At 45.5% G+C, this 72,089-nt stretch overlaps 2 protein-coding genes and 1 long non-coding RNA gene across 5 annotated transcripts in view; 2 read left to right on the plus strand and 1 right to left on the minus strand.

Moving 5' to 3' along the window:
- Positions 1-14,490: 14,490 nt before the first annotated feature.
- On the minus strand, positions 14,491-26,556 carry slc39a6 (solute carrier family 39 member 6). Of its 3 annotated transcripts, XM_070541515.1 has the most exons (13): positions 26,491-26,556; positions 24,520-24,675; positions 22,566-22,752; positions 21,840-22,356; positions 20,977-21,172; positions 19,120-19,233; positions 18,676-18,845; positions 18,411-18,605; positions 18,181-18,259; positions 17,346-17,732; positions 17,193-17,273; positions 16,184-16,374; positions 14,491-15,670 (listed from the first exon to the last, which is right to left on the minus strand). In XM_070541515.1, exons 3-13 carry the CDS (start codon positions 22,745-22,747, stop codon positions 15,518-15,520), a joined length of 2,265 nt encoding a protein of 754 aa, XP_070397616.1. In that variant the 5' UTR covers positions 22,748-22,752; positions 24,520-24,675; positions 26,491-26,556; the 3' UTR covers positions 14,491-15,517. The 3 variants fall into 3 exon arrangements, with proteins under 3 accessions (XP_070397616.1, XP_015811948.1, XP_015811947.1); XM_015956462.3 differs by lacking the exon at positions 26,491-26,556 and having other exon boundaries at positions 24,520-24,721; XM_015956461.3 differs by lacking the exons at positions 24,520-24,675; positions 26,491-26,556 and adding an exon at positions 24,120-24,350.
- LOC139061685 (uncharacterized) lies at positions 24,426-26,339 on the plus strand. The gene is made up of 2 exons (XR_011515459.1): positions 24,426-24,552; positions 25,680-26,339. It is a non-coding gene; the product is annotated as an uncharacterized lncRNA (long non-coding RNA).
- A 32,440-nt stretch (positions 26,557-58,996) lies between the features above and the next one.
- LOC107383718 (tomoregulin-1) overlaps positions 58,997-72,089 on the plus strand; it is a 54,313-nt gene continuing 41,220 nt past the window's right edge. The window contains exon 1 of the mRNA XM_015956505.3: positions 58,997-59,486. Coding sequence (XP_015811991.3) covers positions 59,339-59,486 — 148 coding nt within the window. The 5' untranslated portion in view covers positions 58,997-59,338. The remainder of the gene's footprint in view (positions 59,487-72,089) is intronic.

Below are 72,089 nucleotides of genomic sequence, written 5' to 3' on the forward strand. Positions count from 1 at the left end.
GGTGAAACTAAACTCAGAGGAGGCTTGCAGTCGGTTGTGGATATGTTTTTTCACAGAGTCGTGTAATTTGGGCAGCTCTGTGTCAGTCATGTAGCGGCGGCTTGGGGCATCATATCTGGGCTCCAGAACATGGAGGAGATGCAGGAATCCCACATTTTCTACCTCCGACAGTGGATGGCCACTCAGTGCAATGTACTCCATGATAGCTTGTGTTATTTTCATAGCACGTGGATTGCCTTTGGACATTTTCTCTCGACTTGCAAGAGTTTGCTGCAGCGTGGGTTGTGTTGGTTTAGCATCGGTAAACTCTTTGTACTCGTTGTCGTGTTTGGATTTTAGGTGCTTGATTAAATTACTTGTATTAAATGCGCTACCTTTTGTACCTCCTCTGGACAATTTTGCTGAGCACAGTTTGCAGTCCGCCTTTGTTTTGTCGTCTTCATCCACTTTGAAATAGTTCCACACTGCTGGCATGTTGTTTCATCCCGTCTCACCTCGCCTTCTCCCTGCTCTGAGGTGCAGCTGGGACCCTGGGGGCGGGTACTCTGCACCTGTGATTAACCCCTTACTCGCTGCTCAAACATAGACATTTCTCAGACCGTGGTATCGGTCCATGGCATCGAGAGACTTTTAACGAGTACGAATACTTTAGAAAATGTGGTATCGAGGCCAATACCCGATACCGGTATTGGTGCATCCCTAGTTGACGCCATGATTGGCACCGGCCACCTTGCGACCACAGTTAGCAACAGCCTCCTCAACAATCACAGAGTGGAACAAGGCCCACTCGGAGTCACTATCCCCCACTGCTCTCGGGACGCGGTCAAAGCTCCACCGGAGGTGGGAGTTGAAGACCGTCTTGACAGGTTCTTCTGCCAGGCGTTCCCAGCAGACCCTCACTATCCGTTTGGGTCTGCCAGGTCTAAGCGGCATCTTAGCCTGCCATCTGATCCAACTCACCACCAGGTGGCGATCAGTTGACAGCTCCGCTCCTCTCTTCACTCGGGTGTCCAAAACATACAGCCGCAGGTCAGATGATACGACTACAAAATCTATCATCAACCTGTGACCTAAGCTGCCCTGGTACCAAGTGTACCGATGGGCATCCTTATGTTCGATCATGGTGTTCGTTATGGCCAAACTGCGGCTTGCACAGAAGTCCAATAACAAAGCACCACTCGAGTTCAGATCAGGCGGGCTGTTCCTCCCAATCACACCCCTCCAGGTCATGCTGTCAATGCCCACGTGAGCATTGAAGTCCCCCAGCAGAACAATGGAGTCTCCTGATGGAGCACTATCTAGCACTCATCCCAGGGACTCCGAAAAGGGTGGGTACTCTGAACTGATATTTGGCCCATAAGCACAAACAACAGTCAGGACCCGTTCCCCGAACCGAAGGCGCATGAAAGCTACCCTCTCGTCCCCCGGGGTAAACCCCAACACACAGGCAGAGAGTCTTGGGGCTAACAAAAAGCCAGCCTTCCGCCTCTCACCCGGAGCAACTCCAGCAAAGGAGAGTGTCCAACCCCTCTCAAGGACTTGGGTTCCAAAGCCAATGCTATGTGTCGAGGTGAGTCCGACTACATCTAGCTGTACCGCTCAACCTCTGCCACAAGCTCCTGCTCCTTCCCCACCAGAGAGGGGACGTTCCATGTCCCCAAAACCAGTTCCTTGTCCAGGGATCGGACCGCGAAGGCTCCCGCCTCAGTCTGCCACCCAATCCACACTGCACCGGACCCTTCATGTTCCTCCTGCGGGTGGTGGGTCCACAGTTGGATGAGCCCATGTATTCGGTTCGTGCTGGGCCCAGCCGGGCCCCATGGGTGAAAGCCCGGCCACCAGGTGCTCGCTCATGGGTCCCAACCCCAGGCCTGGCTCCAGGGTGGGACCCCGGTAACCCTCCTGGCTGGGTACTCCGACTTTTGATCGTAAATCCATGAAAGATCCTCTGAACCGTTCTTTGTCTCACCCTTCACCTAAGACCAATTTGTCACGAGAGACCCTACTATGGGCCAAAAGTGCCCCAGACAACATAGCTCCTAGCTCAAACTCCTCCACCACGATAAGGTGACGGTTCAAGGAGGAGTCAAACCCACTGCCGTGTATTATTACTACTTAAGTCTCACACACACACACACACACATAGGCGTCATTTTAACCGGGGACGCCGGGGACCTGTCCCCGGCAAAATTTGTGATTGGCAGCTGTGTCCCCCCACTTTAAAAAAAGCCTGCTGATGAGGATTTTTGTTTTACCAGCTCAGATCTTTTACCAGGGGTCGGCAACCTGTTCCCATCAAAGAGCCATTATTACCCGTTTCCCACAGTAAAGACAACACCGCAGTAGCCGCAGAGTTGTGGGCGGGGCCTACCCTCAGACAGCAGAGGGCTGCTCACAACCAGGTGACAGCAGCAGGTACAGGTCGCTCGCATGGACATCGCACCCGTGGGGGATTCAACGCCCACACTTTTCCAGCTGTTTTGCTCACCTCCACACCAGTCTGGTTTCTTTATGTCGCACTCACTCTGTTTGCCTCATCTCCTTCTTCACCTCCGCTTCTGACAGCCGATGTCGGGTTTCCAGGAGAGCAGGAGAGGGAGGGACGGAAGAGCTCGACTGAATTCATAATTTTACATCTTGACATTAGCTGTACAAAGTCTAAGTTTGATAAAGTGAAGAACAACAATTTGCAGAGGTTTATAACTGGCGCAGCGCCAGGTTTTCATTTTTGGGTGGGCCACGGTAATTTTGGACGGACCTTAATAAGCAGTGACTTAGTGAAGCAGGCAGGTCGCGCTAGAAAATTTTGTTTAAAAAGACGTCATAAATGTTTTTCCCCGTCATTTTAATTTCTAAAATATGAAGTAAAAACTCCCAGTTTAATTTTCATTCATTTGTCATTAATATGTAGTCTACACCTGTGCGTTAAGTGCACCATCTTCCAGTAAAAGCAAAGCTTCCAGCCCACCTCTCCAAATGCGTAAAATGTGCATCAGCCGCTAGTTAGGGGCGCCGCGCACCATCAGCGACGTCAGCCCAGACAAGAGCAGAGCAAATAGAGAAAGCATTGAGGATAATTCTGTCTGGATGTGGATGGAGATTACATTTTACAGCAGCCTGATCATCATTTAAATATGTAAACCATCACCTGTCTTCTAGTCCACGCTATCAGCATTATTTTAATTGGTGTGTGTGTGTTTTCCACTTCAAACACTGGTCTAACCAACCAGACCAGCGTGTCCAGTAACATATTAATGTTACACTTCATGTAGGCTAGGAACATTTCACCTGCCGTGGCCCGACCGCTTCTGCTCCACATAAACTTTGTGCGTAATCAAATGTCTCTACAGGTGCTTTATGAGCTGAAGACCTATTCTGCCTCAGACTGGATGCGTAATGCGTCTCTATATTAGAGACGGGAACAAGCGCTGTTCAGCCAAAGTTTCATCATTTCATAAAAAGAACATTTTTCCAAGTGACACGTCCCTCAGAGAGACCGGGTCTCCAGACTGTTTCAGTGGGAGGAAATCTTATCGCATGCACCGTGGTTCTGTACTGCGCTGCGAACCCCTCAGATCTTCAGCCCACTATCCACCGTGGGCACTCTGAGCCGTGCTGAACACAGTGTCCAGAATAAAGCTCTGATGTTCTGATGGGAATCAAGTTACCTCTGCGATGTGCGCAACGATTAAAATGTCAGCTCATCCATGCGCATCAGTGTGCGTCGGGGTAATTCTTTCAAAACAACCAGCATCCTTGAGTTTATCCGTCAATATGTGGCAAGGTGGAGAAACGAAGGCCCGGGGGGGATTCGATCCCCAGACTCCCGGGTGAGAGTCATACGCTCTAACCAGTCAGCCAAAGGGACATCCCCTTGGCCAAGTAGCCAGGGCGCATTATCTATCGGGACACTGTGACAGGATGCTCACACTGCCATACCTGATTATGAAACTTTGGCTGAATAGTGCTTGTTCCTGTCTCCAATGTGGCGACGCATCCAGGAACCTGTCTGAGGAGAAGCCCAGAATCTGACATCCTCCAGCTCAGGAAGCGCATATGATTACGCACAAGCGTGACGCGTCAACCCGGTCTCACAGTAAGACCGGGTTGGACCTGTTCAGGTTTACGCAGACAATCTTTACATTTAGAATTGGCATACAGATGTAAAATTAATGCAGTAAAATATAAAGCTTTTCATTTAAATATCCATTCATTATTTTACAAGCCCAGAGAGCCACATCAGATGGATGGAAGAGCCGCATGCGTCTCCAGAGCCGCCGACCCCTGTGCTAGCCTACTTTATTGTCCCCAGCAATTTTTAAACCCCACTCAAGTGTATTGTCCCCAGCAATTCTGAAAACAAACTGACGCCCTTGCACACACACACACACACACACACACACACACACACACACACACACACACACACACACACACACACACACTCACGCACGCACGCATGCACGCACACACACACACACACACACACAATATGTTCTCCACATCACTTCCTCTGCGCCCCCTCTGCCACCACCTCCTGCCCTGAGATCGGGGCGTGGATGAATCAAAATTTTCGGACCATAGCAGACCAACGGCACCTCTCGGTTGCGCCCAGGACACGTCTTAAGACCATGGACGACAGAACTTTTACAGCATCCGCTCCGTGTCTGTGGAACACTCTTCCTGAACACCTCAGAGCCCCCCAGACCATCAATGTTTTTAAAAGGGAACTGAAAATCGTCCTTTTTAGAAAAGCGTATTTTGAAGAGTCTGTGAACTTGTTTTTTTGTTGTTGTTGTTTTAATTAGTTTTTATCTGTTACTTGTTTGATCTTTGTAGCACTGTGAGATTTGATGTCCAATGTATAGTGCATTATAAATAAAAATTATTATTATTATTATTATTATTATTATTATTCCATCTGTATTTCAGGATTATATGAGTAATAAAATTATTGTCATCATCAGGACTATCTTCATCGCTGAACTTGTTGATGGCAGATTGGAAACAAGCAAGACCCTGACGGTGCATTTCTCTGAGTTTGAAGCTTCTGTAGTGGGCATCACCAGAAAAGTCAACGAGGCCCTTGAACAAGAGGAGTTAATTATCCTTACTGATGGTCAGGGAAACAAAATCTTGGAAATGGAAGGAACCAGAGGTAAATGAACATTTTAAACCTCCTAGTAAAAAAAATACTAATTTCTGTTGAAAAAAAATTTAATGTGTTGTGAACTGAATCAACCATTTTACTTACAGGATCAGCAATTTGGAAGCAAAATGCAAGGAAAGTCTTGGCTGTGAGAGAGGAAGACTTCTTGCAGTTTCAAGGAAGCTGAGGTATTTACACAGGAATTTCATTTTGTGTGAATTTAGACTGCACATTTTGTAAGTAAGTTTCTTCTTTGTGAAAATGGTTTTGCCAAAATAGTTCATCTCTGGAAGTTCATGCACAAGTTTGGATTACTGTGGTTCATTTGGTGGGGCGACGGTGGCACAGGAGCTCGCCCCGTTATCGGAAGGTTGCAGGTTCTAGCCCCATTCAGTCTGTCGCTGTTGTCGTGTCCTAGGGTAAGACACTTAACCCTGCTGGTGATGGTCTTAGGGACCGGTGGCGCCAGTGCTCAGCAGCCTTGCCTCTGTCAGTGCGCCCAAGGGCAGCTGTAGCTATATCATAGCTCATCCCCACCAGCGTGTGATTGTGTGGATGATTGTGTTGTAAAGCGCCTTGGGGTGGGGGGTGGGGGGGTTTGGGGGGGGAGTTCCAGGACTCTAGAAGGCGCTATATCAAATTAGCTAGTTAGGTTGACAGATCAATGGAATTTACAACAGCCAAACTTTTAAACTCTGAATTTAAAATATTAACTGTATCATAACAATATGACTAACACAGTTATTCTACTTTTAAACCACCAAATAGTTCCCGAGCGCAGCCACAGCTCACCACTCCCCACGGGGATGGGTCAAATGCAGAGATTTCATTTCAGTGTTGGACTGTAACTTTACAAGTATGTTATTGAGAACAAGTAGGTTATAATGTATGTTTATCTTGCTTTTCAGCCGACGAGATAATGGCATTGATGCTGTGTTTGATCAAATTGAGGAGGTCATTTTGGCAGTACAGGGGCTTTGAGAACTGTCGACTACTATCGGGGAACTGACGGAGCTGGCTAATTCCAACTGCAGCACAGCAGTGTCCCTGAGAGCGGCCGACGCAGCAGCTGTTAAAGATGCCTTTGCCTGTGTTGTCTGCAAAGGTAATTAAAAAAATAAATAAATAAAAGATTTTGTCTTTTGTTCGCAGATTTCAGGGTTACTTCCATACTATCTGCTGCGTATTGAGCATATAGGCATCCACAATGTCCTGCCATTAAAACACTAATTGTATTTATTGTGTTTTACAATTGTTCTAACCGAATTTGCAGGTCCTGTGGTTGAGCCCATTGTTGCAACATGCTGCCAAAGCCTTATTGGCTGCCTGACCTGCACTAAAGAGTGAAGAAAAATTCTGCGTTTTGCCCAAAATGTCTAGCAGATGAGTTTGACATCAACACAGTAAGAGTCACTGGACTCTCTGATGCCCTGGCAGACAGTTAACATTAATGTTTATTAGCTCAATCTTTCAAATAACAACTTAAAGCTTTGGAAGAAATGTAAAACTGTTCCATACATCCTGATTTTTCAGTTGTAAAAAAAATGTGGAAAATTGGTCAATTAATTGAGCTACTGGTCGACACCAGAAGCTGCAAGAAAGCAGTGCTAATACATTTTCTCAGACATATCTTTCAGTCACATTCATTAAGGAGATCAATGCATCCTGGAAAGGAGTATGGTCACCATTAACCACATGATTAAAAAGAAGAGACATGTCAGGGTAGTCAATTGCAAAGTCCTGCTCTGCATGGATTCTGTCCTCTTCAGATGAAAACGGGTCTGTTCCAAAACTAGACACCCAAGTAGACACTCAACCACCAGGTGTCGTTTCCGTTGTTCCTCCCAACTTCTGCTGTTCCCTCTCGTTCCGTCAGGTGCTGATGGGCGGTTCCAGAGTAGAGTGCGATCACCAAACATCAGCCATGGTGTCGTAGATGGACCCTGCAAATTTAAGGCAGATCGTTTACTTATCTGCCATCCTCGGTGAGCTTGTATGAGGATGGTTCAGTCGTAGTGGCCCCTTCAGCAGTCCGCAGCAGTGGGAGGGATGAGATGAGTGACCTTGATGCCCCGTCTGGTAGCAGCACTTGCAGCAGGACCCCAATCTCCTTGGTTTCACGGTCTGTAGCGAGAAAGCACAAAAGAGTCTGCAAGATCACTGTGGAATTTTGACTTGTCTTCAGCAACAACCATCCAATACTCTTTCTAAGCAGTCCAATCGGGATCCCCAGTGGGGCTGAAATTCACCAGAAATTGACCACCACAGTCCACATGGTAACATCCTAAGCTAAAATCAAGACCACACACCCATGTGAGGTCAGCATACAAACAACATACTGAGATGGACAGAAAATGCCCTGAGACATTCTTTTATGAGTTAAAAAGAACCATGAAATACAAACAAAAACCTAGCATTGTGTTCCCCCTGAACGTAAATGTTTGAACAGCAAAAGATAAAATAATAAAAATAAACATAATGTCATATCAAAAGACCTGAGTAAGGACAGAGGGGGATTGAGCATGCGCTGATGGCCGATCACCGGATACACAGCAGCGTTTGAAGCTGATGGCAGCTCGTTAGCAAACATCCACAAACAATTAAGACACATTTTTGCCTAATTTATGTAGCGGAATATAGTTGGTATATTCTTACACTTTTATTAAGGTTCAGAGATATCACTGATCCAAACCTGGGCTGGATCATTAATCTCTGAACCGGGCCCTTAGAATCAAAAGAGGTTGTTTTTACCACAGGGAATTTTATTCAAACATCTTGTATTGAATTAGAGACAAGAAGAGAGAGAGAGAGAGATGGGACGTTTAAGAATATTTATTTTATAATTATTCGAAACAATCACCAGGACTAACTCTCTAATGATGGATGCAGATTGATGTAATGCTGAAGTGTTGGTGTGTGTGTGTCAGTTCAGAACCTCCATCTGGTGGAGGCGAGTCTGAGTGCGAGGTGTTGTTGCCCTAACTGACCGACGAGGGCTTCAGGAGGAAGACATGAGACGCAATCTATGCCGATCTACGTACCATGCGGAGACCCCCCGTGTTAGATCCGGATGCCAGGTCCTCGACCCTCCTTGGTGCTGGAACTGGTGAAACAGCGTCGGCAGCACGACAAACCAGTCTGAGGATAGTCTCCCGGTACAATGGCAGATTTCAGCGTCACGTAGAGACCCCCCTTTATTGGGTCATAGAGTTCAGCTTTTATTCTGAAGGAACCGTCGTCTTGTTGATAAAACGACAGAGTTTTCCAGCTTGACAGTTCTCAGCTTAAAAGTAGAAAATACAGCTGGCCAGTCTGTACTTCACTTAGCGATGATGGACATCAGATGGATTTGAGAGCTGGTTGAACTCACGATGGAACTACGTTGAAACTTGCGGTGGAACTGAATTAAAATGGCGTTGTTCTGTTTTATTAGCTTAGTTGTTTATGGTTCTTAGCGAATCGGAGTGGACAGATTAACTAAACACCACAGAGCTCTGCCACACATCAGAAAGGAAGTTCTGATTGGATGAGTGAACAATGTGTCATGTGTTTACCTTATGTGGATCAGGATGTCTAGCTCAGTTAGCCCAAGTCCTGTTATTCATTAAACACATAAATAATAACATTGTGATTTCACAGATCGGTCACCTGATTATTATTGACCAACAGTTGTTTTGATTAGCTTTATTAGAAATAAAGTTCTTTGATTAACTAATGAAAAGCATTCTTCGTCCTTCTTCTGTCTTCTTTGCTGGAATGTAAACACCAGAAGCAAGCGCACGACCGTGGCAATTTATGCACACTGTCACTGTGTCAAAGGGCAGCTGTTAAGGGCAGAAATGGCATATTCATTACGCTACATTTATCTACTGACAACACAAAAAATAATCTGGTAAGTATAACTCACTCAATCTGGAGGTAAGTGAAGAAAATTTAGAAAGTTTACAAAACTATATTGACGGAGTTTTTGAGTTTTTAGTCATGGGTCCGAAGAAATCAGCAGCTGAGCCTGAAACACCTGGGACCAAGAGGAGCCGTCCTCAGGACTCGCCTGAGGCCTCATCTCCCCGTAAAGACAAATTAGAATTATTAGATTCTATAGATAAACGGCTTCTGGGATTTGAGGGACGACTTCATCTGCTAGAAGTTCTACACCAGGAGTTTCAGAACCTCCGAACATCTTTGGAGTTCAGCCAAGAGCAGGTTGAGTGGCTCGCTGCTGAGAACGCGTCTCTGCGGGAGTCCGTTTCTTCCCTGGAAGAGGGAATGACGCGGTCACGCGGACCACCCTGGACAACAAGATTCTGAAAGAAATGGTTTTGGACCTTCAGGCCCGTAGCATGAGGGATAGTTTGGTGTTCGCAGGCCTGCCGGAGCAGGCGGGAGGAGCGGAGAACTGCGAGCATACAATCAAGAACTTTCTCCAGACCCAAATGAAGATACTCGAAGAAACGGTAAACAACATCACCTTTCACCGGGTACATTGCCTTGGAGCTACAAGAGTGGACAGCAGAAGACCTCGTCCCATCGTGTCTAAATTTGAACATTTTAAGCAGATGGATCTTGTTAAAAGTCACGGAAGAGAGCTAAAAGGAAAAGACATCAGCGTAAATGACCAGTTCCCTAAGGAAATCCTGGATTGGCGCCGAGTCCTCTTTCCGCTGAGCAAAAAGTTTATCCAGGATGGGAAGAGGGCTGTCATCTCGGTGGATAAGCTTTATGTGGACAATAAACTTTACAAGGAGCGAGGAGTGACTGACTGGCTGTATTAGCCCAACATCAGGCCAGACATTTATTATTCTTATCAGGATTCACTGGGTTTGATCACGTCAGGATAAACAGCTGCTAAATCCATACTCTAGATGATGAGATCCCCTGTTCATCACCACCTCACACCCCTATCACCTTTTCTTTTTAGTTCTTTCTTCTTTTTTAACCTGTATCTGTATTTTACTTTCCTCTTTACCTGCTTTAATTTATGCGTCAAATAATACAACCACAAACACTGTTGGATCTTTATTATTATTATTATTATTATTATTATTATTATTATTATTTACTTTTCTGTTATTTATTAACATACTATTTTATACATTTAGTTACTTATTCCATCTTATTCACATGAAGGCGTCACATTTTAGCTACTCACACACACATCTATGGGTGCACTAAGGTTTGTCTCATGGAACGTACATGGAGCTGGCTCCATAGAGAAAAGAATAAAGATTTTTGATCAGCTAAAGAGAGTGCAAGCAGACGTAATATTATTACAAGAGACTCATAGATCTGCCACATCCGCAAATGAACTTAAAACACCTGAGTTTCCCAGCATGTTCTCTGCCTGCTATAACTCTAGGCAAAGAGGTGTAGCTATTTTAATACACGAAAACATCAATTTCACAGTATTGGACACAGTCTCTGATCCAGAGGGTAGATTTATAATGTTAAAATTATCTGTACAGAACCAAAGCTTATGTATTGTCAGCATATACTGTCCAAATATTGATGACCCTTCATTCTTTCATAATTTTTTTCTCTGTACTCTCCGAACACTTGGACTGTCCACTTATACTTGGAGGCGATTTTAATTTTTGGATGAACTCTTAAACAGACAGGCTCAGTACAGCTGGGACTCAGCGCAATTGGCAATCCACTAATATAGTTAAACAGTACATGAGTGATTATGGGCTTTGTGATGCATGGCGATCTCTTCATCCTAACCATAGAGAGTATACTTTTTTCTCACACGTCCATCACTCTCATTCACGTTTGGATTATTTTCTAGTCAGCAGCTCATTGTTGGCTGACATTTCAGACACTGAGATACACCCCATAGTTGTCAGCGACCATGCTCCGGTTTCATTAACTCTGGTAAATAAGAAGACAATCCCACCAAACAAAAACTGGAGGTTTAATACATCACTGCTTAAAGACGAAGGTTTTATTGATTTTTTAAAAAAGGAGTGGGCTTTATATTTAGAACATAACGACCTGCCTTCTCAATGCTAAATCAATGCTGCACTGATTGTGCCAAAAACAAGTGTCTGGTGTGGATTCAAATAAATTAATTTTGCATATCGATATATGTGATAAGCCGTTTAATTTGAAAAAGTCCGTTTCTACTGCTGATTACAAATAGCCTAACAAGTAACTTACTCACCTGGTTCTAGATGCTGAGATTGTAGCTCAGTAAATGTGCTGCTGCTGCGTGATGCCTGGATGAAGACGCTGCAGCGTAAACAAGTAAGAGACGGCATAAGATGTCATGCTGTGTTTAGGCAGTTCTCACGCCCCGCCACGGCCGCGGCGGTGCCGCCCGCCCGATGTGTCGGACAAAGTTGAAATTTTGCTACACCCACACCTAATGTTCTTCTGATAAGAAAATATTAAATTCATATTGTATGTATACTTAAAACTTGAATCGAAGTTCATAAAAAGGCTGCAATCATACTCCAAAAAACGGTAAAAAAAATCTTACATTCTTCATCATCACAGTGAGGCTCAACAGGTGTAGAAGAAAGTCCCGCCCCCGTGGTGTCAACAGGTGCCTGTCGTGGCTGCAGATATTGTCTCACTGCATCTGGACACGATGATTCAAATGTAAAATTAATTGGTTAAAGTTATGAGATACTGTATTGTGTATGTAAGCAGCTAGCGAGGGTCCGTCCGTGGACCGTGCGTGGCAGGAGAGGCAGTTAGCTACAATGGTAATGCAAAAAGTTATTTTGCCAAATTTATAAAGTCTACATACCTCTACTTTGGGCCCGTTATTTTTCTTCTTCCTTCCTTCGCTTCCAGAATGCTGATCCCGATGGCTTAGGTGTTCTTTTCATCATAAAATACCAAAAGTTTCAACGCGACGACAGGATGTCCTTCTACAGCGCTAACCACGCACGTGATCTACGGCACCCTTAACGGTCAAATACATCGGAGCGGTGGCCCAAGCGGGAGCTCGTCATGCAGCCAGATCATTAGAATTTAAATATTGATGTTTTAATTTCATGTCATTTCAGAGGGGAATTTTGAGTATGTAGAGAGTGCATTTCATATTACAAACATAAATTTAATAAACTTTTTTTATTTTTATTTATTTTTTTTAATTTGCGTCCTATACATCAGATGGCGCCCCAGGCGGCCGCCTGTGTCGCCTGTCGGCAAAGCCGGCCCTGACACACAGACATCGCAACATGAAAAGCACAATCTTACTCGACATCTCGGACCGATACACCGGGGACTGTAATGACATGCTGCAGGAGTGCACAGCGCTTGACCCACGATTCAGAAGCCTGTCCCATCTGAATGATGAAAAACGTGAGTCCATCTATGCCCGAATATGTGAAAAAGCTTCAGCACTTCATGAGCAACGCAACCAGGTAGGCTAACTTTTACTGAAATTTTTTTTTTGAGGTTTCCTGCTGCATGTGTGTAACTCTGTATGTATGTGCAGGCCAGAGTCTGAAAACTTATTTCTCATGTTTTTTTTTATTAGTCGATCAGAGAGTGAATGAGAGTGATGGACAGAAATGTTTAACTAGTTTTTCTATTTTATTTATTTTCAGACCAGTTACACTGATGAACCACTAGGGCCAGTGCTTCAACATCAGGGGCAGCAGCAGAGCAGGCCAGGGTCATGGTTTAGGCAGCACAGGGAGCAGAGCAGAGCCAGGAAGAGCCAGTAGAAGGAGAAAGGCAGATGTAGGATGTGACACAGCCCCCCACCCCACCCCCACCCCCACCACCAAATAAGACAGTGTTGGAAGATCTCCTTGGGAGCTCCTACACTACTGTTGAGACAGTGCAGACCAGCAGAGGGATTGAAATGGAGATACTCTCCTACAGGAGTGGGGTTCCCATCCCACTCAACAGAAGTCCACTTGAGTGGTGGAAAGTTAATGCTTAATTTTACCCCATACTTGCCAAAGCCTTCCTTTGCATTCCTGCTACATCAGTGCCCAGTGAGCGTGTCTTTTCCATGACAGGAGACATTGTGTCTGCTCAAAGATCACTGATTACACCAGAACATGTTGATATGTTAGTTTTTTTTTAAGAAGAACCAGTCCTGAGATAAGTTAAACAAGGGTTAAAGCAGCACTAAGGGTGTTCTTATTTGTGTTTGGCCTGTTAGGCCTTGTGTTTCCCTGTGTGCAACTGGAAAAAAAAAACAACCAAATTATTATACAGTAATATTTTTTCCTTTTTTTATTATTTGATATTGTTTCGTGACTCAGACATATCGAGGTGCATCGTATCGTGAGTAGATCGTCCCATTCCTAGTAAATATTAGTTAACTTGTCATGTTTTAATTGTTTGGGAAATAAATTCTTACTTTTACAAACCAACTCTTTCCATGAATCAAAACGAAGTGTTCACAATCCCTGAATAAACAAAGAATCCAAGAATCTTCTGATTAAGACACCAGACCAAGCAGGTTGATATTCTATATTTATATAGAGTATCACATCTTATTGGTCATAAGTAGAGGCAATAAATTTAGCTCTTAAAGCACTCAATTTACCAACTCCTACACAGCACTAGACAACTATTAACAGAGAACTCTATTCACACCGGTCATAAACTCTCTAGAGCACTTCCGGCCCGTATGGTGAGTGAAACTTCTGGTTGGAATTTCAAAAATATATCTAGTGAAATTGTTTTAGTTAAGATAATCTTGATAATTTTAGTTTTTTTTATTAAGGTCATGGTGTAAAAAAGGTCATGGTGTCATAGGTGATCCCATGTTTACCTGGATCTGACTGCATTGGCTTAAAATACCATTCATTACATTAATGTAACTGATGTAATTGTGTTTCTGTAAACAGGAATAAACTAGGAAGTTTATTGAGACAAGATGCTGTGTCTTGGTTCATGTAGCAGAGTCTACAGCCCCTTGAAACACACACATAACTCATGACTTTTTCAATAATGTCTTCTAGAAATACATAACTTCTTCTGTCCAGGTAACATAGAGCCTTCACGACACAAGTCTTCATTGGTAATCTGCATCCAGGAGTTCAAACTCTGAACCATCTACATCAGGGTTGAGGTCCAGTGTCCAGCATGTTTTAGTCGTCTCCCTGCTCCAGCACACCTGATGTTAATCAGCAGGTGACCAACAGTGCGTGATGAGCTGTTGAACAGGCGATTGAATGAGAGGTGTTGTAGCAGAAAACAACTAAAACATGCTGGATAGCAGACTTCCAGGACCGTGATGACCCACACCTGAATTGGAGCTGAAGCTTTTTCTCAGGAGTTACATATCGAGCTGGATGAAACCGGACTTCTGGGATGCTGGAGGACAGCCCAGAGACATGGACATGAGCATAAAACCAACTAGACACACATTTAACTCATTCTCTTCCACCTTTAATCACATTTTCACACATTTCCAGAGGTTTGTGTTGACAGAACGTAGAATCAACGTCTCTAACACATTTACAGGAGGAGGAATGTATTTACACAGAAAATACTGTACATGTCACAGGTGAGCGTCATGTGGTGAGGAAACACGTTTGACCTTCAGATCAGAACCAACCCAGGATCCTGCCAGTCCCAGAGTCTGACCAAAACAAATGTAACAGAAACAGATCTTTGACAGGTTTAAACTTGAGCTGCCAGCTTACATCTAAACAAACAGAACCATTAAAGCCGTCAGAACCAAACCCACTGAAGCCAGTCCGTAGGGCATGGAGCAGACCGGGATTCGTTCACACTCAACAGGATTTCATTCTTTTACCAACATGAGAAGCTTCTGCTTCCTTGAATTGGGTGAAAATGAGCAGAAAATACTTTTGTTCCCTCTTGTTTAGAGTTTTGACCCAAAAAAAAGTTCTTTACAGCTGGATTATTTTCTGGAACACGCTCAAATAAGCTAAATATGCCACAGAAATGAGGATATGAGTCTTTAACTGTTAGTGTGATTATCAGCAGCTGCCGACTCATCTCTGATCATTCATCAGGCATGCGGAGGTAAGGTCTAACCGGAACAGGAATAAAAACATCACTCTGTTAAAAATAAACCTTCAGATGCAGAGATGCGCCTGAATGATGGTCAAAACGACATAATGCAGAAGAAACTAAAAGCAGATGTGGCTAAGCACACCTAGTCAGGAGGATGAGAAGCCAACAGAAGTGATCCAGGAGCCATCGTCTGGGGTAAAGGGTCCAGCTTAAAACCAACCTGAACGACCTTCTGAGGAACACCAAAGTTCAGCTGAAGCAGCAGCGTCTGAACCCCACAAGCAGCGAGGTCCTGCTCACCTCTTTGTTCCAACGATATGAAAATGTAAACTAAAACCAGTTGAAAGGAGTCGTCAACAACAAATACGAACATCAGCCGCAGGCGCTGGAATGCACGGAGCTAGGAGCCAATCAGAATTCCAGGTCCAGCTGGATTTTGTGCTCAAAGAGAGCGATTAGCAGCATGATGCAGAAGCCCAGCAGGATGCCGGCGTTCTGCAGGAAGAAGAAGCCCCAGTGGCTGAAGCCGTGGTCGCCGGCGTCGTTGTGCAGCATCTCCGGTACCTGAAGGTGAGAAATAACACCTGAAACGTGCTGAAGGAAGGATGTCAGTCACTCAGGGACAGCGGTTCAGAACCATTCTGTTAGGATTTTATTATTATTGTGGCTGAAGATCTGGGAAAATCAAAGGAACAGGAAAAATTTCCTTCAGTCTTTCACAATAAGAGTCTCAAAAATACACATGACCTAAAAACATCTGAGATGTATTACTGTTTTTCTCACCCTGAGCTTCTAGGGATTTGGGGTAATTATTGATAGGTTGTGTTCAGATCCAGTTAGTTTTATGAGCTGGAAGAATAGTTTACACAAGGCATTGTGGGTATTCTAGGTCTTTGCTCTGGTTTAGTTCTGAGTCTCAATAACTATGCAGATACCTTTAACGCAATATTTAAAACTGGAGCATAAAGATGCTGAAGGACCAGGTTCTGTCTGCTTGTGTTGGAACCATCGACATACATATAGGTTGGAACCTGCAGGAGGCTGCCCCCTAGTGGCTACAGACAGAACCACACTCACCATGTCCACGAGCGCCACATACATGAAGAGTCCAGCTGTGAGGGCGAAGATCCACATGCAGATGTTTTCAGCGTAGTGTCCAATCACAATGCCAGTCACCATGCCGAGGTAGGCCATCATGGCCGACAGCACGTTGTAAAGGATGGCCTGGCGCACCGTCATTCCCGCCTTCAGCAGCACCGCAAAGTCACCTGGGAGGAAACAAACGCAGCAGATTCCATCCAGTTCCATCCGTTTGTTCTCTTTGGTTATTTTTTTCCATAGTTCTTTTGTTTTATGGAGTTTATTTTCCTCTTGTTTATCTGATAAGAGCTGATGAGGTGTGGTGCTACACATCACCGTGTGGTACGCTGGAACTACCACCAGGGACAGGAAGAAGCTGCAGCGTGTTGTACGCTCTGCAGAGAAGGTCAATGGCTGCTAACTCTCCTCCATACAGGACCTGTACACCTCCAGGTCATTGAGGCGTGACTCGTCTCACCCTGGACACGGTCTTTTGACTCTCACCCATCTGGCAGGAGGCTCAGATCCAGTCAGACCAAAACCTCTCCCGACAAGAATAGTTTCTTCCCCTCTGCTTTTGGACTCATGAGTGACAACCCTAGGGACGCCCACCCCAGCTGCTTGGTTCCAGTCACATGACCTGTGTTGTGTTTACACCTGAAATGATCCGCTCTGATCAGTGCCTACACAGAAGCCGTTTCTCTAATTATTGCCACTTTATATTAATTATTTTATCATGATTATAATATTACTTCCTACATTTGCTTATCTCTTATTTTTATCTGCTTTTGCACCAAGTACCGCAGCAGCTTCCGAATCTTGTGAATTCTCGCACATATTGCAATAAAACCTTCTGATTCTGATGCAGATGAAATGTTCCAGAGAACAAGCTGAGCCCAGATGTCTGATATCCATGAGCCCAGCGGCAGCAGAAGGAATGCTTCATTTATTGTTCTCAGGAACCAGAGGCGTGACGTCTCATTATACTGAAACCAGGAAGTCTTACCCAACTCGTGAGGCAGTTCGTGACAGAAGACCGCCACAGACGTGCTGAGGCCGCTGGACAGTCCCTCTGTGAAGGCGGCCCCTGCAAAGACACCACGTATTAACCTAAAGACACTTGGGTAGTAGTTCCACCCGATCCGCAGCAGCACCTTACCGATGGCCAGGCCGTCGCTGAAGTTGTGCAGCCCGTCTCCCATGATGACCATCCAGGCGAGTGTGGCCACGCCCGCCTGCTGGAAATGCTGCTCGGAGTAGGAGTGGGAGTGGCTGTGGGGGTGGTGGTTCTGGGAGTGGTGGTGGTGCAGGATGTGGTGGTAGTCGTGGTGGTGGTGGTGCATGCTGTCGGCCTGGCCCACTGTGTCATGAAAATGGGAGTGGCACTTGTTCTCACAATCCTCCGCTGTGTAGGCGTCGGCGCTGGAAGGCCGCCCATAATCTTGCGGCGAAACGATGGAGACCTGCGGTGCCAACATCACCTGCTCCTCCTCTGCCACGCTGCTCGAGTTGTCGCCAAATGTGCTGGTGCCATTGGTCTCCACATCTGCAAACAGAAAAATAACGGGATCACTGACAAAACAAAAGCAAGATAAAAATTTATGTTTGAGGTCGTTTTGCATTTGACTTTGATTACATGCTTTTATTTTGAAAGGCACAGGATGCGTGTGATGACAAAACAACTGAAGCTACTGGAGAACCTGATTATTACTGATCCAAAAATCAGCTTCACCCACTACTTACACCTTTCACAATAAAAGCGGCTCGTGTTGAATGACGAGCCACAGTGCATTCTGGGAAAGCGGGGCTTGATATCACAGAACTATGTTGTGATGCTTCTACTGGAAATTTAAAGTGTGTTATATGTGACATAACAGCTTGCCATATCTGCGGCACACTGCTCCTCACTGCTGCAGCCTCTCAGGCCCAAGTACCCAGAATGCACTGTGCTGTGACATCACGCAGCCCCACATGTCTGTGTCGTGTCTCCTCACCTTCCATCGGCTTCAGGTCCTCTAGAGCGGGCTGCTTCCCTGGTTCTTGTTTATCATTCTGGTCCCACTTCTTGTGGACCTGTGAGCATGACGGAGATAATTAATAACTTCCTGTTTCCGTGGCAACCAGAGCCCGGGTTCTCCTACATTCTTTCTACGCATAATTTCAGACTCTTCATCACACCGGTTTAATCTGTTTTACCGACACAAACACCAGGTGACCCTCTGACCTTCTGCTTCTTGTCTTTGTACATTTTCCCGAGTGTCAGGAAGTGTTCGATGAGGAACATGAAGTAAACACCGCTCAGAGCGGTCAGGCCCTTCCACACGGCGTCCATGTTCTCCTCTCCTTCATCGTGAAGATGAGGCTCCTCTACGCTCATCTCAAAGCCCTCGGGGTGATGATGGTGGTGGCTTCCCTGAGACTGATGGGAGAAAGTTCGGTTGAGGTGACGGTGGAACCTAAAGGTCTGGTTTGAGTAAAGGTGGACTAACGTGGGGGATGAGGTGCAGGAAGGCATCGCCGCTCAGCGTGCCCACGGCCAGCGCCACCAGGAAGCTGAGGAGGAACTTGAAGAAGACCCTGTTCATGAGGGGGATGAGGATGACGCCGAGCAGCGAGAGGAGGCTGATGATGGTGATGGAGAGGAAGCCGCCGAGCCACGCTGCCGGTCAGAAATCAGTCAGGATCAGCTGTTAGTGTCTGGTTTTGGTTCGTTTACAGAATCATCAGCTGCTTCACGTCTGGTTTTAATCGGTTTAAAACTTAATCTAAATGAAAGCAGCATGTTTTTATTGTGGTTGTTGGTTTAAAATATAAATAAATGCTGATAAAGTCCATTTTAAATGAAAGCTGTTTTCTACAGAAAAACATAACTGAGATGAGTTTGAATCTGTGGAACGGAGACATCAGCAGAACTCCACTTGGGCGGGTCTCACCTGTCGAGATGTTCCTGCTGTTCTCACCGCCGCCATCACCGAGCTCGCTGAGGCTGTTGACTGAGTGGTTTCGGTCGCCATGGTGACCGTGAGCATGTTCATGGTGTTTATGTTCTAGAGGTAAAGAAGAGGTTAAATAAAACATCCGGTCAGCTCCATGCTGTGTGCTGATTGGCTCGGAAGATGAAGGCAGAGCTTCGACCTGAACTTTGTTCAAACTGATCCAGGATGACAGAGGGACGAGATGTCTGGTTTTAGTAAGTGAGAGGAAGCGGCTCTTTTAACAGCAGAATCACCATGGTAACCGAGCCTTAACTCATTGCGTGCTTCATGGCCGTGAAGGCTCTGGAGCTAAAGGTGGTTTTCCAGGAACACTATTCAGTAACTCGGCCCGACCACCGTTTCCGAGGGCACGGGTCAGTATTTTCCCTCTACTTTCTCCCCTACTTTAGTCCCTGCGCCATTGAGGTACCTGGCACGGCTGAGTCGGGTCAGCATAGTGACTCTGGCCACTGATTGGCTAGGAGGCAGAGTTACTGGTTGCTCCGGAGTTTTCTGCCTCCTGTTTCACTGCCTGCAGCCATTTCCTGGTTCAGAGTCTGAGCAAAATGTCCAGCAACACCACCGTTTTTCAGCCAAGTTTAGTTTCTGTGGAGCGTACGGATTACGGAAAGCCTTCCCCACACGAGAGCAAACTGCTGCGCTAACAGTCGTTCATGCCGTTGCTCAGCAGATACTTTGCTGTGTGTGCCTAATTTTCAAATTTCTGCCTCACGAGGCGCTGAGGTGAAAATCAAGCGGTTTGAAATTTTGGCCTCACAGGAGACAGAAACTTGCCGTGTGTGTCCTTCGTGAGCTGTCGGCTGAGCTGAAGTACTCTAGTGGCCAAACAAAGCGCGTTCTCCGCTCACATGATTCCACGATGGCAGCCCCGTGTCTGCATGTCGGAAAATAAACAAAACAAAACAAACAACAAGCTGGAAATGGAGGAAATGCTTCTACTTGTTTTGTTGTTGAGGCGCCACCGTCATTTAAGGGTTAGGAGAGTATGGGTACGGTGGCAAAGAAGGGTCATTCATGCAAGGATTTTAAGCCAATCTACTCAGAGATGCGCCTTCAAGACCCAGAATCCTTCTGACAGCACCGCCGCCTGGATCCTGAATCCTTCAAGAGGGTGGTGGAAACAGTGGGCCCACCGATCCGCAAGGTACCGTTTGTTTATTTTTCTGACACGCAGACAGGGCAGCAGGCTGCATCTGAACACATCTTGGGGTCATGTGAGCAGAGAACGCGCTTTGATTGGCCACTAGAGTATTTCTCTCAGCCGGCAGCTCACGTAGTGTGCGCAAGGCAAGTTTTAGCCCTCGTTAGGCGGAAAGTATCAAGCCGGTTTGACTATTACCTCAGCGAGGCAGAAAACTCCGTGAAAATTAGGCACACACAGCGAGGCATCTCCAGTGACGTTAGCTCAGCGGGCTCTACACTTTATTTTGGGCTGACTCAAACCACGCTGTACTGAGCTGTTTCAGGATGATGCTCGTGGAAAACTAGCTTAACTTAAGGAAATGAGCATCTGGAGTCTAAAAGCTGCAGGAGGACGTGGTCAGTAATAATTTGTTAATCCAGATTAACCCATAATCAGCCCAGTCAAGGATAACCAATAAACCACCTGGGAGAATTATTGTCCAGGTCTCGGACGGACCTGGTACTGATTCTTCCCACACCCGGCTCCCCTGTTGAAGGTGTGTTTGTTTTGGGTTCACGTCTCGTTTCTGGTCAATCATCTCTTTAAAAACACACCGAAGATCTCAACAAGTTTAACTTCAGCCACGTTTATCTTCCCTCGTGCCGATTTACCCGAGTCAGCTCCTAGTCGCTTTCCGACGTTCCTACTGCTCTCCTGGAGTCGGGAGGAGGAGTCTCCGTGCACGATGCACGCCCCCCTGTCAATTTGGTTCAGGAGGGCAGGGCAGAGGTAGCTGAAGTCTCTGAGGGCGACGCCCACTTCCTGAGACATCCCGTGTGAGGCGAGGAGGCTGGAGGCGTTCAGGCACTGCATGGAAAACACAAACATCGTTCAGGTTAAAGAACTGAAAAACCAGAGAGGATTCTGGGTCAGAGCTTTGGGTCGGTTTGTTTAAAACAGTCAGAGAGGAGAAAACAGCCTGAATATTCCTTTTTCTACACATCTGAAGTTAAACTACGTCTGAACTGTAAGTTTTGGTTTTAAACATGGAGCTACGGTTTGAGACTGCTGCTGTGTCTCCAGTTTACAGGTCTGATCTGATATTCCATACTGCACCTCCACCTGGTCGCTCCTCCAGGTCGAACCATGTGGAACCAGAACTCTGAGGATCTAATCGGACCCGTCTGGGCCCAATCCTGCTGCTGTAGGTGAAAAAAAACTAAAACCTGTCAAAGTTTTGTTTTAATATTGTTTCTCAAACAGCACAGAGTTTCTGAGGAAAACTTTTAATCTAATATTTTATCATCAACCTCAGTTTGGAGAAACAGAGATCAGAGAAGCTACCATTAAACTCCAGTAGGACCAGTTACTGAGCCGTTTACCACCATTAAAACAATAAACTCTGAAACACCATGACAGTAGATCAGTGCTGATATTTAATACATGTTTTGCCTGTCGTACACGGTCATTTAGGTAGGATTCTGTGGTTATTTCCAGCAGAGTTTAGTCTGTTTTTGGTTCCGTGGGGTCCTACCTCAATCCGGTTCAGGCTGCGGTTCTGGAGGTGATCTTGATCATCTGCCTCATCGTGGTCGTCTCGGCTGACTGCAGCCGTCAGACTCTCCGTAGCAGCATCAGTAATAGTCACGGTTTCCTCGGATGAGCGACTCAGTCGAGCAGACCTTCTGCCCTCTGGCTTCACCACCAGCTGGGTTCCGTACTCCTCTGTGGTTCCGACAACCTGAGCAGACGCCACGGAGGGTTTGGCGCCGTGCAGAGAGACCTGAACGTCCAGGTTCTCGGTTCGGATCCCCGCAGCAGAGTTTTCATTTTCAGGACTCTTTGTTGACTTGATGACCTGAACATGCAGGTCAGTGCTGTTGCCATGGTGATGAGGATGGTTGTTATGGTGGTGATGATGGTGGTGGTGATGGTGGTGGTGGCTTGCTTGCTCACGGTGTTTCACCATAACGGCTCTGATCCGGTCGAGGCCCACGTTCTGCAGCAGACGCTTCAACCCCAGCAGAGAGATGGTTCCGTTTTCTCCGTATCTGAGATCAATTCAGTCAAACATGAAGATTTTTCTCAATAACAAAAACTTTTAGCAGAATTAAACAAACAAGATTAAAAAATATGTTACAGATCTTAAAAATGTTTAAGTGTCTCTAAACCTTCCAAACACAAAAAGATCTGTTTTTTTTTCCCTGACTCAGCGTTTTGGGCCCAGTTTAACCAGCAGGAGGGGCTGCTGGGAGCTCACCTGTTGAACAGAACCTCCAGGTGTTGCCTCTGGCTCTGCTCGGCTCGCTGCACATCAACAGCAGCCGACAGGACACACGACCCGCCGCCTGGTTCTGTGCTGCAGTCAGAACCAGCCCAAACATCCCCAACAGCACAGAGAAGCATCACAACCAGAACGGCTGCAGTCATGTTCTCAATCATCGTCCCTGAGAGAGGAAACCAGTAGAAACACATTAGCTGAAGGGTTTTACGCCAAATATAAAAACAAACACTTAGCTTCATTCTTCTGCAGCAACAACCGGGTCAAAGGTTACTAAATAAATGTGGAAACAGTGAATTATTTTCATAACAACAAAAACCAGCCTGAATCAGTAGGTTTCACACATGAGCCGGTCAGAAACTCACATCAGTTATTTTAGTTCAGGGTCAGCGAACGCATCTGGAAACCAGAACTGGTGCATCGCCAAAAAAATAAACGTGACACCAGCTTCCTTTCTAAGATCAGTTTTCTGTTGTCTCATCTTTAATTCCTGATCAGGAAAATCAATTTAATTCTACAGGAAAATTTCCACAGATAAAATCTGAAAACAGGAACTAAAAGTCTGGATTTGTTCTGTAAGGCAGAACCAATTCCTTCCTGTGTGATGATTTATCATGTGTCTCTTATTAACAATAAAAGTTTCCTGAAAGTCATTCAACTTGCATCAAAATCAGTTTAGTGTGACAAAACGCAGAAATTCTCAAATTCAGGATCAGCAGCAAAACGAACATTGTGACCCGTCGAGCAAACAAAGATTATCTCTGCTTCAGTTAAGTTATCCGTGTCTGTTATCAGAAGGGAAATGAAGCAGCTAAATCAAACCAAATATCACGTTTTTTCTTCATTTTATCTAAATGACCTCCTGTATTTTACATCACGAATCCTTCAACATCCCATTTGGTTTACTAACACTTAAACTTCACAGAAAAAATGTTTAGTTGTGCAGAAAAAATAAAGTTAACTAGTTAATCAGACAGATTTATAGTATTAGATCATCATTTTATAGAAATATTGTGTCTGCAAACAAAAGAACAGCTGTTGGGACAGGTAAAAACGGATGTAATATAAACCATCAGCAGCTAAAACTAATCTGACAGCTATCTGAGGAATTCTCTAATGAGACAAAATTGGTATGAAAAACAAATCGTATTCAGTAAATCCGATTAAAGTTTCCTCTGGTTATTCTCTCAACTCAACCTTTATTTACATAGCACCTTACAGGTATATAAACAGACATAAAAGGAAAATGCGGACATTCATGGGGGAAAATAATTATCCTGATTAGTTAAGCTAAGCCGAATTAAAGAGCAGTTTCAAATAAATGTAATCAATGAATCTTGTAACCATCTGCCAGCTGAAACTAAGTAAAACATTTTAATTTGAAACTTTCGTATCGTATCAGTTTGACGGAAGTCTTCTACAAACGGAGCTTCGAAGCCTGTTTCCGTTATTCACGGATCAATACCAGATCAATATCACCTGGAGTATATATTTATTATAATAAATAATAAAAACGCCATCACGGCTGCTCACCTTCCTAAAGGTTCCTAAGGTAAATTAGCCGAGTTAGCCTCGCTGCTAACAACCAGAACATCGCAGTTTCATCAGTCGGTGGACGCTAACAGACGGCACCGACCAGGTGGCTGCGGCCCGGGCTAGGGCCTCGTGCTGCCGCCTAGCCTCCACCTCAATCCCCAGGTAAAAACCAAACCAGCTTATCGCGACCACGCGTGTCGGTGTTTCACCAGAGGTAAACAGAAACACGTTTTGTGCGCTCTGCACCAAGCCCGGTGCCGTGTGCACAAAGACTACAAAACCCGGAAACTGAGCGGTTCCGCTGCCGCCGAGCGGAGCGACCAGAGCGTAAGAGCGGCGTCTCAAACCGGACATAAAACATACTAAAACGGGCTCCTAAAGGCATAGACAGGCTTACAGTGATGGTGAAGGACTCGTCGTGCACTCTCCGGTGGGTCTGAGGGTCTCACGGTGCTGCTCAGTCTCTCGTCTTCTGTCCCGTTGTCGCCGCAAATGAATTAGCTATGCGGCGCCTTCAGAGATTGTCGGAAATCTGAGCTTCCAATTCATCACACTGGAATGAGAGGAGGAAGAATGTGATCTGACCAAAAATATGACTGGCTTTAAAATGTTTGTCCCCACGATAAGGACATCCCTCGAGTTTACAAAAAAACAAATATAAAAATGTTTTTCTTCATACAGTTTGTATGCATGTGTATGCATATATGTATTTAATTATTCTTTATTTAAGGTCTCATCGAGATTAAAAACCTCATTATCAAGGGAGTCCTAGCCAAGAGGCAGCAAAAGTTAGTTACAAAATGTTTCAGTTAGTCATGTTGGTACAAAATTACATGTATGTTTAATACCGTTGCATGTGTGTATCTGTGTCCTTTTTTGTTGCAGTTTTCTTTTTTCTAAGTTTGTTTTCAAGTTTTTATTCTTCATCCTAATTAGCCCACTGTCTGTCTTCACCTGTATTCTATTACTCTGTTTGTGTATTTGCTTTCTTAATAAGTAACTGGGATTAATAAAGTTCATTCATTCATCTAAATAAATACCCGATTTTCTTTTAGCTTGTGAATTTTACTGCTTTTACTTTTATTTATCTGTGGAATTTGTACTAAAACTGAAGCCAGATGTTAGCATGCAACTTTTCTTTTATAATAACCATAAATGTGGACTCTACTTGTGTTTTGCACCATTGAGTGATATTTAAAATATGTTTTAATTTATTATTATTATTATTATTATTATTATTATTATTATTATTATTACTGCTACATCAATAGTAAAAGTGACTGCCATGTTATTTTATTTATTGTCTTTTGTCTTCTTCATTTCAGACTACAACTACTGACTAGTTTTCCATCTTTAGTAAAACACAAATAGAAATTCCTAAGGTTGCAGGGAAAATGGGATTATTTTAGCTTTATTAATAAGTTTTATGATTAAATAAATTACTCATAAATAACATTTACATATTTGGAATTTAAAACCTAAAAGTTAAATTATTTTTATTAAACAAAAAGTGCATTTATTTGTTTCTTTCATATCCTTTTTTTCTATGTTTCGCAGGCAAACACAAGTGAATCATTCATTAGATGATGAGCATTCTCTCAATCCTGCTCCCACTGAGAGTAGAGATGGAGCACCTGAACGCACCGCGGAAGCAGCATGAGGACAGAGATGAGCTTCAGGAACACGTGATGATCACGTCTGATCGGAACAAAGGAAGAGCGGGATCGGCTGCAGAACTGATGTTTGATTTCAAGGCTTCTTAAACGTCAGGAACAAATGATTCAGATTATTACGTTTGAACATTAATATGATAATAATCCGCTCCAGTGAGGATCTGACTAAAATCAGCAGAAACAAACTCCATTCATGCATTAATGATCAAATGAAACATTTTCCTGCAGCTCTTCTGTTTCTGCTCAGGTTTGTTTGGTTTTCAGATGAAATGGGATCAGCTGTTAAAGCTTCCCACACACTTGAGATAACAGCTGAGCCCAGATGGATGCATCTGCAGACCTGAGAACGAGCCCACCCTCAACACAAACAGCAGCTTTGCCGCTCTGCCTTTAAACCACTGAAGAGCTCAGAGAACCTGTTTGTACTGGTTTCTCCTGTTTTTGCTTTTGCTGTTGGCTGACGGTGATGATGATGATGACGATGATGATGATGATATATCACTGCAGATTGCTGCCTTTTTCATTAAAAATGAATTTTCTCTCAGATATTGTTTAGTTTAACAATTTTCAGCAAAAAAGAGAAAATCTGACTGCCCGACCAGGAAGAATTGTGATGAATTCAGGTGGATAAACACTTTAACTCATAAAACATGCTTGCTGGAGTGAAAGGGAAGATGTGAATTTGTGGATTTTACCTGTTGAGGCCCTCAAAGCTCTTCATGATCTTCTCTGAGCCGTCTCACTGCCCACAGCACCAATATTAGCTTTAGCTCCAGGTGAGGCTGATGGGAATGTCCCTGTTTCTGAACATCTGTGGAAAATGGAACAACAAACATCTTCACACACACACACACACACACACACACACACACACACACACACACACACACACACACACACACACACACACACACACACACACACACACACACACACACACACACACACGTAGTGGAGGCAAATTGATGATCTGTTTTGACCAGGAAGATGTAATATTCTATATAAATATAAAATATTAACCTGCAACGTCTTTATTGTAATTATTCAGAAGATTCTAGGATTTAATTCAGAAGATCTAGGTTCTTTGCTTTTTCAGTGATCAACCACACTTCGTGTTACTTCAAGAAAGAGTCAAGTTTATAAAAGTAAGAATTTATTTTACAAACAATTTAAAACATGACTAATTAACTAAGCATTAACTGTGATTGGATGGAGCTAAACGTGAGGAAGGAACCTATGTGTGAATGATGTCAGTTCAGAGCTTCCTTATCAAAATAAGCTGAGTTCTGGTGAAAAGAATTTGGTTTGCTTTGAGCAATAAAGTGGTTATCATCAGAAGAACATTCAGACGCAATCTGTCATGTCTACTTCACTTGTTTCAGAGACCCTCTTGGTGGATCTGAAAGTCACAGGGGTCGGCTGACCGCTAGCACCGGAGGGCTGTATAATAGCGAGGTACCGACTCTTCAGTCCAGAGATGTCTCGGGTACAACAGATGGATGGAACCTTGCATCTGGCGGACTCTTAAGGAGTCTAACGATATCAGCTTTGTTTATGCAGGAACTGTTTGCTCATCAGCTTTGCAGGTGCAAAAAGGTTTTGACGACGTGTCAAAATCTTTGATGGTTAAAGAGGTTTTGCTTCAGATGGCCGGTCTGAGCAATTCTCTAGACCTGTCGAATCTCTCAGATTAAGGTTTATCTGTTATGATTTGAACAGCCAATCAGAAGCTGACAAGTTTGGAGAAGTTTTACCAAGAGAACTCAGAAACACGCCTTCTTGATACAGGATGCTCTGACTGGGTTAATATATTATATGTGTCAGGATTTAACTTAGCCGTACTTGTTATGTGTGAGTGCAGGTGTGGAACCTTGTCGTCAAAACACGGTGAACACATGGCAGGTTCTAGTAGATGTAATGTTAAATAAATAGTGTGTTTGGTTAAGTAAGTTGCTTTAAGAGCTATTTATATTATTAACACTACTTGTGACCAATAAGTGGTGATCCTCTATTTAACTAAAATTCAATTCAATTCAAAAATACTTTATTAATCCCTGCTTGGTCTTATTGTTTTAGTCAGAAGATTCTAGGATTCTTTTATTCATTAAGGGATCGTACACTCTTCGTTTGATTCAAGAAACAGTCAGGTTTATAAAATTTAAGAATTTATTTTACAAACAATTAAGACTTGACAAATTGGTTAAACTATCTACTGTGAGTGGATGTGAACTAAGGATGGTGTCTGGAACTTATGTATGAATATAATGTATTCAGAGTCTCCGTACCTCAGAAATCTGAGTTCTGGATGGACAGAATTAGGCTTGCAAATAAGCTATAAAGATGTTATTATCAAAACCACATACAGACGCTATCTCGCTGTGTTCTATCTCACCCGTTCTGGAGACCCCTGTTTGGATCCGAGATGTCAAGGAGCCGACGACCCCGCTACACGTGGTTCATAGAAAAACCTCGATGCGACCAAATCAGTCCTGGGATGTCTCCAGGTCACAACGATAGATGAAACCGAGCGTCTTAAAAATAACTCTGAAGGAGTTTGCGTCAGCTTTGTACTGCAGGTACTATCTTGTTGTTCTCAGCTTTGCAGGTGCGAAAAAGGTTTAAGGTTTTGACAACGTGTCAAAATCCTTCTGGTTAAAGAGGCTTTCGCTCAGATGGCCGGTCTGAAGCTTTTCTCTAGAACCCTCGAACTGTTGAACTGTTCGAACTGAGGGAAAAACCAGAGCTGGCTAGTTTTAATGGATTGATGTTATGATTGACTAACCAACCACAGGTTGACAAGTTTGAAGATATTACTAAGCATCTCAGAGACACACCCTCGTTGATGTAGAGACTCTGAATCTGGGCAAAAGGTTATCCATGTGTCATGCGTTAACTTAACTTTACTTTGTTTTTGTATGAGTGTGGAAATGGTGATGACCTCATCCAGTAAGCATGCTGAGCATATATCATTAAACAGATCAATGAATATTTCATTGTATATAATTATAAAATCTTCTTTCTTCTGGGAATAAAGGAGTTCATTTAAAAGAGTTTCTCTGTGAAGGACCTTGGAGGAGAGAGAATGCTATTGTTTATCCTTTATTATCTCTCGGGCTCTGATTCCAGCTGGTGTGAGGAAGCAGGCTCTGATTTAAAGGGACTACGTGTAGACATCCAGGCTCCTGTGAGGGGAAAACACTGTAGGTTGTGTCATAGCCAGGTTAAGTTGACCTGGCTGTAGATCTTGACCTGTGGGATCTCAAAACCAGGCCATTTCGTGACGTTACATGGACAACATAATATAACATCCATTCAGTGTGCACAGATTAATGAAGCATTTCATTATACTATAATTATTATACATACTAATAAACAAATCTTTATTTAATGATTATCTAGATTATACGTCATAGAAGAAGTTCATATTGATTTATTAAATCATTCTTGAGTTTAGCAACTGATTCGAACTGGAGTTCTTCCTTCTTCTGGAGGCAGACAGACGGGACCTTGGGGAAAGAAAGTTATTGTTTATCTTTCAGACTAGAAGAGTCTGTGAATCCCAGCTGGTGTGAAGGCAGACTCATTTTAAAAGGAACACATGCATTACTGTAATGGTCCACCAGGGGGAGACTCTTGAACATCAGATCCACTTTAATCTGAATAAAAACCGTGGTTTCTGTGGAATAATCAGTGACGTTTTAGGATACGTTACTATTTCATCCCTCTTTGTCTCATCTGATGTGAAACTTTCACTTTTTCAAACTTTACTGATATTTTAACCATCAAACAAAGATTTTCTAACAGCTGAAAGAATTTTTGCATCATAAAACAAGACTGAAGAACATTTTAGGGAATATTTTCTAAACAAAAGTCCTACACTTCCTGACCAAACCAAGAGACTTTTATTTTTCAGCCCTTCCGAGTTTCATAAACTTTCCATTAAAGTTCTTTGGCAGGATGGATGTGATCAGATCAGCTTAACAGGAAGTGATGAAATATCTGCGGACCGGTTCTGGTTCTGTTTGCTGTTTAACATGACAGCTGGGTCCAGTGGGCTCCTCCTCCTGAATAACAACCAGAACATCCTGACAGCGTCCTCATTACGTTCCCTCTGATCAAAGACTCCACAAAGTGGATCCTCACTGACCCAAAGCAGATTCTGGGATTATTATAAATTCATGAGCAACGCCTGATTTAATCAGGATCACCGACCCGGGAGGGTTCTGGTTCTTCAGATCCTGTGTTTCTTACCTCAGACTCAAAATCTTCTTCTGGGTTTTAGTAAAATCCTGCAGACAGGAAACGGAAACTTGTGCAAACTGATTCAGAAATAAAGATTAGAAATCTGCTTTTACTTTAATCATTAAAACATCAAATCAGTGATGGTTTGGATGAAGAGTAAAGAGTTTTATCGTTGGTCTACGTTCCTACCTTCACCTGTGGCCATGAGCTTTGGGTAGTGACCGAAAGAACAAGATCGCAGATACAAGCGGCTGACATTAGTTTTCTCCACATCGTTCTCCCTCAGTTAGATGCTCAGTCATCTGGGAGGGGCTCGAGTAGATCCGCTGCTCCTCCACACCGAGAGAAGCCAGTTGAGGTGGCTCGGGCATCGAGTTAGGATGCCCCCTGGACGCCTCCCTGGTGACGTTTTCCGCGCACGTCCAACCAGGAGAAGACCTAAAGGAAAACCCAGGACACGCTGGAGGGACTATGTCTCTCAGCTGGCCAGGGAACACCTTAGGATTCCCCCGGAGGAGCTGGCCTAAATGTCTGAGGAGAGGGAAGTCTGGTTCTCCCTGCTCAGGCAGCTGCCCTTGCGACCTGACTCGGGATAAGTGGATGATTTCCTAAACCTTACACAAGGATGGGCATGGAGTTCCTCCCACTTTACTCTCCTTTCCTCAATCCGATAGAGGAGTTTTTCTCTGCTTGGAGGTGGAGAATGTGTGAGCATCATGCTCAGGATCAGCTGTCTCTGCTCCATGCTGTGGACGCAGCGTGTGACAACATTACAGGAGATCAATGCAGAGGACGGTTGCGGCATGCACGCCGTTTCTTCCCTCGTTGCATCGCAAGAGAAAGTATCCGCTGTGATGTGGACGAGAATCTGTGGCCAGACGGACAACAGCGTGTAAATAATAAGGAGGGTGAAGACAGTGGACAAGAGCGGGAGAATGAGTACGGCGACCACTGAATACGTCCTTGCTTTTTAAATTTTGTATTCATACAATTTACTGTATTACTGTACTGTACATTTTCTTTTTACATATGTATGAAACTTTCTTTGCGTGTGAATAAAAAATGGTTATAATTTCCTTGGTAGTGTGAGTGCAATCTGCGATGTCAAACCTTGGAGGCTATTCTTTTCGGTTGTATATCGTTGGTCCTCTGCCGTAGTGACAAAACATCTAAACATTTGTATGGCAGTACTCACACAATGCCAAAGGGACGATGCATTTTGGGGGCACTGACTATTCAAATTAGAAAGAAATGTAGTTTTGACACGTGGGTGAACTGGAGAGATATGAGCTTTTGCAGGTAAACCATGTTGTTGTGATCAACCATCCAGGTTTATTTTGACAAAAGCACGAAGAATGATGAGAATGTCCGATCTGTGTCAAGAAATGAGCCAAAGCTATTGAGAAAGATCTTTGCCCTTTTGGAGACACTGACTGTTTAAATGAGAAAGGAATTTCGACTGAAGCCTGAGTGAACAGTTTTGGAAGCGATATGAGCTTTTGCAGGTGAGCTATAGTGTTGTGCTAAACTGTAAGAGTGTTTTGCCAAATGATCTTAGTTTGAGAATGTAATTTCTGTTTCAAGAAATGAGCCAAACCAATGGAGATAAACTGTAAAACATAGTTCCTGTTTAACTGTAATTGTTTTCTGTTATGTAAATCAAACTAACATAACCTGCAGATCCGCCACCAGGGGGCAGCAGATGTGCGTGGCACTGGATCTGGCAGGTTTCTGTTGAAGGTGCTAACCCTGATGCTCCATCAGGAAGCTTTAAGCTCAGAAGGAGTTTGATAATGAATTATGATGATGGTCCAGAAGGGATTAAGGCTTTTTCCTGTTCAAGAGTCCGGCAGCATTTAGGATGTTTACTGTTGATTCAGAGATTCCTAAACCCCAAACTCATCCTATTAAACCTGCGATTAGCCTCAGGACCTGGGTCATTGAACGCATCGTTTTAAATGTAGACTTGATTTCCTCCTCCTGACAGAAACACATCGTTTCTGACTAAGCTCTGATCTGAGAGCAGTTTATTTTAACCAGCACGGATCTTTGTGTCAGAGCCGTCAGAGAGCTCCTGAAACCCCCATCATCGTGTTTCGCTGTATGAGCTTCAAACTCCAGCTGGGTGAGTTCAGCTTTTTAAAAGGAGCTGTTCTCATTATGCTTGAGAGAGAGAACAACGGCTTTTAGCTGAATCTGTCCACCCACTCGCACCAGAAACGCTATCAGTATGTAAACGAGCCTGACACTCAAACAATTACAGGTCTCGGTGACTCAGACGAGTGGTGAGACATCAGATTCAGGCGTGCATGTCCTCAGACTGGGATGAGAAGATCAGACGGGTTTAATCTGGTTTTATTTACGCGGTGAGAAGAAAAGGTAGAAAGACAAGATAGAAAAGAAGAAATAAGAAACATTGTAAAAAACTGTGGAAACAAACAATCAACTGATTACGAGGACTTGGATATGATGACTGTAAAAGCTATAGTAGAATCTGTTATTGATCCGTTTACTTATATCTGTAATCTGTCACTTTCAACAGGAATTTTCCCTGACACAATGAAAATTGCAAAGGTGGTTCCATTGTTCAAGGGTGTGTTGTTGAGATAATCAAATTTGTGTACTCATGTTCTAAGATGTGTAAACTGAAGTGTTATTGAGAAGGTTGTACTTTTAGTTTTTCACCACCAGAGGGGCATGCACACTGCGTCATGGCATAACGGTCGTTAAGGAGAACGTGGTCTCCGGTGTGGATGTGTGTGTCGCAGTTCTAAACTAAAGACACCAGAAGAAAGCATTTTGGTCCCATCTTTTCTTTCTTCGAGTTCAATGTTGTTGATGCTGCAACGCTCAACAGGTTATGGGCCCAGGAGCAACTCGAGGCGGAGTCGTTTTTTTTTTTCTTGTCTGAAGGATCCAGAAAGCCTCGTTGAGACGGAGGGCTAATGGCTAAAGCAGCGACATGGATCAGCGAGGAGCAAGCAGACTGCCTCTACTTATGTTCGACGGAGACGAGACTAAATACGAGCTTTGGGAAACAAAAGTGTTAGGACATCTGCAATTATTAGGATTAAAAAACACCATTCTGAGGGAACCGAACGGACATGGTGTCATGTTGGGCTGCAGCTTTTTGACCCACGACATGCAGAATCATGCACGGAGACAAAGGTAAGTAAAAAAAAAGTTTTATTTTTATGTACGATGGAGGTGATGGTCTGAGATCCGATGGTTCCGGTGGAGTTCTAGAACGGAGATAGGAGTGAGTATTTGCAGATTTGACCGTGAAAGGAATGAGTTTGTAGCTTACAGTTTCCTGGTTGTTGGTAAGGCTTAGAGGGGGTAGGCAAGTCACGGCTGGCTGAGCTGGTCGAGCGAGAGTCAGGTGTGGCTGGGAGCTGAGTACCAGAGTTCGGGGTGTCCAAGTTGGCAGGTGGGGATTGGAGAGCAGGCGGTCAGGGGTGAGCGACGGGATTGGCAGACAGGGTTGGAATCCGGTGAATTTTCCTGCAGCTGATGGAGGTTTGGTTGGTGGAGGAGAAGTTTCCTGAGGAGGTCGGAGGAGAACAGGACAGATAATTTCAGGAAGGCGAGATACACAAAAAAATAACAAGTTTTCAGGCATAAGCAAGGTGCTGGCAAGAGTTCTACCCAATGCTGAGTATCATCCGGTACTGATGAGTTGTCCCAACGCTCCTTAAATCCCTTGACCACTGATGAACAAATAGGTAGCAGCTGCTCTCCAGACACACCCACCTGCACACAGAGAAGACTCAGCACAACACAGTTAGACTCAGCACAAACCATGACAGTACCCCCCCCTCAAGGGCCGCCACCCGGCGGCGAAGAGGAGGAGGAGGTGGAGGAGGAGGAGGCACGGGAAGCGTCAAACTCCCGGATGAGGGATGGGTCGTCAATCCAAGAACCGGGGATCCATTGACGGTGCTCCGGGCCATAACCCACCCAGTCAACCAAGAACTGGCGACCTTGGCCACGGGGTCTGGCATCTAGCAGGCTACGAACCCGGTAACCCATACTACCATCAGCAAGACGGACAGGCGGCGGAAGATCAGAGGCAGAAGCGGGACATAGCGAACTGGATGACACAGGCTTGATGAGAGAGACATGGAAGACTGGATGGATCTTGAGCGAGGGAGGCAGAGAGAGACGAACAGACCAGGGACTGATGACCTCACTTATGGTATAGGGACCTATGAACCGGGGGGAGAGTTTTTTGCTGTTGTCTTTGAGCTTGATGTCCTTGGTCGAAAGCCACACTTGTTGTCCACAAGCATAAGGAGGAGCCGGACGACGATGGCGGTCCGCCAGTCGCCGATTCCGTTCGGCTGTTCGGTGCAAAGCGGCACGAGTCTGGGTCCAGGTTCTTTTTGCTCATCGAATGAACTGTGGCACGGTGGTTGTTGTAGGGAGATCAGACGGGAAGAGTGGAGGTTGATAGCCTAAAGATGATTCGAACAGGGATTGACCAGTAGCAGAGGAAACATGGGTGTTGTGAGCGTATTCAATCCAGGGAAGTTGGGTGCTCCAGCTAGTTGGATTTGAGGAGCACACACAACGAAGCATGGCCTCCAACTCCTGGTTGAGTCGCTCACATTGGCCGTTGGTTTGGGGGTGATATCCGGAACTCAGGGAGACGCTGGCTCCTATAGAGGTAGCAAATTCCTTCCAGACCTTGGAGAGGAATTGGGGACCACGGTCTGAAAGGATTTCTGTTGGGATGCCATGCAGGCGGAAAACGTGTTTTATGAGAAGTTCGGCGGTAATGGTGGAGGAAGGAACAGACTTTAAGGGGACGAAATGACAGGCCTTAGAAAACCTATCGATGATGGATAGAATAACTGAAAAACCCTTAGAGGGGGGTAGACCGGTGACAAAATCCAGGGCTATGTGGGACCAAGGGCGATAAGGAATTGGCAGAGGTTTAAGTAATCCAGAGGGAGGTTGGTTAGTTCCTTTATTGCGGGCACATACCTGACAGGCGCTGATGTTTTCCTTTATGTCTCTGTTCATGGAGGACCACCAGAAGGACCGACGAACCAGAGCAAGGGTACGGCCAACTCCGGGATGTATTGAGAATCTGGCTGTATGTGCCCAGTGGATGACTGACCCTCGGACCTACTGTGGAACATAGAGCTTTTGGGGAGGACCATCCCCTGGGTCCGGGTCAGTTCGTTGTGCCTCTATTACCTTTTGAGAGATATCCCAGGTGATGGATGCCAGAACACAGGATGGAGGAAGTATGGTAGCGGGTTCCTGGTCTTTGTCTGTGGAGTACTGACGGGACAGGGCATCTGGTTTCACATTTTTGGTTCCGGGTCTGAAAGAGATGGTGAAGTTGAATCGAGTGAAAAACAGAGACCAACGGGACTGTCTGGGGTTAAGTCTTTTGGCTTCCTTCAGATCAGCAAGGTTCTTGTGATCTGTCCAGATTATGATGGGGTGCTCAGCTCCCTCCAGCCAATGGCGCCATTCCTCCAGTGCGAGTTTCACTGCCAGCAACTCCCGGTCACCCACATCATAATTTTGTTCCGCAGGCGAGAGTTTCTTGGAGAAAAAGGCACAGGGGTGAAGCAAGTTATCGGAAGGAGACCTCTGGGAGAGAACAGCCTCCACCCCGGAGTCTGAAGCGTCCACTTCAACTGTGAATTGAAGAGTGGGATCGGGACGGGACAGGATAGGAGCTTGTGAAAAACGAGACTTTAAATCCAGAAAAGCGGTGTCTGCCTCAGGGGTCCACACAAAAGTTCTCTTAATGGATGTTAATTTGGTGAGAGGTGATGCTATTTGGATGTAGTTGCGGATGAACCTTCTGTAAAAATTAGCGAACCCTAAGAATCGTTGCAACTGTTTACGGGTGGTGGGAGTGGGCCAATCACGAACTGCTTGAATCTTCTCGGGATCTGTCTTCAACCGCCCGCTCTCCAAGACGAATCCAAGAAACTTCATGGATGAGGCGTGGAATTCGCATTTCTCGGCTTTAACAAAGAGGCAGTTTTCCAAAAGACGTTGCAGTACAGCTCGGACGTGATGGCGGTGTTCTGAGAGGTTGTTGGAGAATATCAGGATATCGTCGAGGTAAACTGTAACAAATTTATCAATGAAATCGTGGAGAACCGAGTTGACTAGTGACTGGAAAACAGCAGGGGCGTTGGTGAGGCCAAAGGGCATTACCAGATATTCATAGTGGCCCAAGGGTGTCTTGAATGCCGTCTTCCACTCGTCACCCTCTCGGATACGGACCAGGTGGTAAGCATTACGGAGATCTAGTTTTGTGAAAATGGTGGCTTTCTGGACAGGATCAAAAGTGGAGGATAACAGAGGCAGAGGATACTTGTTTTTTATTGAAATTTGGTTAAGCCCTCAATAATCAATACAGGGGCGTAGAGAACCATCTTTTTTTGCAACAAAGAAAAAACCTGCTCCAAGAGGAGATGTAGATGGGCGAATAATACCGGCAGCTAGAGATTCTGAAATGTAAGTGGCCATGCATTCCCGTTCGGGCTTAGACAAACTGTATAATCTACTGGAGGGTAATGTAGCACCCTGCAGGAGATCAATACAGCTGTCGTACGGGCAATGAGGCGGCAGAGAGGAGGCCCGGTCTTTACAGAACACAGTTTGTAAATCGTGATATTAAGATGGAACCAGAGACAGATCGGGAGGAGTAGGTGTACTGGAAAATGGAACTGAGACAGAGAGGTTAGCAGATAGGAGGCAGTGAGAAAAGCAATACGGGCTCCAGGATGAAATATGATTGGTTTTCCAGTCAATGTGAGGATTGTGAGTGACTAACCTAGCCTAGTGAACTAGACCAAATTCTTGCTTTGCAAAGAATGGTCTAGGCATGCTCCATTGGAACCTCAGCAGCTCCTACCAGGACTCTGGCTGGCCAATCACAGCTCTCTAGAGGGGTTTCAAACACATAAAGAGCTGTGATTGGTCCATAATGGTGGGCCAATCATAGTGCTCTATCTGCTTAGTGAACAAATCACAGAGCTTTATCCGCTTTGTGGGCCAATCAGGGCGCTCTATATGCCTGGTGGGTGGGATGATGCAACAGAGTGAAACAAGAGTATGTCACATTCATTGTCCAGTGGAATGCGGAGATCATTTGAAAGACAACGGTAGAACCCGCCCCACAACCGAGAGCCGTCAATGGAGCATGGCCAGACTAAATAATACATTTATTTAGTCTGGCTTGCCAGGCTATGACTAACCAGTCATGACCCACAACAACCGGAGTCTGGGGCGAAGGGAACACGAAAAAGGTTATGGATTCATGATGGTTACCGGAGATTAACAATTTTACTGGCGCTGTCTGGTGGGTGATGGTGGTTAGCGAATTACCGTCCAATGATGATGCCCTGATGGGGGTGGTAAGTGGGGTCGTTGGAATGTTGAGTCGGTCCACGATTGTTTGGTCCAAAAGGTTTCTCTCACAACCTGAATCCACCAAGGCCTTAGTAGGAAAGCAGTCCTGATTAAATGAGACAGAGCAGTTTAGTTCACAACGGGAGGACTTGTTATCCATATTACCACCCACCAATACTCCCGGAATTATTGGCGGGCTCTCCCTTTTGGGCGAACCGGGCAACTAGACAGGAAATGGCCGGGCTTACCATAATTCAAGCAAAGTCGGGAGGAGAGTCTGTGTAATCTTTCCTCTGGAGTTAGGCTGGCCCGGCCAACCTGCATGGGCTCGTCCTGAGGGACCGAAACATTGATGGGTCTTGGAGGTGAAGCGGATTGGGCAAATTAGTTTTGCAACACTGGCTGATAACACGGCTGGACAGGTCTTGGGCGCCTTCATTGCCTCTTCTCTATGCGGGCAGCCAAACTGATCAGGTCTTCCAATGTTTCTGGCTCTGGACAAAAAGCTAATTGGTCTTGCAAACTAGTATTGAGGGCTTGGGAGAAGGCTCCTTTAAGGGAGTCTGGATCCATTTTGGAGGTGGTAGCGAGGGTTCTAAAGTCTATGGCAAAATCTAGTACTGTTTGTTTACCTTGTTTCATATTCCATAATGTCTTTGAGATCTCGGCGGGTGTTTCAGTATTGTCAAAAGTGTTCCTAAATTCAGTGAGAAAATTGTGTAATGTGCCTTTAAGAAAGTCAGGATCACGACTTCGTGCCTCTGCCCATTGTAGGGCGCGACCGAAAGGAATGAGTTTGTAGCTTACAGTTTCCTGGTTGTTGGTAAGGCTTGGTAAGGCTTAGAGGGGGTAGGCAAGTCACGGCTGGCTGAGCTGGTCGAGCGAGAGTCAGGTGTGGCTGGGAGCTGAGTACCAGAGTTCGGGGTGTCCAAGTTGGCAGGTGGGGATTGGAGAGCAGGCGGTCAGGGGTGAGCGACTGGACTGGCAGACAGGGTTGGAATCCGGTGAGTTTTCCTGCAGCTGATGGAGGTTTGGTTGGTGGAGGAGAAATTTCCTGAGGAGGTCAGAGGAGAACAGGACAGATAATTTCAGGAAGGCGAGATACACAAAAAAATAACAAGTTTTCAGGCATAAGCAAGGTGCTGGCAAGAGTTCTACCCAATGCTGAGTATCATCCGGTACTGATGAGTTGTCCCAACGCTCCTTAAATCCCCTGACCACTGATGAACAGATGGGTAGCAGCTGTTCTCCAGACACACCCACCTGCACACAGAGAAGACTCAGCACAACACAGTTAGACTCAGCACAAACCATGACACATGGGCGTCGCACCCGTGGGGGATGTGGGGGATTCAACACCCACACTTTTCTTATTGAGATCGTTCAACACCCACACTTTTCTTATTGAGATCGTTCAACACCCACACTTTTCCAGCCGTTTTGCTCACCTCCACACCATTCTGGTTTCTCGCACTCACTCTGTTTGCCTCATCTCCTTCTTCCCCTCCCTCTCCTGTTTCTCCTTGAAACCCGTCTCCTTGAAACCCGACTGGGTTTACATTTCATTTGCGGGTTTACAAAACTAAGTACAGCAACTTTTCTAGAGGCATGAAACCAGGGATTGTAACAAGCTATGAAGTTGATTCTTATCAAAAAGTATCAGACGCAATCACATTATGTTCTGCCTCACCCTTCTCGGAGACGCTCTTTGCGGATCCGGAGGTCATCGAGGTCAGATGACCTCTGAGCACCCAGGTCCAGTAGACTGACCAACGCGCCTCCAGTCCAGAAATGTTGCCACGCACAGGTTGGATGGAACCTTTTGTGTCTAGACTCTTAAGGAGTCGGAACAGAATCAGCTTTGTTCTGTAGGAACCATTTGCTGTCAGCTTTGCAGCAACCTTGACAGCGTGTCAAAGGTTGCTCGGGTTAAAGAGAGTTCACTACGGATGGCCGTTTCCATAGCTTCCTCTAGAACTCTGTAGAGCTGGAACACACTGATGAGAGCTGGAACTCGAACTCGGACTGCTGAATCACCAGAGTGATTCTGTTTTTATATTCTCATATTAATTTCTCAACAAATCAGAGTGTGCCATGTTGAGGGATATTACCAAGAAACACACGCCTTTTTTCAGAAACAGAGGTTCTGATTTGTGGGTAAGAAAATATCTATGTGTCACGCGTTTGACTTAACTTTAATTTGTCCTTGATGAACCTTGTGTGAGTGTAGATGGTAATGGCCTTGTCCTATCAAACTTTGCTGATCCATATATAAATCAACGTAATAATAATATAACATTCATTTCAAACTCCAGTCATTCAAGCACAGACTAATGAAAGCATTTCATTTACATTATAATTATTTTATAATTATTATAAGTGGCAATAAACAAATGTTTATTTAACGATTATTTAACTTATAAGTTTTAAAAGTTCTTCTGTCTTGTGCTGTGAATAAAAACCAGTCTTGGATAAGAGTGAGCCTGGAAGGGCCTGGAAGCAACAGTCTCTTCTATAGATTAGAGCTCCAGTTGGTGTTGGAGACTTATTTCTCCAAATGACCGATACTGAAGAGACGACCTGTAGATTGAAAAACAGACCATTTCCGGAGGCTACATAGAATAATGGGTTGGTGGATGGATGGATGGATGGATGGATGGATGGATGAATGGATGGATGGATGGATGGATGGATGGATGGATGGATAGATGTTTGCTGAGCGTTTGGTTTTTACCCAGAATTCTGCCTGTTTCTTCTGCATTTGACCAAACTGAGCTTAATAAAAACTCTTTTTTTGTTTTATTTAATCTGAAGGAACCAATCAGAATCTTCCAGCTCCAATGTGATGAAACAGTTTTCCTGCAGCGTTCCCAGTGTGATGTGGGAAGAGACAGCCAGAGGTCACACAGAGACGTCCTTCAGCTACTGATGAGCGGTGACACAGCAGCTGTCGCCATCGTTTACCACGACTATATACCCTCCTCCATCAGCACCATCAGGAAGTGTTTGTTTCATCAGGGCAGAGTCGAGCGGTAATGAGACGCTTCCATCCTTCATCTTTATCACGCCGCTCTTCTTCTCCACAGGAGCCGGACCTAATGTAGAGAGACGTGGATGTGTCGGCTCAGGCTCTGCTCTGTTTCTGCTGTCCTCTCGTTAAGGACAGTGTCCTCAAAGCTCCACTGAAGGGTGGAAACCTGGATCAGCTGAGTCTTTATTCTCCCCCACTGGGACAACTGGCTCCTCACCAGCAGTGATATAAACACAACAAAGTGCTGCATAAACTCATTTAAGATCTAAACTCTGGATGAAAGAGCTCATCAATCGTGTGTCTAAACAGCAGATCAGACATGAATCTGGGCTCAGTAAGCCGTGTTGGGCATGTTACTTCAAAACTGTAATGCATTATTTATTACTTGTTACCCTCATTTTAAAGTAATTCATTACAGTACAATATTACTGATTTTAAAATGTAAGGCATTACACTACTTTTGCATTACTTTAAGTAACTTTCACCAAAACAACTTCAGTATGAATCTGGTCATGTGATGCTCAGTGAGCTCATGACATATATGTCATGATCCTGTTCCTGCCAAAGACCTGTTACCACAGCAACCACTGCTGCACCTTATCAGCTCCATTCACTCCACCTGTTCCGTCATCAACCTTATTCACCACACCTGCTCCTCCTGCTATTTAATATCCACTCAGCCACCCAGCCATTGCCAGATTATCGAACGTTCTCCTAGTAGATTCTCCAGCATTCTCTTACCTTGTCTCCTGATCCCGACTCTGTTCCGTTCCTGACCTTGATTATTGGATTATCCTGTTGGCTCCGACTCTGCTCCGTCTCCGACTCCGATTCTTGGATTACCTTGTCTGCACCGCTGCCTTTCTGATCCTCTGGCTCCGACTCTGCTCCGTCCCCGACTTCGCTTCCTGGATCTCCCTTGTGGATTATTCTCTGCTTCAGATCTCCCGGTAATGACCTCCTGCCTCCTGACATTGCCTCTGCCTCTCTCCTTTAAATAAACTCGTTTAACTGTCATTCTGTGTTGGGTGTTTTTACGGATCCGCCAGTCAGCTCGTTACAGAATAATCTGGCCACAATGGATCCGAACCCAACATCAGAGTGGCGTGTTAGTGTGGAGACGGCAATAAACAAACTGGAAAACAAGACGGAGGAAATGCTAAACTTGCTACGAGCTAACCAGCAGATATCGCAGCCAGCTGCTTCCGGTTTAACGCCAGACTCCACCCTCCTGCCCCGAAGTTCTCCTATTCATGAGCCACGTCTGGTTCCGCCTGAAGTATTCCGAGGTGACTCAAAGAACTGCCGCGCATTTCTTACACAATGTGAGATCCAGTTTGAGCTGCAACCTTCCTCGTTCCCCACGGAGCGATCACGAGTGGCATACGTCATTTCCTTATTGTCAGGACAAGCCCGTGTTTGGGGAACTGGAGAATGGGCAAGGAACTCTGGAATCTGTTACAATTACCATGATTTTGCTCATGAACTTATAAGGATTTTTGATCCACTATTACCTGGTCGTGAAGCCACCCGCAAACTCATGACATTAAAACAGGATAACAGAAGAGTCACGGATTACATCATTGACTTCCATGCGATTTCTGCCACCAGTGACTGGAATGAGCCCGCTCTAATGGACATGTTTTACCAAGGTCTTTCTGACAGAATCAAAGACGAGATGGCCACCCGGGAATTCCCTAAGACCTTGGTAGAACTGGAGAACCTCGCTACTAGGATTGATCTCCGACTATTGGAATACAGGAGAGACAGAACAACCCGGAATATTAATCAGCCTGCACCAGCCCCTTACCGTCCTGCTCGTCAGTCATTCTCAGGTGAATTATCTAAGACTGGTTGTGCTTCTACTCCCATCCGGACTGAGGAACCCATGCAACTGGGCAGGTCACAATTATCACCCGAAGAGAAGACCAGAAGGAGGAATCTTAATCTATGTCTGTATTGCGGCAACCCGGGGCACATAATTCGGAACTGCCCGTTAAAAGGACAGGCCCAGTAGATATCCAGAGGCATCTACTGGGTCACATTAATCCGAAGTCCTCGTCCAGACCTCCAATCATTGCCGTATTTTCCTACGCAAATCAGGAAACTAAGCTACCAGTATTCATTGACTCTGGCGCTGACACAGAGTTCATGGATTATAACACGGCCAAGACTTTGGGATTGGAGCTTCAACCCGTGTCGGGGACTCAGGATATTCTGGCTATTGATGGTCATACTATGTATCGTGCTACCCAGGAGACGAAACCTATAAACATGAGGATTGAAGGTAACCACACAGAGACTCTAAAATTTCTGGTTATCAAATCTTCTAGTCTTCCCATCATTTTGGGCAACACCTGGTTACAAAAACACAACCCACAAATTGACTGGTGCAAAGGAAAGATTCTTCAATGGTCTGCTCACTGCCATCATAACTGTTTAAACTATGCCTCACCATCTACTCAGTCTATGCAGGATTCCCAGGACATCTACCCTGACCTTTCGAAGGTACCCAAGGCGTACCATGATCTGAAAGAGGTTTTCAACAAACATCGTGCCACCTCTCTTCCACCTCACCGCCCATATGACTGTGCTATTGACTTATTACCTGGTACCTTTCCTCCTAGGGGCCGTTTGTTTTCCCTCTCTATTCCCGAACAAACGGCCATGACCAAATATATTCAGGAATCACTTCAGGCAGGACTTATCCGACCATCCTCCTCCCCAGCCGGAGCTGGGTTTTTCTTTGTGGAAAAGAAAGATGGTTCCCTCAGACCTTGTATTGGCTATCGTGCCCTGAATGACATAACCATAAAAAATCGTTACCCCTTACCACTCATAAACACTGCTTTTGACTCTCTTCACAGTGCCCGAATATTCACTAAACTAGATCTACGCAATGCCTACCACCTGGTTCGTGTACGTGAAGGAGATGAATGGAAGACTGCTTTTAACACCCCCACGGGACATTATGAGTATCTGGTGATGCCATTTGGACTAACTAATGCACCTGCTGTTTTTCAGGCCCTCATCAACGATGTTCTTAGAGACATGGTGGGCAGCTATGTGTTCGTCTATCTCGATGATGTTTTGGTTTTTTCTCCTGATCCAGAGACCCACCAGAAACATGTACATGCTGTACTTCTCCGCCTCCTCCAGAATAACCTGTTTGTCAAGGCTGAAAAGTGTGAATTCCATCGTACCACTGTCTCTTTTCTTGGTTTCACTATCTCTCCCAATCAGATCGCCATGGATCCTGCCAAAACTTCTGCCGTCGTCAACTGGCCCATTCCCACAACCCGCAAACAGCTCCAACGGTTCCTAGGATTCGCCAACTTCTATCGGAGATTCATCAAAGGTTACAGTAAGATCGCTACACCCCTGCATGCCCTCACTTCCAACAAGGTCAGTTTTCTATGGAACAAGTCAGCCCAGGACTCATTTCAAAAGCTCAAAGACATGTTTACATCCGCACCAGTCCTACATTTACCCGATACCACAAGACAGTTTATTGTGGAAGTTGATGCCTCTGCCTTTGGAGTTGGGGCTGTCCTCAGTCAGAGGTCCAGGGATGATAAAGTACATCCATGTGCATTTTTCTCCAAGACTCTTTCATCCACAGAGCGCAATTATGATGTCGGGGATCGGGAACTTTTGGCCATCAAACTCGCTCTGGAGGAATGGCGGCATTGGCTGGAGGGGGCTGTTACACCATTCATTGTGTGGACCGATCATCGGAACCTGGAATACATCAAAACAGCTAAAAGACTCAATGCTCGACAAGCCAGGTGGGCGATATTTTTCAGTCGTTTCAACTTCACTCTGTCTTATCGCCCAGGAGAAAAGAACACAAAACCCGATGCCCTGTCCAGATCTATGGAACCCGCAATAACCAACCAGGACTACGACCCCGACACTCTGATTCTCCCACAAAGGATATTGCTTGGAGCATCCAGATTGGAGCTGGAGAATCAACTCCGACAGGCGCACCAGCAGTATCCTGTGCCTCCCCAGTGTCCTCCCGATCGCCTGTTCGTTCCTGATGCCCTCCGTTCCCAGGTACTCACCTTTTGCCACAGCTCCCGTCTCTATTGCCATCCTGGCATCTCCAAAACGATGGTCCTTGTACGCAATAATTTCTGGTGGCCTACCCTGTCTAGAGATGTTAAAGAGTTTGTTTCAGCCTGTCCTACCTGTGCCAAAGCCAAGACCTCTCGACAACCCCCGGCTGGATTATTACGACCATTGTCCATTCCCCGCCGTACCTGGTCTCACATCAGCATGGATTTCATCACGGGTCTTCCTCCTTCTGATGGTTTCAAGGTAATTCTCACCATCGTAGACCGTTTCTCGAAAATGTCCCATCTGGTTCCTCTTAGGAAACTCCCCTCGGCCAAAGACATGGCTGACATCATGGCGAGAGAGGTGTTTCACCTTCATGGATTACCCCTGGACATTGTCTCTGATCGTGGTCCTCAGTTCGTCTCTGGCTTTTGGAGGGAGTTCTGTGCTCGTCTGGGCATTCAAGTGAGCCTCTCATCTGGTTTTCACCCCCAGACCGATGGACAATCGGAGAGGATCAACCAGGAGGTGGAGACCAGACTCCGGGCACTTTGTGAGGACGATGCAACCTCCTGGTCCCGTAACCTGCCTTGGGTGGAGCATGCCCTTAACTCCCTGCCGTCAAGTTCCACAGGTGTGTCTCCATTCTATGCCGTCTATGGTTTTCAGCCTCCTGTGTTCTCCCTGCAGGACCATGTGTCCCGGGTTCCTTCGGCCCAGGCGGCCGCTCTCCGGTGTCATCGGGCTTGGAGGATGGCCCGCAGGAACCTCGTCCGCTCCTCTGCAGTCTACTCCCGCTCTGCTAACCGTCGTCGCATTCCTGCTCCTACCTACAGTCTTGGGCAAAGGGTGTGGTTGTCCACTAAGGATGTTCCCCTCAGGGTGGATTGCCGCAAGCTGGCGCCTCAGTTCATTGGTCCCTTCCCTGTGTCTAAGGTCATTAACCCTGCTGCGGTCCGCCTCCGTCTCCCCGGACCCCTTCGCATCCATCCCACCTTTCACATCTCCAGGATCAAGCCCGTCGTCTCCTCGGCACTTGTGCCCGCCTCCGGGCCCCCTCCGCCCGCCCGCCCGGCTGGTGGGGGGTGGGCCGGTTTGGGATGTGCAGCGGCTCCTACGATCCAGGCGCTGGGGTCGGGGGCTTCAGTACCTGGTGGATTGGGAGGGGTTTGGTCCTGAGGAGCGTTCCTGGGTTCCCGCCAGGGACATCCTCGATGGTTCCCTTATCCGCGACTTCCATCGGACCCATCCTGACCAGCCGGGTGGACCGGCTGGTGCCGGTCCTTGAGGGGGGGGGTACTGTCATGATCATGTTCCTGCCAAAGACCTGTTACCACAGCAACCACTGCTGCACCTCATCAGCTCCATTCACTCCACCTGTTCCGTCATCAACCTTATTCACCACACCTGCTCCTCCTGCTATTTAATATCCACTCAGCCACCCAGCCATTGCCAGATTATCGAACGTTCTCCTAGTAGATTCTCCAGCATTCTCTTACCTTGTCTCCTGATCCCGACTCTGTTCCGTTCCTGACCTTGATTATTGGATTATCCTGTTGGCTCCGACTCTGCTCCGTCTCCGACTCCGATTCTTGGATTACCTTGTCTGCACCGCTGCCTTTCTGATCCTCTGGCTCCGACTCTGCTCCGTCCCCGACTTCGCTTCCTGGATCTCCCTTGTGGATTATTCTCTGCTTCAGATCTCCCGGTAACGACCTCCTGCCTCCTGACATTGCCTCTGCCTCTCTCCTTTAAATAAACTCGTTTAACTGTCATTCTGTGTTGGGTGTTTTTACGGATCCGCCAGTCAGCTCGTTACAATATATGTGGAAAGTGATGTGGTGTCTGAGCTAGGATTGCTGTTAAAAACAGTCAGTTATAATAACAGTGCTTTAAAATGATTGTTTATTAATTAAAAGCAACAACAATCTGTACTCTCAGCACGCTGCAATCTTATATTAACTGAGCAGGGAGTAAGGTGGTGGGGGCTCCAAGCCTATATTTGCCTTGGTCCCCAAATGCCTTGATACGGCCCTGGATGTGGGACTGACTTCTGGGGTGATCTGATTCTATCACACGTATAAATATTAAATGCTTATATATTATTGCTTTTCACTGGTAAAAATGTGTTTTGGGGAAAAACTACCTACTTTTTTTCTTTTCAAGCACTTTGTTTTGTTTTCTTGATTTTATTTGAATAATTTCCTGCCCTTTCGCTCTCTAACCTTCCTTCATGCTGCATGTTTTCTCCGTTTTCCAGAAAAACTGTTTCCTAGATTTCCTACTTTCTAAATAATCAGCCAAAGGGATCTACCGAACGTGAAAAAAATAAAAGCTTAATATGCGCTGCGCTCCAGCAGCAATGAGTTGAAATCACCGGGGCACAGATTATGAACTCAGCTGAAGATTACATGCAGTACCAGAGAATATGGGCTGATATAAATGATCGCAAACGAATTACTTTGTTTTGGTGGAGTGATTTTGTGAATATAAGAGCGGCCGCGCGCAGGACGCAGCTGGAGTATTTGAGCCATTACCACTGCGTCCTCTCTGCTCATAGAATGCCCGCAAAGCTGAGTCCATAAATGACGTCATATATGTGGATACTGGATCTTTTTTCAGGCGTCCCGCAATTTGAATTTTTAGGAAACCCACATCTTGATTCTTGGTTTAAAAATACATTATAATCACTGTGTTACTGACAACTGTACCCAGTAAATATTACCATTTTCTTTCCCTATAATGCCTTACATTACCACATTACAGCAAAAGCAATGAATTACAGTAATTAATTACATTTACACCGCGTTACTCCCAACACTGTCAGTGAATAATACATCCCATCAGTTAAAACATCTGGATCCAGCTGTTTGATGCCAAACTGGCTCCACTAATGAAAACTGCTTTTATGTTTTCAGGAATTCTGATTCATGTTTCCTCCTTTGTTCTGATCCAGCATTCCTTCAGGAGAGAAAGATTTTGTTTCTTTTAGGTCCAACTGAGTCAGGAAGGTCGAGTCTGTGATCCGAGACCTGGCCGAATCAATTATCACCTGGAGGAGGCTCCAGAGGGGAGGAGTCATGTTTCACACACACACACACACACACACACACACACACACACACACACACACACACACACACACACACACACACACACACACACACACACACACACACACACACACACACACACACACACACGCTAAAACAGCTGTGATGAGCTCCATCGATAACCGTCCGGCTGTACTGATGAACGGAAGCTGCGAGCTTCACTTCATTAACAAATCAGCAGCTGATGGAGCTGAACGTCTGAGCGATGATCAATAAAGCGAGAGGACAGGTCCAGACGGGGGGGGGGGGGAGCGAGGGCTGATGGGAAACCATCTGAATAGGTGGTCTGCAGACGGATGTGATGACTCTGACGTAACTCCAGACCTTTTCATCATTTAATGAGTTCACTAACCCTAAAAATAGTCCTGGACTGGACCTAACTTCCCAGCCTGACTAGGAGCATTAAAGCTAAAAAAGCACTTGGTGATGGCTTCAGAGACACAGAATTCACTTCTGAGTTTGACAAAAAACCAAAAGTACTCCAACATAATTTGGGTTTATGGCAGACAAAAAGACGGAAAACCTCTCTCACTGGGCTGTGACTCAGAAATTTATCAGAACCTTTTTTTGATTTTTATTAAAATCTAACTGATTTGGTTTTGGGCAGGCAGTGGCGCAGTGGTTAGAGCTGTTGCCTTGCAGCAAGAAGGTCCTGGGTTCGCTTCCCGGCCTGGGATCCTTCTGCATGGAGTTTACATGTGTGGGTTCTCTCCGGGTACTCCGGCTTCATCCCACAGTCCAAAAACATGACACTCATAAAACCACATCACAACGCAGATAAGAACAATCAGTTTATTTGCCTACATGTACACAAACGCTCACAAGTAAAGTCAAGTAGCCTCTCCACCAGCCAATCACAGACAGCCCTCTTTCATCCAATCAAAACATGTCCAGGAAATGCTACAGCTGATTGAGCTGCTTTCTGCTGCTTAGCAACTCTTCCACTGGCTGCAAAAGTGATACTTGGGTATAACTGATGTGTCATGATTAGGGCAACCACAGTTTGACTCCCATAAAAGAGACTCTTCTCCTGTTAAACTGCCATTTGTTCAGTTAAAGAGGACTTTACTTGCTGGATAGTTTTTATTTACTGTTACTTTGTCTTTAAAGACTCGGCTACATGGGACTGGTAAACGGCCTGTTTACTGACATGGTGCTGTGTTGCCAGAAGCAATAAGAAAAAAATCCTTTTAATGATGAAACAGAAATTTTTCTGCACTTTTGTCTTTAAGGACACCTCCTTTGTTCCAAACATCTTAATGTTATTTATATATTAAAAGTGTCTCAATTGTAAACTCATCTGGCAGAATGAAGGTTGACAAATATTCATTTGTTCTTTCTTGTCAGATTTCAGGATTTTGAACTAAGCAAGTTGTAATTAAACTAATGAAATAAAGGACTACACCATTCCCCTGAAGTGCAGTAGACTGGAATGAAAAGCTTTATGTGGAAATATAACATATCTAATTTTAATGTATATATATATATATATATATATAAACATCTTTCTTCAACATAAACCCCACTAATGAGCTGATTAGGGTTATTCGCCGATTTTTAAAAAAGAAGAGAGAAAATGCAAGAAGACATGGATGGAGAAGAAAATGATAAAAAAAAAGATTCTGTTCAATGTTCTTCTAATAATGAATTCACTGACAAAGTCTTTGTAGGGTTGAAAAAATGCTCAACGTCAAGCTCCTGGGGCTAAGCCCCCCCATCTCTCCATCCCAGTGACATCCCTGGCACCAATCCTTCGTGATCTGCCCACAGCGCCCTCTAGTGGTCACACAAATAATATCAACACGATTTTGTGCTGAAAATGTTCTGTTTCATCGTTAAAAATATTTTTTCTTATTGCTTCTGGCAACACAGCACCATGTCAGTAAACAGGCCGTTTACCAGTCCCATGTAGCCGAGTCTTTAAATGAACTAAACAAGATCAGAGTTTAATGTTCGAACTTCTCCTTTTGGACCAGAACCCGACCCTAAAAGCTGAACTCGTCTCGGGATTTCAACACAAATAATTCAACTCCAGGCTGGATTCAGTCTCCTTCCTCCTTCACTCACATCAGAGCCTCAACAGGAAATGACTTTCCCCTCCATCTGCTGCAGCGCCGCCTTGCTAATTGAAAGTTGGAAGCATGTCTCCTTTCAAAAGAAGCCATAAAACCTGAGAATAACGGAAGAATCTCATCAGGAATATGAAACCAGAAAGTCTCAGAGACGACGTTCAGCAGCAGCAGCTTTGTTTGAGAGTTAACCTTTTAAATCATCCTGATGATTAAAGGCTGAGATGATGAGCAGGTCATTAAACCTCCCTGAGTAAGTTACCATGGAAACAGAAAATACCTTATGACAGCATCCGTTAGTGCTTTTGAGATCATGTGGTTCATCACCTGCAGCCACTTCCTGGACATAAAAACATAACAATCAAAACAAAAGATGTTTGATTTGATGTTGAAGTTTGTGAATAAATGGTACAAATAACAAAGTCTGACTTTCTATACCTTCAGACCTGAGCAGTAGAAAACAGAAAGGACGATTTCCCCACCTGTCACGTGAGAGTTTATGTTGGAGATGTGTTTTGTGAACGACTTTCTGCATCTAAAACATCATATTTAACCTGAATATCTGCGAAAGAGCCTGGATTAAAAGATATGTTTGTGTCGGCTAAGGCTGGTCAGCTGTGGTGGTCGTCCTAAAGTCCCCGTAGACCATCATCAAACATGTCTGACCTTAAATCATCAGGATTAGTACCTTCATCACCTTTCTGCCCCTTTACATGTCTGCTGCACCCTGGTGGAGGACCTATGTGTGGCAAGGGCCTGTTTCATTTCTGTTTTATTGTCGTAGAATAACAACCATCATTAGGATTAATATTAGACAATAAATCATTCATTTGAACATAAAATATAAAGGTTCATCCCTTTAATGTTTTGGAGGTTTTGACTTCTTAGAATTTTTTCAAAGTTGTTTCTCCTCCAGTTAAAGCTGCTTTCCGGAGTTTTCCCCTTTCAGAAATGATGTATGATTTTTCAGAAATCCGTAAAAGTGATGATCTCATCATGTACTGTGGTATAATGTAACCACGCCCCCTGCCCCGCAGAGCTCCGTGCTGTTGACCCTTTGCACCTACGTCACCTAATCATGTGGGTCCGCCAAGCTGGACGGCAAAAGCATGTAAACAGTGAGCGACACGAGTACTAAACAAAGGGAAAAGTAGAACCTGAAATTGTTTTTGCGATCTTTAGCATTCCCTCTAGTTCAAGCCCATGTTCAGTTATCAGAAGAAGTAGCACACCTAGATGAGGCTCATGGAGAGCGGTATTTACAAAAGGTAAGGGTTGTTTACTAGCTTACAAATGTTAGCTTACGTTCTCTCTGCAGCTGTTCACTGATGTAAACATGCTGCCTACTTTGCCTAAATTCACCCGACTGGATTTATAACATTATGTTATAAACAGCGTTTCACTTTACACCGAAGCTGATCTAAAAAATGTCCGGATCCCGACCAGTTTCTGTTGCTGGTGGTGTCACCGCGTGTTCAGCTGCTGCTCTCACACCGGAATGAGACAAGATCTCTCTTAACGGCGACACTTATACTAAATAATGTAATTTTAACACACGTTTTCTTACATTGGAGCAATATTGTAATTAATTATCTCACATTTCACCACAGTGGACGGTACCGCGCATCCTAAATGGTGAAATATCCATCCATCAGAAGAAAGCATCACATTTGTCCTTGTCCCTGTCTTTGTCATGAAATAAATGAACGTTCATTTTACCCAGTAAAAACACGTCGTCGTCGTCGTCTTCCTCCGCTTATCCGGGTCCGGGTCGCGGGGGCAGCATCCCAACTAGGGAGCTCCAGGCCGTCCTCTCCCCGGCCTTGTCCACCAGCTCCTCCGGCAGGACCCCAAGGCGTTCCCGGACCAGATTGGAGATGTAACCTCTCCAACGTGTCCTGGGTCGACCCGGGGGCCTTCTGCCGGCAGGACATGCCTGAAACACCTCCCCGGGGAGGCGTCCAGGAGGCATCCTGACCAGATGCCCAAACCACCTCAACTGGCTCCTTTCGATCCGGAGGAGCAGCGGTTCTACTCCGAGTCCCTCCCGAATGTCCGAGCTCCTCACCCTGTCTCTAAGGCTGAGCCCGGCCACCCTACGGAGGAAACTCATTTCGGCCGCTTGTATCCGCGATCTCGTTCTTTCGGTCATTACCCAAAGCTCATGACCATAGGTGAGGATTGGGACGTAGATCGACCGGTAAATCGAGAGCCTGGCTTTCTGGCTCAGCTCCCTCTTCCCCACGACAGATCGGCTCAGCGTCCGCATCACTGCAGACGCCGAACCAATCCGCCTGTCGATCTCCCGATCCCTCCTACCCTCACTCGTGAACAAGACCCCGAGATACTTAAACTCCTCCAATTGAGGTAGGACCTCTCCCCCGACCCGGAGGTGGCAAGCCACCCTTTTCCGGTCGAGAACCATGGTCTCAGATTTGGAGGTGCTGATCCTCATCCCAGCCGCTTCACATTCGGCCGCGAACCTACCCAGCAAGAGCTGAAGGTCAGAGCTGGATGAAGCTAGGAGGACCACATCATCCGCAAAAAGCAGAGACGAGATTCTCCTGCCACCAAACTCGACACACTCCACACCACGGCTGCGTCTAGAAATTCTGTCCATAAAAGTGATGAACAGAACCGGTGACAAAGGGCAGCCCTGGCGGAGTCCAACCCTCACTGGGAACAGGTCCGACTTACTACCGGCTATGCGGACCAAACTCACGCTCCTCTGGTAAAGGGACTGAATGGCCCTTAACAGAAAGCCACCCACCCCATACTCCTGGAGCGTCCCCCACAGGGTGCCCCTGGGGACACGGTCATAAGCCTTCTCCAAATCCACAAAGCACATGTGGATTGGTTGGGCAAACTCCCATGCCCCCTCCATCACCCTTGCAAGGGTATAGAGCTGGTCCACAGTTCCACGGCCAGGACGAAAACCACATTGCTCCTCCTCTATCTGAGATTCAACTATCGATCGGACCCTCCTCTCCAGTACCTTGGAGTAGACCTTTCCAGGGAGGCTGAGGAGTGTGATCCCCCTATAGTTGGAACACACCCTCAGGTCACCCTTCTTAAAGATGGGGACCACCACCCCGGTCTGCCACTCCCTAGGAACTGCCCCCGATGACCACGCAATGTTGCAGAGACGTGTCAACCATGACAGCCCTACAACATCCATAGCCTTGAGATACCCAGGACGAACCTCATCCGCCCCCGGGGCTCCGCCGCTGTGTAGTTGTTTGACTACCTCAGCAACTTCTGCCCCCGAGATCGGACAGTCCATCCCCAGGCCTCCCAGCTCTGGTTCCTCCTCGGAATGAGCATTGGTGGGATTGAGGAGCTCCTCAAAGTATTCCTTCCACCGTCCGACTATAGCCTCAGTTGACGTCAGCAGCTCCCCATCCCCACTGTAAACAGTGTGAGCGAGTTGCTGCCTTCCTCTCCTGAGGCGCCGGACAGTTTGCCAGAACCTCTTTGGAGCCGACCGATAGTCTTTCTCCATGGCCTCACCAAACTCCTCCCACGCCCGAGATTTTGCCTCGGCAACTGCCACTGCTGCACCCCGCTTGGCTATCCGGTACCTGTCTGCTGCCTCCGGAGACCCACAGACCAGCCACGCCCTGTAGGCCTCCTTCTTCAGCCTGACGGCTCCCCGAACCTCTGGTGTCCACCAGCGGGTACGGGGGTTGCCACCACGACTGGCACCGGCCACCTTACGACCACAGCTAGCAACAGCCGCCTCGACAATCGCAGAATGAAACAAGGCCCACTCGGACTCAATGTCCCCCACTGCTCTCGGGACGTGGTCAAAGCTCTGCCGGAGGTGGGAGTTGAAGACCGTCTTGACAGGTTCTTCTGCCAGGCGTTCCCAGCAGACCCTCACTATGCGTTTGGGTCTGCCAGGTCTACGCGGCATGTTCCCTTGCCATCTGATCCAACTTACCACCAGGTGGTGATCAGTTGACAGCTCCGCCCCTCTCTTCACTCGGGTGTCCAAAACATACGGCCGCAGGTCAGATGATACGACTACAAAATCTATCATCGACCTGTGACCTAGGCTGCCCTGGTACCAAGTGTACCGGTGGGCATCCTTATGTTCGAACATGGTGTTCGTTATGGCCAAACTGCGGCTTGCACTGAAGTCCAATAACAAAACACCGCTCGAGTTCAGATTAGGTGGGCCGTTCCTCCCAATCACACCCCTCCAGGTCAAGCTGTCATTGCCCACGTGAGCATTGAAGTCCCCCAGTATCACAATGGAGTCCCCTGATGGAGCACTATCTAGCACTCGTCCCAGGGACTCCAAAAAGGGTGGGTACTCTGAACTGATATTTGGCCCATAAGCACAAACAACAGTCAGGACCCGTTCCCCGACCCGAAGGGGCAAGGAAGCTACCCTCTTGTCCCCCGGGGTAAACCCCAACACACAGGCAGAGAGTCTCGGGGCTAACAAAAAGCCAACCCCAGCCCTCCGCCTCTCACCCGGAGCAACTCCAGCAAAGTAGAGTGTCCAACCCCTCTCCAGGTCTCGGGTTCCAGAGCCAATGCAATGTGTCGAGGTGAGTCCGACTATATCTAGCCGGTACCGCTCAACCTCTGCCACAAGCTCCGGCTCCTTCCCCGCCAGCGAGGTGACGTTCCATGTCCCAAAAACTAGTTTTCTTGTCCGGGGATTGGACCGCCAAGGCTCCCGCCTTGGTCTGCCACCCGATTCGCATTGCACCGGACCCTTCATGTTCCTCCTGCAGGTGGTGGGTCCACAGTTGGACGAGCCCATGTATCCGGTTCGGGCTGGGCCCGGCCGGGCCCCATGGGCGAAAGCCCGGCCACCAGGCGCTCGCTCACGGGCCCCAACCAGGCCTGGCTCCAGGGTGGGACCCCGGTAACCCTCCGGGCCTGGTACTCCGACTCTTCGTTTTAACCGCCATGAAAGATCCTTCGAACCGTTCTTTGTCTCACCCTTCACCTAAGACCAATTTGTCATGGGAGACCCTACCAGGGGCACTGCAGACGCCGAACCAATCCGCCTGTCGATCTCCCGATCCCTCCTACCCTCACTCGTGAACAAGACCCCGAGATACGGGTAAAAACACGTTCGCTGTAAACCTGAGGGCTGCTATTCCGTTTGATTGATCGCTGCAGTTCATCTCCGTCCTCAGTCTCGATCAACGTTGTTTGAAAAAAACAAAAACAAGTTGACTTCACATCCTTGTCTGTTAGTGCAGCCAGCCACGTAGCAAGTTGTTACCATTTTACTGGGAAACCAACTAAATAAAAGCGCTAAGAGGCTACAAACTGGCTTGTTTTTTTACTAGCTTCAACGGAGTTTCAACAAGTGTAAACGTCTTTTTGCCGTCCATCATGGTAAACGGGGCGGTCCCATGAGTGGGGTGACGTCACGTGCAAAGTGTCAAAAGGACACTAATTGCAGACCAGAACTAACCAATAGCATCAGGCTACCACTTACGGGCTTCAAATTTAAGGAGTACCTCGGCTGATGCAGAGTTGATTAACTTTTCACGGACAAGTATGTCTCTAAAATATAAATATAGGAGAACACAACATGACATGAGAATACAACTCGTAAAACAACATGTTTTAGCTGTTTGTCTGCTACAGAAGCACATTTATAAACAGAAACGTGAAGTCACCATCTTAGAAAAACGGAAGGAGTGTGATATGCTTGTCAGCCACTAGATGGTGCCATCGGATGAGAGAAATACTCCGGAAAGAAGCTTTAAACCAAGTTTCTGGTTCGGCTGCTAGAAAAGCTTAACCGTTTTTATTTGTAGGTGTGAGGATTTATTTTATTCTCCCAGAGGTGGGTGGTAAGAACCGCTGCCCCAGAACAAGCCCTAACATCCAAACGGTTTTCTCCACAAAGTCACATTTTAATTTCTCACAAGTTAAACTTTATTTGATCAGATATCCGAAAATTAATCTAATATTTGCCTTCTGATAACTCCCATCCACCCGACTGGGACATCGGAGATGAGATAAGATGTGTCGCCTCCAGAGGCCGATAGCTTCTGCAAATCTTGTGGCAGCTCATTTGGGCTGAGGCGAGTCAGACCTGGTTTTTACTGGAACACAAACCTGAGCAGAACACCGGTGGTTCTACTGCTGGGAACGTTGCTGCTCTGACCCAGAATGATGCTTCTGTCTGTTCATACAGAGAAAGAGATTCCTGGGAATATTCCTGGAAAATGTAAAGAAGATCAGGAGAACTGAACAGGAAGTGTGTTTTTAATGGTTGTACAGAAAGCCAAAGCGTCATAAATAGCCTTTATAAAACTCACGTAAAGGACATAAAACTGATTTTATACGTCGTCTGTCTAATTTTATGACGGAGTTTATTGGGAGGAGTCTGATTCACGAGGATGGTCGTTCTGATGATGTCAGGGTCATTAATGATGTATGCGTCTGCGTCCCTCAGGAGGTTCAGCTCACAAACTAAACTCTGAAGAAAACAGAGAATTGCAACGATGTCTCCATTCAGTCGAATGAGCTTCCTGTTGAATCTGATGTGAAGCCAATCAGAAAGCAAGGTGATGGAAGCCTGCCGCATGCGCCTCTGCCGCCGCCATGTTGAGTTTTGTGTGTAGTTTTTACCGTGAGGCTGCACACAGCAGCACCAGAACCTCAGACAAACCAAGAGGATCATGAAGACATTCCTTCTGTTCTGATGTTCGTGATGAGCAGAGGGTTAAACTGCCCCCCCCCACTGACTCTGCAAGATGGTTTGGATTATCCCTCCTCTCAGCTTTGTGTGTGAGTGTGTAGGGAGGGTTTTCACAGATGGTGGAGGAAATTAAAGGATGCACTGTACGATCCGGATCAGAACTAAACCCTCAAACCCGTCCGTGTGCCCCCCCCCCCCCCCCCCCCACAGTTAACTTTTATTTGGACTCTGCTCGGTGTCTCCGTCTCTGTTCCAGCAGGACTTTTATTCCCAGGACTAGTTGGTTTTCTGACTTTTCCAGGGAAGCCACTCCATGTTTCCTGTATCCACTTTATCTTAATGAAGCGTCTCAACAGTGATGTCCCCCAGAGACAACTGACTCCCAAAGTCCTCCAATCCATAAGAGAAGCTGTAAGCCAATTAGAGATAACCATCACAGCACCTAATCGAATCAGAGTCTGTGATTTACAACCCAACCCCCCCCCCCCCAAACTCCAGCAACCCTTCAGGACAAACCAACACACATGTGGGACCTCCAGCCAGAGCAGAACAAGTCTTCACGTTTCTGAAACAGGAACGTTTAACTGAGCAGAAACTAAAGAGTCTAATTTAATCTTCCGGGTTAAAATATAATGTTAGAAAATGTCTGCAGCCTTCAATGTTTGACTTCCTGTTTGACTCCTCACACCTGTCACCTGTTCCCCTGATTGCTCCCCTAGGTGTTTAAAACCCTGTCTTGTCCCTCAGTGTCTGTTGATCCATTGTCTTTGTCAGTGTTGTTCTGTCCTCCTCTAGTAACTCCAGGTCCTTGCTCATAAATGAGCTTTTGTTTTGTAATTTAGTGTTCCTAGATTTCTGGCTTGGCTTCCTGCCCTTGGAAATGACTCTTCATCCTAATAAAATGATTTTTTCATTTATTCAACCGCTCCTGCCTGAGTTGCCTGAATTTCTGCATTTTGGGTCCAAACCTCCTGCTCTCAACGTGACACAATCTGAAACTAAGAGGTTTTCTCAGACCTGTGAATGTATCAGAACCAGAACCGGACATTGTGTTGCGAGTTGTGGGGCATATGGTGGCAGCAATAATCTGACAGAGCTTCAGTTTAAAGCTGAAACAGATGAAGCTTAAGCTGAAATGAGCAGAAATGTTTGTAAATACAAGAAGTTCACCTAAAGATCAGAAAAACGTCTCCGTGGATTTACTCCAACATGTTAAAGACGTCTGGCTCCCAGACGTTAGCATCAACCTGGTGGGAAGGATCCTGTCGCTGGGTGTTCCGACGTGGATCGATGGGGAGGGGGGAAGAGAGAGAGAAGGATGGTGAAACCAGGGAGAAGAATCAGGAAGATTTAACCAAAGGTACCGTTGCCACGGTAACAGTTCTGATGTAAACTTTCTGGGTTCATCTTCACCTCATTTATTTAATCCAGTCTGAGGATCTTCCCTTCATCTGCCATCATCTGGGACATCTGACCAAATGATGAGGATTTTTTCTGTCCAGAAGCTTCCGGTCAGAGCAGTAATTACAGATTCATCTTCACAAAGGAAAACTGGGAAGCAGTTAAGAGTTTTCCCTAAAACGTGTTGAAAGTGAATAATGACGGGAAGAGTCTGAGAGCTGCTCCTGGATCAGCAGGAGGTGGTCTCCACCCAGCGTGAGGTCTAGGATGGGCCTGCAGCCTGAGGGGTGTCCTACTTCTGACTCTCCTCCTCATTCACCATCTTCAGTAGAGCAGGAGGAGAAGTAGTTCTGGATCAGATCCCTATCCAGGGAACCAGGACTGGCTGCTGTCTGAAGGACAGAATCTCTGCTGTCAGTCTGAGCTGAAATAAATCATCAAGGACGCCTCTATCTGTTCTGGTCTGCACCTTCTGGAGGCTCTTTAACCTGAACCAGGGGCTAATCACCAGAATTGTAGGTGATTTAGAGCCGGCTGCCGTCTGGCAGGTGGTGCTGGAGCCCAGGAGAGCTGCTACCGTCACCCCGGTGTGGAACCGAGCATGTCCAACAGCACCAGAAAGGAAATGCTGCTGCTGAGGACCCCCAGGTCACAGCGGTCTGGATAAACGACCTCCAGCAGCTGGAGCAGCGGTCCGGTCCGGTTCCGTCTGGAGGGCAGCTAGCAGCAGCCGGTGCCATCCAGGATCGACCTGACGAAGAGCTGGAGTCCAAGATCCTCTCATCCATCCATCATCATCAGGTCAGAGGTCAAGCATCCTGGGACGACCTCATCATCTCAGAAGCTGCTTCATGAGTTTGGTTTCAGATTTCAGGTGTTTATGTCAGACTGTAAGTGGGCGGGGCTTGACCTTTCACCTGCACACGTCTTAGTCTGCTGACCTGAGCTGTCATTCATAAATCTGTTTCTATAATTAGACATGAGGAGCTGCCTATGTCATCAGCTCCTGTTTGCGTCTGTTTCCTGCAGCTTTGCGGCATTTTGCAGGTAAGGTATTTGTGCGTGTGCATCGGGGGCGTGGAAGTGGAGGGGAGTGTTGCATCCTCCCACGTGACCGTCCTGCTTGTCCTCACCCCTCTCCTCCTCCTCCTCCCACTCAGTCCAGATCTCTTTGTTGTGGTTGCGGCTGCTGCTCTCTGAACGTCCCGAAACGCGTCACAGCCGCGCGGACACGCGGAACCGAAGCGCGTCGGTCGGTGGGCTCTCGGAGCAGGAGGAGCTGTTTTGGGGGAGGACTGGAGGAGCAGCAGACACAAGCCGTGGAGGACGGACGGAGGGTGAAGATGTTGGCGCTGCCTCCACCCTGGACCATCCGGACCGCATCCTGAACGCAGAACCCTGCTGCAGCGCTCCGTCCGCTTCCTGCTCTTCCTCTGCGGGACGGATCATCAGGACAGCTGGACTTCTCCCATCCCTTCTCCCGGAATTACACCAGTGTTTGCACGCTTCTGCACCGGCACCGAACTGATTTGCGGGGTTCGGGTCGTCACCACGATGCTGTCGGGCCCTGTAAGGAGCCGGTGGCGTCCGGGCGGGGTGGTCCGGTACCTGGTGCTGTCCGTGCTGCTGTACCTTCCGGAGGCGCGGGCGTCCTACTACCCCCAGAGCGGAGAGTGCAAAGGCAAAGGGAAGGAGTGCGCAGGTAAGCTGAACATCTCCATCACCTCCTCCTCCGGCTCCATGTGAGCCTGTGGGAGCAGGGCGCAGCCGCTGGCGCTGCAGCAGAGCCCCGGTGCCTCCCGGTTCCCCCTGGTCTCAGGCTGCAGCTCCTGCTGGAGTTAACACACTTCTGCAGGTTAGGAGACTTGTTCAGAGACTTATAGACCTCATATGGATGTTTGAGTCCGTGCACCAAACCCACATGTTTGGTTTAACGAGGTGTTTCTATTGTTGCTGCTGCTGTGGTCCAGCTTCTGGCCTCCTGCTGAGGCTCCTGGTGGGTTCATGATCCTCTAGTATCTCTGCTAGGATCAAGAGCTTAGAGGGATCAGTTCATCATCATTAGGGTCTTCATGAGGTTAAAGGCTCGGAGTAATCCAGGCTCTGGTTTCTAATGGAAATGTTTCATTTCAGACTCAGACGTTTTATTACAGAAAATCAATTTGGCTTCAATTACAGCTTTTAGAGGAAAACCAGAAGAGACTTTGTGCAGAAATGCACATTTCTGTGGTTCAGGTGGTAGTTGCTCATGATGGGATGTGATTTTCTCCTACCAGCAAATAGCTGAAGATGCTCCCGACACTGGATCAGAGTTTAGGTCTGCTGGCTGAAATCAGCTCATCTGTCTGCCACCCATGATGTTTGTTTATTTAACCATGAGTGTTTGTATACACAGCTGGCTTCACTCAGCCTGCACTGCTTTTAACTTTAAATCTCTACATTTATTAATGTAACAATGAATAAACATCTGTTTCATCCCCCCCCCCCCCTCCACACACACACACACACACCACCACCCCTGCTTCAAATGAACAATTCCTGTAAAATGTAAACAATGGATCACAAAGTCCAGAAATCTTCATATAAGCTGGATAATAAGACCCACCATCTCCTGGCCTCTGAGCTCCTGATCCCAGCTGTATCAGCAGCAGATCCAGGACTTTTCCAGGTCTAGGGTCATGCTGGGGTCACAAATTTAAACGAGGATCCTATTAAGGTTAAAGTCGTGTGATACAAAGGTCAAAGTTCAGGAGGCCAGCACTTCCCTGACCCTTGGTGGTTTGTTGCGACTCAAACTGGTCCAGTTTTCCGATCCCAGTTTAGTCCTAAACTGTCTGAACTTGGGCTCCGCCCATCTGACAGAAACTAAATTTTAACATGGAAATGTTTCTGGGACTAAACGTGGCCTCCACCAGTCTGACCCTGGTTTAGTTTTACTGGTCTGAGAAAACCAGTCCAGCAGCTTTTCCCGCACAACTGGTTTCCACCTCTTAAATGATCAGTCATGATTTCTATGTTTTCCCTTAAGCTTCCAGAACGAACCACAGCTCCATGTTTCCTGATCCTGATGTCTCTGACCTTACAGACAGAAACTAGAGTTTTCCGTCATATTCTGCTGCTCCTTCATCTAATATTCATGCGTTCATCACACCACTGTTAGTCTCTCTTCTGTTTTATTAAATATTTAAAGCCAAACAACAGTCGTTGTGTAAATGAGCTCCAGCGCCACTCTAGAGGAACTCACCTCCATCCCGGTTTGTTAATAAAAAGCTGAATTATTATCAGATGATCTTCATCTTGGAGCTTTTCTGCAGAAACAAATGAAAACCAGAAGAGACAAAGTCATTCACCATCAGGGACTGAACTGCTTTACTAGACCGTTGATCTGCAGAAACAAACAGAACCACATAATTCTGGATGCTTTGATGTGAGGTGGTGTGTTCACGATCTGTAGGAAACTACAGACTTTTACTGTAACTGAAGTTGGGAACAGGAGAGATGTGTTTTTGATGTTTGCTGCTGAAAACTTCTTCAGGTTCAGATTTGAGGAAAAATGTGGGAAAAGTGTGATTGGACGTTCTTTAAAAACTCACTTATCTGCAGAAAACCCACCTGTTGAGCAGCTCGACAGACGAGCTCTGACTGTAACACATCATTTACAGCACGGTGCTGGGTAAGCTGGCCAAGATAAAGACTTTAGGAAACAGAGATCATTTTGTGGCTGAGCACTCATCCCTGAGGAACACCAACGCTCAGACGATCCATCAGTGTGGTAGAGTTATTAAAGGTGAAAATAAATATTCAGTTTTACAAGTAAAATAATTAAAACCAGAGACTTTTATTCTGAAGTTAAAGCTTCATCAGGATTTTCTCCTTTACATTCTGAAAACCGGCAACAAGATCAGCAGCGACCCTAAAACACAGAGCACCTTCTGGGATAATCCACGTGTGTGATTGTAATCATTAATCTGCATTAAGTTTAGAAGGTTCATTCAGAAGCACCAAAGTTAGGGTGTGTTGCTAGTTTGTGATGTCATGGGTTTCTGACAGCCTTTTGCCCTCTGGTGTGAATGAGTGAATGTGTGTGAATGGATACATGACCCAGAAAGGCACTATACAGGTGCGGGTCATTCATCATGTCGGATCTGAAAACGGTTCTACCTCCTCAGTCAGACGGCATCGATGTTCTGTCCTACTCTCCCGTCCACCGCTGACGAAACGCTGAGATAACAGAACAGAGGAGCTGTGCTCTGCAGATGTTTGTGTTCCAGTGGAGATGTGAGGCCAGTTGGGTTCTGCTGCCTTCTGCTTGTGAGGATGTGGCTCATCCGAAGCTTCCTGGGTTATAGGAACTAAAGCAGCAGCAGTCGGGTCTTAACGACTGAGAGGTTTGGTTTTCCGTCCAGCAATCTGAGGTTGATGCTACGAATAAACTCGACAGAACCAACTAGCTTATTTAGATTTGCCAGGATGGCTGCACTTCAGTTTCTGGAACAAATCAGATCAGGTTGTCGGAGATTCGAGGAGAGCAGAACAGATCCGATTGGATCCAGAACCCAAACTGCTGCTGATGGTTCAGAGCAGCTTGTTGTTTTGTTTGTCTGAAGTCAGTCGGGCCTCTGTGCTGAGTCAGCTTCTCCCTCCCTCGCCAAGATAAATGAAATGATGCCGTATAATTTGGTCCTCTGCGAGGCTTTTAAACACCCTCCTCCTGGGAGATCCTGTCAGAGTCCTCCTCCTCGCTTCACGGAGCACGCTCAGCGGCTCACACGTGTTTGCCGGGAACACATACATGACAGATGCACTCTGGGAAAGTGTTACAGGCGTGATTAAATTTTCAGCAGCCGCTCTGACATTAACTGAGCTGCAGATGAATATTGATGTTCTGTCGATGTTGTTTACGGTTTACAGCTGGAGCGTTTAGCTGCTGATGAAATCTGTGGCGCTGCTGCGGGATGGTGGAGCAGGTGGAGGCGGCGCCGCCACGTTTCATCCATAAATCCACGACGCCAGAATAATCACCTGTGTTCACTAATTAAGCGTCATCATGTGAATCTTCTCCAGTCGTTTACCTTCTCCAAAACGTCGCTAACGACGCACACAGGAGCTAAATGTGGCTAATGCTAACAGGAAGTAGAGTCACTGATTACCTCATCAAAGCAGGTTTATAGAAACCTCAGTGTTGTGATGGTTGTGGGTTGTTGAGGTTATTGGAGTCACCTGTGGGTTCTGCACCTGTTCTGCAGGTGAGTCTGATTCTCACCTAAACGTGAACCCATCTGGCATAGAGTTGGCCTCATCCCGGTTCTGGGGTCCACCAGGGCTGTCCTGGTTGGTGGTTTTGGTTTGGGAATGGGGGCTCTCACTGACAAGGTTCTGCTGGAGTCTGGAGACCAGAACCTTCACAGAGGAGGTCCACTGCTGGAATGAGAGGTCCAGGTGTGTTCCTAAATGGAGTTAGCACCAGGTGGAGCAGGAATCAGGGTGCTGATCCGTCTGAACCTCACCTTCGGCAACAGGAAGTGGATCCTGATTAAAGGAACAGGATCTGAAATGGACTTCCTCTAAGGTGACCACGCTCAACCTGAGAGGTCAGGTGGGGCGCTCCATCAGCCAGGTGAGGTGGTCTGAGCCTCCTGGGAGGAAGCCCCGGGGTGGACCCAGAACCTGGAGAGATGGGGTCTGGGTGGGTGTTTCTCCTGGACCTGGTGCTGCTGCGACCCAACCAGATTTTACTTTAGGTGTAAAACTCAAACTTTGGTGTGAAACAGTTGAAACAAACTTTTGATCCATCACAAGGAAGCAGAAACGAAGAAGCTGCTCCTCCTGCTTTCATCTCCTTTTAGGAAATCAAACATGGGTTTATCTGGGCTCAGCCATGGTTCTGGTTCTGCCTCAGACGGGTTTACATATGGGCGAATTCTCCGTTTACCTGCAGACTGATGACACGTCTGTTGTCTCATAAACACTCAGACAGGAGGCGGTGGGAGTTCCTCAGGATTCGCTGTTTTGGGTTTTCTGCACCTCAGAGAACAGACTGACTCATTTGTTCTGAACGTCCTCGTCACCTTCGTCCAACACGTGGAGCTGCAGGCTGCGTTCTGTCTGAGGCGAAGCTTTCTCACGTACGAACGTCTGAGTTTAACCAGAAACAGAAGAGAACAGGCTTCACCCTAATGTTCATCAGAGGGATTCCTAATTTTCGGATCCTGGGCGGCGCTGACTGCAGCGGTCGGAGAGCTGACAGGCAGAACAAAGTTCTTTGTGTTTTACTGCAGAACCTTTTAGAACTCCGAGCTCAGAAACGTGAATGACTAGAGAGGCGGAGCTATGCATGAAAACATCAGGAACTAAAGTCTTTCTGACACTTTAACCTGGAATAAAAATATTAATCAGACGTAAAGTTAATAGAAAATCATCATCTGTAGTTTATCTGCATCATGTGGAGATAAAGAAGATGTCATAAACTAAATGATCCCTGCTGGCTTTTATTTTGTAACCCAGAATATCTGTTTACCTTTTATCTTTACGGCATCAGACGGAAAACTGAAGAGGAACAGATGGGTTTTAATACAAATGAATAAGTGAGATCTCTTCTTGTGAAGCTGTAAATGAATGCTCCAACTTCCACGGGTTAAGTTTTTATCGCCTCCAGATGCTGAAGCAGCTACTTCACTCATCTGTAATTAACATAAAAACAGTTAAAGATGTCTCTGTAGCTCTTTTTACTGCCTAGTAATCAACTATGTTAGCCAGAATAAAAAATCTGTTTCAATTCGTGGCTTGTTTTGTTAAATAAAGTTTATTTCAAATAAACTTTCATAAATTCCTCAACATTTTATTACTACCTTCTGTTTAAAGGTATAGTTCACTGAAACCCCTGTTTTTGTCAGGTTCCTGTTCCTGCCATGCCCCGTTTCCACAGCAACCTCAGCCTGCACCTCATCAACTTCATTCATCTCACCTGTTCCTGTCATCAGCTCATCCCACACACCTGCTCCCTCTGCTATTTAACTCCCAGCCTGCTCTCCAACCAGTGCCAGATTTTTAACGCTCCTGAAAGTAAATTCTCCAGCCTTGTTACCCACCTTGCCATCACGTATCCCGAACCCTGCCTCGTCCTCTGACCTTCCTTTTCGTCGTGCCCTCCTTGGAATATTCTGCCTCGTCCCCGACCTCGTCTTTGGATCTTCCTGATTGGCATTCTGCATCTCTGCTCCTCTAGTAACAATACTGCTCCACCCTCGACCTTGTTTTTGGTTTTCCCTGTCTGCACCTCTACCCCTCTGATCCTCTGACTTCGACCCTGCTTTGTCCCTGACCTTGTTTATTGAGTTCCCCTTTCGGACATTCCTCACCTCGGATCTCCTGGCAATGAGCGCTTGTCTCCTGACCAAGTCTCTTGACCCTCCCATCATCATTTTCCCCCTTTTAATAAATTTTCTTAAAACGTGTCATTCTGTGTTGGGTGCTTCTTACGGGTCCGCCAGTTAAGCTTGTGACAGATTTAATGGTTGTTTCTGATTCTAACGGGTGGAGTGTTTCATGCAGGCTGAACATGAAAATGGTCTCCTACACCTATCTCTTTTAGCTTCTGATAGAAAACAGACGGTGAAACTCTAGGATTAGAAAAGCCTGACAGATCTACGTCACACTGTCACTTAAGCATGGAACGTCTCTGCTAGTGGAAGCTAACCGTTAGCATTAGCAACTCCACCTCACAGATGAACTCCTCAAGGCTTGTGTTATTTGTGGAGCTAAAACATCAACGTTGCAAAGCAAACGTAGTCAGTGGTAGAGTTGTTTTGCCGTTAGCCAGTCAGAGGACAGATGTCCACATATCAGGAAGTAATACTCCAAATCCTGCCGTTTGAAGCTCTCCTCTGATCTGGCAGCCTTCTAGATCCTGAAACAGAAGCGCCAGACTTTTTGTACCCAGAGTACGACTTACAAGGCCCTCATCCCTACTAGAGACCGCTGCACATGTATGGATTATATGAGTGAACCACACCTTTAATTAATTACACATGAGGTGAAATGACTTGTTTTGGATTCAAATTTAAAGTTTAGAACTTTATTCAAAACTTCTTGGGATTTTATAATGGATTATTTAAACAGTTAAACTAAGTTAAAATATTGAGGAAAAGCTTTAAAAGGATCAGTTTCTCCATGGAAGTAAACACCAAAGGGACAGGAAGTAGATCCAACAACAAAGTTTCATCTCATCGGTCTAAAGTTTGACAAATCATAATAAAAACAAACTCACATGGAGTTTTAATTCAGTAATTTCACTCCATTTTCCCAGAATGCAATGAACAAAGACATTTAGGGAGGTTTCCCTCTTCCTGCTTCATTATCCTGACAACGCACCAAACTGAAACGTAACTTTCTTTATAAAACTTTCACAACAAGAGCCCTAAGCAAATACCATTGTTTTAGTTGTGGTTTAAAAATCTAATAACATGTAAAGATCTTTAAATTTACATGGTAATTTATGTCTTTTTTTCCATCAGAAACCGACTAGATGCTAAGAAGTTCATGTTTTTGTCCTGCAGACCATAATCAGTCTGTTAAAGAATTGTTCATTAATCATAAAGCAGCTGCAGAATTCATGAAGGTTAAACATGTACAACAACAAATTCTAATAAAAATAAATGAATTAATAAAAATAAAACATGTTTAGACCTGAGAGACCTGCACAGATGTTTGTTCTTCTGGTTTTAGAGGTTTTTCTTGTTCTATCGATCCTTTGACGAGAGATCAGGAAGCTGCAGAGTTTGGTGTCACGTTGCAGTAATGAGACGATGTTGAGCTCTGACATGTGGGTCACTGTCAGATTAAAAATCAAAAGGTTACTCATAGGAGAATGAGCTGTTTGAAGAGAAATGGATTAGTTTGGTTAAACATCCCTCTCAGTTTCTTGGCATTTAAAAGAAGCTCATGAATAAAACAGCCTGGAGTCAGAAACAGAAACCCATAGAGGAAATGCCTGGGCAGGCTGCGCTTCATACAGTGGCAGTTCCAGAAATCTTTTTCTGCAGGTGCTATGAAGGAGCTAGTCTTTTTATTGAGGGTGCTATGAAGGAAGTGGTCATGCGTACCTATTGTTCTCTAAAACACCTTCAACACTAGCTGATACACATGCGTGCACAAAACCTCAACAACACCTGAAATAATCATTAATATACATCATAAACATATGAACAATCGCTGACTTTTCCATGAAATCATAAACGCATGCAGCCACACAGAATACCGTCTATAGTGTTGCAAGGTTAGCTAACATTAGTGTTTGCATTTCGAGCAGCAAAACCCTCGACTGCTGCGGCGGTTGAGGGTTGACTCTCTTAATCTAGATCCGTAGGTTTTTGTGGGTCTGAGATCACTTCCAAAGATTCATTCGTTTCTGACTGAACCTGTGGAAATTTGGGCAACAAAAACCGATCCATTTTACCACTAGCTCTACCTTTCACTTGTTCGCAGGTGGAAAATGAGGTCAAGGGTTAACATCAATTTCCTGTTTTGGTTTAAGTTTTTACTATCTATATGATAATTTACTGATTATTTTTGTTTTGTATGTTAAATATTATCACATCCACACGTTAAATTAAAATGAAATTGTAAAAAAAAAAAAATCTAATATTTACTTGGGGGTGCTATATGTTATAGCGCCCCCCTGGCATCATAGATTATTACCCCGGTTTCACACTGCAAGCATCAGCGGAATTCTCAACGTAAGTGACTGGCGTGGTCGAAGCACACGTCATCGTGATTTGTATCTTGAGAGGTGCTAAATAAAAGATCATTTTCATTGTTTCTTTCTTCCATCATTACTTTTCATTTAAATTGCAGTACAACATATGAGTGATTCAGGGCGTAACGCAAAGCGGGTTAGAAAATACCGTTTTTAGCCCCGTTGACTTGCTTTCATTTTTTGTTCTTCTGGGACACATGAGCTGACCGGAAAGGGAGACTTAAGCTCTCTATTGTTAGCCGTTAGCTGTTAACAGAGCTTGTTGCTGTAAACTCGCCTGCTATTGTTAGCTGTTAATTTCTCCTGCTTGTGTTGAGTTTCTTGCAGAGGGTGAGGAGCGTGGGAGGAGCATTACAGTTAAATCTGCTAAAATTACATAAACTCACAGCTAACAACAGATTTTACCACAAACATTTCAGCTTGTTTAAAACAAATTAGTGCATTTTGATGAGCGCCAAACCTGCAGCCCAAAATCAAACACTTTTCTAGTTTGTGCTGCATGAGGGGCTGATGGTGAACACATGAAGGGAAAAGCTTTTTGTGATGAAACAATGTTTCATTCAGAAGATTCAAAAAGATGCAATGCTTAGTTTACGGATGCATGTGCACAAAGCTAACACAGACAAAGCTAACTAAGCTATTTATATAAACACCAAACAATCAAAAATAGTTAATCATAGTTTTTTTGTTTTGTTTTGACATTATAATATTTATACTCTAAGGTCATCACAGCCCATCAGAAACTGCTGAGTCACAAAGATCTCACCGATTCATCTAAAACATGAAATCATGACGTGTGTCTGAGTTTAGAGGCTTCTCCGCCGCGTTGGCAGCTCTCGTTCTCAAGATCACCTCTGCAGAGGCGAGCTTTCCTCCCAGTGTCTAACGACAAAAGAAAATTATCTTCAAATCCGTCATTCTGGCAGCTTGTATAAGGAAGCTTTTGTTCCCTGGTGTGTCTGTTATTTGTCGGTTCTGTTGCAGCAGCAGCGAGGAGGAAACAGAGTCTCCTTGAACCTTTGGGTGGAGACTTTGTCATGTTTGAATACTAAAGCTCCCACGTGGCGTTCCAGGGGGCATGACTTAGACTCGTCACGTGTTCCTGACAGTTCACGGGAAGGTGATTCTGCAGCTCCGCAGGTGTGGAGTTGCTTTCCGGAAATGTCAGGGACCCGGTTCCCTGGTGTTTGCACTTCAAATGGTTTGGGTCAGCCTCTGCTGCAGCCTCAGATCACGTTCATCCCCCACACACATCTTAATGGTCTGTGCCTGCAGGTGGTCATTGGGAACATTGAATCGATCCACGCTTTGATCCTGAAGATCTTTGACTCAGACCTTGTCAGGGGGGAACCTGATACCTCACTTACTGGATTTTTTTTCTCCTCCCTTAACTACCATCTCTTGATTTAGGCTTCAAAGAAGGAACGGCAGCTAAGAATATACATAATTATCATTAAATTACATTATTTGAGCTTTATGTTAACATATTTGGGAAAATCTGTGCAGGACTGATGAGAAAGTGTCAGCATTAAACAGGTGTGATGTTATTTTTGACTTTAAAACCTGTTAAAACCTGTAATGTCCATCAATGGTCACTTTTTAGATACAGTCTGACCATTCAACATCATTAAATCGGCCTGCCTTCATCCCATCAGCTGGAGCTCAGAGCCTCTCTGCAGCTCTGAACACGTGATAACGAATTGTCAACAATAATGTTCTCTCCTCAAGGTCCAAGCTTTACTTATCATCCTACAGGACTCTTCATGCATCCGAATAAGGAACACTCGCAGCTCGGTTTAGTTGCTAAATCAAAGAATGATTTCCTAAATTAAAAATGAACTTCTAAAACTTATAAGTTAAATAATCATTAAATAAATGTTTGTTTATTGCTACTTATAATAATTATAATGAAATGCTTTCATTAATCTGTGCTCAATGATTGAAGTTTGAAATGAATGTTATGTTATGATTACAGTGATTGATACATGTTTCAGCATGTTTATATGACAAGGTCATCACCATCTGCACTCATACAAGAACAAGTAAGGTTAAGTTAACGCGTGACACATAAACAGCCTTTACCCCAGATCAGAGCCTCCAGATCAAAGAAGGCGTGCTTCTGAGGTTATCTTGGTAATATTCCTCAAACTTGTCGACCTCTGGTTGGCTACACAAATCATAACATGAGAACATTAAAACTGGATCACTCTGGTGATTCATCAGTTCTAGAGAAAGCTTCAGACCGGCCATCTGAAGCAAAACCTCTTTAACCCATCAAAGCTTTTGACACGTCGTCAAAATCTTTTCGCACCTGCAAAGCTGATACAGCAAACAGTTCCTGCAGAACAAGCTGATATTGTTTAGACTCCTTAAGAGTCTGCCAGATGTGCGGTTCCATCCGTCTGTTGTGACCTGGAGACAACTCTAAGACCGGTCTAGTAGTGCAGCAGCTTCTTCTACGGACCTCGGTGCCTGGAAGTCTGAGGACTTCGACATTCCGGATCCATCACGAGGGTCTTTCAGTGGGTACGTAGACATTAGGGATGTAAGAAAATATCGATATGGCAATATATCGTGATATTTTTTCCAGCAATATTATATCGATATTCAAAAGCCGTGTATCGGAAATATTGATATGGCAATATATCGTGATTTCCCCCCTGTAATTATTACATTGATATTCAAAAGCCGTGTATCTAATTCTTGAAAGAATTTACGTGCAAACATTTGTGTATTTTCTTTTCGTTTTGTGCAATTCAATCGCCACCCGCTAGTTGGCAGCAGTGTGCAATGAGTTTTGTTTCCACCATTGAAATGTAAATCCCTCCCTCATGGTTCAGATACCTCATGTTAAACATGTTATGTATCAGTTTGGACTGTTTACTGAACATTCTTACAATAAATTCAGTAAAATAAATTGTTTGGAACGTCTGACTGAATGTATCGCAATATATCGTGATTTATTGTATCGTCTCCCCTGTATCGTGATGTGTATCGTATCGCTAGAATTTCAAAAATACACATCCCTGGTAGACATGATAGATTGCGTCTGATGTGTTTTTGATAATAATCAACTTCATAGCTTAACACAAACCAAATTCTTTTACATCCAGAACTCAGCTCTCCTAGATACGGAAGTTCTGATAACATCGCATTCACACATAGGTTCATACATCACTTCTAGTTCCATCCATCACAGTAAATAGTAGTTAACCTGTCATGTTTTAATTGTTTGTAAAATAAATTCTTACTTTTATAAACCTGACTCTTTTCTGAATCAAAACGAAGTGTGTACAATCCCTTAATAAATAAAGAATCCTAGAATCTTCTGATTAAATACAGTAAAGACCAAGCAGGTTGATATTCTATATTTAGCTAGAGTATCACAGCTTATTGGTCATAAGTAGAGGTAATATATATTGAGCTCTTAAAGCACTCAAATTCTCAAACCCTACAAACCAGATTTCTTCTGTTTAGATAAAATGATCTCAAATCAGTTTTTATATTTGATAAGAAAACCGATGTATTGGTGAAGAGTGTGTTAATCGGGACAAGCGCAAACGTAACAGCAGACGTCTAACTCCGTTTTCCTGGTGTTAAAGTTCTCGTCTCTCAGAGCTCGTCAAGCGGAATCGTCTCTGAGCAGCTTTTTGGTCCGGTGTTCAGACGATCCGATGGATCCAGATTCTCTTATGTGTTTCTGAAGCAACCTGCTGCCACGGCTGATTTATGTTCACATCTTAGTCTTTGTCACCGAGTGGGAGTCAAAGTGAAAGAACAATTAATATTAGGTGACAACCTCCTACGTCCTCGGCTAGAGGCATTTGCGTGATGAGCTGTCAGATAGGAAGCAGCTTCAGTAGACCTGCAGGTTTTAGGAAGAAAATGTTCCCCAGTGACTGGTTCCAGGACACGTTTTAAGCCCCGCCCCCTCTATGTAAACAAAAAGGATATTTTACTAGACTAAAATCTAAAATGAGAAAAAACTGTTTCCAGGTGACTCCTGCTGCTTCTGCTCATTCAAATCTTACGTTTTTTTTTTGTTTTTGTTTTTGTAATTTGATTCTGTAAAATCACAGTGAGTGGTTGGTTCTGTTGAGACAAAAGGTACAGGCCACAGCCTAAAGATGGCTCCTGTTTCTGTGTGAGAGTAACTTTGTGTTGGTTTTGGCCTGAGGTGAAGTTTCCACACAGATCTTAAAAAGTCAGCTGTCAGATTTTTTCATTTCACTTTTATAAAGTTCAGCCGAACTCGACTGCTTTCAGAACTCATTAAAACGACGAGTAGCTCCGGCTGCTTCAGCATCTCTGCAGTGCCGCGGCCAGTTTCTGGTGTCAGGAAAGATTTAAACATTCGACCCAAAAAGAGCCGCCTGCTTAAAGGTGAAAGACGTAAATCAGCTTCTCCACGAGGCTCCAGTTGCTGCAGGTGCATCCTAAGGGGAGACTGACCTGAGAGTCTGATCACAGGAATCTGAGTGGGATTTGGTTTCATGTGTAAAGTTTTTTCATTCAAACAAACATTTTTTTTCTATTTGACTCATAGAGATG

This window comes from Nothobranchius furzeri, chromosome 11 (assembly GCF_043380555.1).
Source record: "Nothobranchius furzeri strain GRZ-AD chromosome 11, NfurGRZ-RIMD1, whole genome shotgun sequence".
Taxonomy (NCBI): Eukaryota; Metazoa; Chordata; class Actinopteri; order Cyprinodontiformes; family Nothobranchiidae; genus Nothobranchius; species Nothobranchius furzeri.

Bases quoted from the DNA above. Each gene is read 5' to 3' on its own strand.
- slc39a6 (XM_070541515.1), bottom strand. From the start codon at position 22,747: ATGATTGAGAACATGACTGCAGCCGTTCTGGTTGTGATGCTTCTCTGT. The intron at 18,606-18,675 runs GTTAGTCCACCT...TTCTCCCATCAG, and splicing joins TCCTGCACCTCATCCCCCAC to TCTCAGGGAAGCCACCACCA. The intron at 16,375-17,192 runs GTAAGACTTCCT...GTTTCCTCCCAG, and splicing joins CGAACTGCCTCACGAGTTGG to GTGACTTTGCGGTGCTGCTG.